This window comes from Cryptomeria japonica, chromosome 7 (assembly GCF_030272615.1).
Source record: "Cryptomeria japonica chromosome 7, Sugi_1.0, whole genome shotgun sequence".
NCBI lineage: Eukaryota > Viridiplantae > Streptophyta > Pinopsida > Cupressales > Cupressaceae > Cryptomeria > Cryptomeria japonica.
The window spans coordinates 15,200,678-15,272,766 of record NC_081411.1 but is presented as its reverse complement, the minus strand read 5'-3'; positions in this window follow the sequence as shown (position 1 = coordinate 15,272,766).

Sequence of the window (72,089 nt, the reverse complement as noted above, 5' to 3'; positions counted from 1 at the left end):
AGAGGAATCGATACCAGGGAGGTTGGTACCTGGGATCAAATTGGTAAGGGTGTCAATTGCAGTGTGATTGAAATCCTACTCCTTTTTTCTCCTTAATGCTTCCAATATTTATTGCACTAGCTTTATGCTTTGCAGTAGCTCCGATTCATCTGCAGATTGGAGGTCAAGAGGACTGGTGATGTTGGCTGGTTTGTCTTGACCACCGGTTGCCTATGGAGTCTCCGGTTGTTTGTTTTTTTCTGTTTCCTTCTTCTCTTCCACTCTTTTCTTTTCCTCTTCTTTCTCCCTTTGTTCTGCTTCATGCTTTTTCTTCTCTTCCTCCTTCTTTCTTTCTTCTTCTTTTCGCTTCTCCTCTTCTTGTTTCTTCTTCTCCTCATCTTTCCACTTCTCCTCTTCTTTCTTTTCCTCCTTTTCTTTCCTCTTCTCCTCTTCTTTCCTCTTCTCCTCTTCTCCTCTTCTTTTCTCTTTTCTTCTTCTTGTTTCCTCTTCTCTTCCTCTTGTTTCTTTTTCTCCTCCGCTTTCCTTTTCTCTTCCTCTTTCTTCACTTTCTCTTTGTTTGCCTTTTCCTTTTCCAGCTTCTGCTTGTCTGCTTTTTCTTTGTCCTGTTTCTCCTTGTCTGCTTTTTCCACTTTACTCTCATGGAGATGAGCGGTAAGGGCATTGATTTCTTGCTTCAACTTGGAGATCTCATGATCTTTGTCTTTTACCAGGTCTTCAGCTTTCCTTTGGTTCTCAAGCTCTTGACACATTCTGATAGTCAGTCCTTCCAGTTCCATGCGTAGGTTGGCATTAGATTCATTAAGGTTTTCAACTTCTTCAACTAGGGCTTCCATGTCTACTTCATCAGAAGAACTATTTTCAGTAAGCTCCATCAGTTTCTCAACATGCTCTCTTCTTTTTGCTAGAGAGGCTTTATATTTGACTTTGAGTTCATCAAAGGCTTTCTCAATTTGAGTGAGATGATGAGTAAGCTCCCTCATAGTGTATTCCCCCATATCTCCTTCCAAGTGGTTAAACTTATAGAAAGGTTGGCTCTGATACCAATTGATGAATACTAAGAGGGGGGGTGAATTAGTATACCAAAAAGTACTAAACTTAAACTCTTAAACAATTTAGTAGTTAACCGGTATAACAGATTTACTAACAAACTAGTTAAGACAAATGCAAACCAAACAGCAAATAAAGCATTCACCCACAAGAGCACAATCACCATAACACAAGAGGTTTTGACGTGGAAACCCAAATGGGAAAAACCACAGTGAGTAGAAACTCACAAGTAACTATCTGCAAAATAGAAACCAGACCGGTTAAGGTCATACAATGTTCTTCACCATAACAGTTCCTATTAGGAATCTAGATCTCTGTTAGGAGATAAGTCCTGTTAAAGACTACCTTGTGAGAGGATTTCAGATTCATAGTTGTGAACCACCTTGTTAGAGGATTTACAAAGGCTTTGCTGGGCCTACCCAGTTAAGGGTTTCAGACTTGTCGAAGATATGAGTAATCAACAAGTAGATGATCTAGATACTAGCACAGTATGCTTGGTTAGATCCTTGATAGCTCATTGTTAATGCACATTTAGCATTACTTCAGTCTTCAATATCTCCACACTCTGTTTCTTCACACAGACCTAATCTTCTCTTCTATTATCTCACAAACAAAACCCTCATCTCCATCTAAAACCCTAGACATGATGTCCTTATAAGGAGTTTGATTTCATGTCGGTCCAATAGGATTACATTACAAGTTCCTAGGTTCAGTGCATCTAGACACATTGGTAACACAACATAAAATCACTATCAAAGTGTCAGTGGATGATAACTCATCACAAAGTAATACCAGTTCATTACCGATTACCGGTTGTCACAATGAAGACTGGAAAATGTTAACTACCGCTTTGTTCCTTCGTACCGCTTTGGGATCCTCGAACGGCTTGAGGTCTTCATACCGCTTTGGGTCTTCTGTCAGTTTGTGACCGGTAAACACCTTCTTCAAAACACCGATATTCTAAAAGACTATAATACATAATACCGGTTGGAACAATTACCAGTTGAGCATAACTCATACATAAGGAAGTGATCATAAAACAAGCGTGTCCATCAATGCCAATCACACCATCATCAAAATGCCAACAATATTTTTATATCAATCCTCTCTTTCATCTAGTTTAGTGTAGTATTTGATTGTATAAATCTAATAAATAAACCCATATTAATTCAAGTTTAAGGAACTTTTACTCCTATAATTGTTTACAAAATCAATTCTTAAATATAAAATTGACCCATACCATTTATTTTCTTGTAAATCACAACATACTTTCAAAACTTAAAATTTGATACATGTCAATCCTTATGCGCGTAGAACTTTAGAAACCCTTCCAACGATTTGAACATGCCATAGTAGGAAGGAAGCTTTTTCTTAATACTTCAATTTTTTTAAAAATGAAAGAAAAGAAGATGAAGTTCTTGTGTATCCAATAACATTGAGTAGCAGTTGCGGATTGACTTTACTTGATAATTGCTTTCTCTAGTTGAAGTTTGTACACCTGTGGAAACCCATTTTTAGCATAGCAGATGATTGACACTTTGAAACTACGTCGAACGCTACACACTCTTCCCTTGGGGTCATAAGATTCCAATGACCCAATTCAATTTGTCACTAGACAATCAATGAATATCATAAGATTTTTATATTCATCCTTGCTACAATCCACTTCAAAATATTCCCTTTTCCACTTCAAAATATTCCCTTTGTCTCTCAGAGAAATCAAGGCGTTTTGTGCAGCCTTTCTTTCTATCTTCATCAAATGTTACTATCACCTTCCATGGATCACAAGGAAACAGCACTTCATTAGGAGTCTCCATAACATTGCTGGACTGGACCAAAGATGCATTTTGTAAACAGGCTTTTGCTCCTCCACCGATAATTGCAGGCTCAACGCCTCTCACTACTCGCCACTCTATATCGTTAGATGGCTTCGTGTTCTCTATCCACTCTAACAAAGAGTATATCCAGATCCTCGTCTTCAAGGGAAGGAAATCTATTAAGGCATGGATTGCACAGCAGAAGATGCGATTCACAATGGAATAAATCCACACTCTCAAAGGTGTGTTAAACTCCAGCACTTCTGATGTAAAACTCAACAATGTTGGAATAAGCGAGTAGACCCGTTTCTTTGCTTGGAGGAACAAACCCACTAAATTTAGACCTTTCAATAATTTCTCTTCGAAGACTGACAAATTTATAGGAAGGAAGAGAGAAAGACCACCATATGATAATGACTTGATAATGCGATTTCTAAGTATTAAACAGTCTAATATTTCAGATTTATCCATCACACCACCTGTAGTCAGACCGGTAAACGATACTTTATGACCTTTTAGAAACACAGTTTGAGGACGAACTATTTTCAGGCTGAGAAGAGTGTACCATATTGGATATGTAATATAATATGCCATTTCTCCCTAAATGGATCGTCTCGCCTAAGTATGTTATTGTAATTTCCTTCTCATTGGATGCCTGGCTTGTCACCATAGGTTGATCTCCTTCCCTGGTCACAAGGCATTGGCCATACTTGCCAAAGTACGTGCCGTGCTTGAGTTATTTCAGTCGGTAATAAGGTGAAGAGAGGAGAACCCCCAGCCCCCAAGGTAGCATGCTTATGCACCAGCTCATAAAAGCTTTTATAATGGCCGCGAACCGTGTGAGCTTCACAATCTGCCAAAAACCTAGGCACAACTGAAATGAAAGTAACACCTTTATAAGTAAGGACTTTCTTTCACAAGACAAAATCGCTCTACTAATTCTCCTTTTCTCTTTCTTGCTTGTGATTCGCAACATTAACGCAGAGTGATAATCCTATCCTTCATCATTAATGCCAATGGATTTCCTTTATTCCAACGCAAAATCTTTTCCTTTTTCTTCTTCTTCTTTTCTTTTGACGGGATTTCAATTTCACGCACTATTTCCTCCATTTTTTATTTTCATCTTACACAACAATCTTTCTTTATGTCTCCGATTCCTATATTCTAATTGGGCTTCTTGGCATTATTGATCTTTTCACTGAAAAATGCAACCAGTCTATTGTCTTGGCTTAAAACTGCTCCAACCTCTATGTTGCTTGCATCATATTCAATGGTGAAGAGCTTGTCAAAGCTTGGAAGAATTAGTATCGATTGAGTAGCCACCTTTGTCTTCAAGAGATCAAATCCTCTTTGTGCTTCTTTTGTCCATTGGAACTTGGTTTTCACACCTCCTTTGATTGTGTCAAGCATGGGTGTACATATCTCACTGAATCCTCTGATGAACTTCCTATAGAATTGTGCTAAGCCATGAAAACTCCCTACTTCACTTCCCGACTTAGGTGTAGGCCAACCAATTATGGCTTCCACTTTAGAGGTATCCATCTTCAAATCACCTCTTGAGATTACAAACCCAAGATATATCAATTCCTATTTCATAAACTCACATTTCTCCAAATTGATAGTTAGTTGCTCATCACATAGTTTCCTCAATACAATCTCTATATGCTTAAGATGTTCATCTTTAAACTTGCTAAAAATCAAGATTTCATCTAAATAAACATCAACAAATTTACCAATATAGTCTTTGAGTACTTCATTCATGAGTCTTATAAATGTGCTAGGAGCATTTGTGAGTCCAAATGGCATAACAAGTCCTACTGTGGTCTTGAAGGCTGTCTTCCATTCATCTGCCCCCTTGATTCTGATTTGGTGGTAACCACTCTTGAGGTCTATCTTGGTGAAGTATTCAGCACCTCCTAAACAATCTATTAAATCTTCAATCCTTGGAACGGGAAATCTATACCTGATTGTAATCTAGTTTATGGCTCTAGATTCAATGCAAAGTCTCCAAGTACCTCCCTCCTTTGGGGCCAAAATGGTGGGTACTGCACATGGGCTAATTCTCTTCCTTATCAGTCCATTGTCTAAGAGTTCTGATCCGGTATCATTTTATAGGCTGCCTTATTGGGCAATGAAACTCCGGGTATGAAGTCAATTTGGTGACTTATGGCACATTGACGAGGCAAGGTTACTGGTGTTCCATCACTGATAATGTCCTTAAACTGATTTAGGACCTGCTGCACTTCATTGGGAATGCATACTTTCTTCTCCTTGCTTTCTTCTTTTGGTTTTACGACAATTGCAAACCTTACTCCTTCTCCTTCCTTGAGTGTGTTAATGAACTCCTTCTCACCAACTAGCAGCACATTAGGACCCTTTGATCTGCCCTCTTCTTGGTCTCCTATGGACTAAATTTTATAGGTGATTCCATCCTTTTGAAAAGTATAGGCATTCTTCTCTCCATGGTGTATTGCTTTTCTATCAAACTGCCATGGCCTACCTAGGAGTAGGTGGCAAGCATCCATTGGCAATATATCACACAAGATTTTGTCCTTGTAGCCTCCTATAGTGAAATCCACCCAAGTTCGTTCATTCACAAGAACATGTTGCCCCTTGTTGAGCCAAGTAACTCTATAAGGATCACTATGTGGTATCCTTTGTAGGTTGAGCTTACTCACTATTTCCTCTGACACTATGTTATTTGTGAACCCTGAATCCACCACCACTCTACATACCTTTCCCATAATCTTGTATTTTATCCTAAACAAGGATCTCCTTTGGCTAGGTTTCTCCTTAACTGGTTCTTTAATGAAGACTCTCCTTATCATAAGATTCTCTCCAAACTCTGAATCTAAAATCACTTCTGATGCCTTCATGTTTAGTGCATCTTCTTGAGCATAATTTACTCTCCTCTCACCTCCTTGGGATGAAGAAGACTTTTCAAGACATCTATAGGCCGGGTGTCCAAGTTGATGACAATTATAGCACTTCATTATGGCAAAATAGGACCCTCTTCCTAATCCACTAGACCTTCCTCTACTAGAGTTGCTAGAGCCCCTTCCTTTATATTTTCTCTTGCTATTGGAATCCCCACTTTGCTCTACCAACTTGGATTCCCCTTAGGATATTTGGTCTACACTTATTCCACCAAAGCTACCTCTCTAACATCTGCCATCTCTTCCCCTACCCCTACCTTGGTTGCTTTGCTCTTGTTTCTTTTTTCTCTTCTCTTCCACCTTGAGTGCCAATTGATAGAACTTATGAACGGTACTAGGACATAACAAACTCAACTCTTCTTGAATATTCCATTTCAAGCTATTCAAGTATCTGGCTACTTTGATGCTTTCAACTTCTGCCACCTTGGATCTCAGACACAACTTCTGAAATTCCTCAATGTAGCTACTCACATCTAGTTCTCTTTGTCTCAAGTTTTGTCTCCTCTTGTGCAATTGGATTTCATAGTCTTCAGGGACATATGCTTCTTTCACCTTGGCTAGCATTCCTTTCCAAGTGGCTATTGGGTTCTTACCCTCCTTTTACCTCTCCTCTTGGATGAACTTCCACCAAGTCAAGGCTTCTCCTCTCAATTTGGATTTGGCTACCATTACCTTTTGTGCCTCACTAATCCCATCACATTCAAAGTGATTTTCCAATCCTTCAATCCATTCCATGACTACTTATGGTTAAATTTTTCTTCAAAAAAGTGACATTCCTTATATAAGGATTTTCCCCCTAAGGATTTAATGGCTCTAAGGAAAGGTTCTTCAGGTAGAATAGGATCTAGTTTAGGTGTCCTATCCTCTTCTACTACTTCCTTACCCTTCCCTTCATTGACTTTGATTGTCACTTTCTTAATCTTGTCTTCAACTGCGTCTAGTTTTCTCTCCAACTGTTGTAATCTTACCTTAAGGAGTCTATTCTCTTCCTTTTGATCTTCTACCTTCTTGGCTAACTCTGCATTGGTCACCATCCTTCAACTATTTTTTCCTACTGACTCAGTCTCTGACATGAACTAGCTTCTTCCTAGATTTTAAATGCTTTGATACCACTTTGATGGGGAGGGGTTCTCAAAGAGAGTCTCACCTTACTCAATAGGAAGTTGAGTGATATTTTAGTGGGCTCCTTTCACTCTACTCTGGTCATTTACCAAACCAAAATACTCTAACTCTCTAGGAGTGATCCCTATCAAATTGTGCTCAATAGTTGCTCGGGCATGGTTGAGATTCACAAGGGTAAATCCAACCTCAAAGATATGCAATCCTCTAGCATATACTTGCAGGGGTTGTAGAAGGTTTTATTAAGGTGTTTCCATTCCAATCAACTAGTTTTTCAATTGGCTTTCCTTCATTTCTTCATCACTCCCTTTTTCTCCTATTTTCTAGGCGTAGTAGCCCTAGAGACCCAATTAGCCCTACCTAACCGGTTTTTGGGGAATTGTTCAAAAACTACTCAAATAACTTGGAAAAATATTTTGTGATCTGGATACCCTTTTGGATGAACTTTTGAATCCATCAGGTGAGATAGTCAGTTCTGTTCGTACAAGTACGGAACCAAAAAATGGCATTTATGAAGGGTTTTGGGACTTTTTTGTCTTCTTCAAAGGGTTAATTGTCTTCTCTTGTCTGTCACACCTCCAACCTTCCACATAGGCTCTACCACCCATTACTTACTCATGCCAAACACTTGGCATCTTCATAACTGATCATCCCGGCAAGCACATGCAACATTTCACTCATTTTCCTAACCAGGCTATGCCTGAGCTCGCCCAGGAAATAATGCCAAATAGCCTTTCACCGACTTCTAGGCTAAAAAAAAACTTATTTACACTGTACAAGGGGTCCATGGATCGATTTGCAAGGGTTATTGAGTAGAACTCAAGGGATTTCAAGCTGGAACCATAATTGGGCTCTTAAGCCCTTGCTCAGGCTGAGAGCAATGTAAAATCAAATACACACTTCAAACCTACACTACAAACAATCCCAAACACCTCTTGAGAACTATATTACTATGTACAAAGCAATCAAGAAAGAACAATAGTAGAATCAATCCATTAAGTACGGACTGCTGCTCAAAAATTGAGAAAATGCAAGGTAAAATCTAGAAAAAGTCTTCACAACTTATTCAAACTTTATCAAGGCCTTTTACAAACCATTTACATTCATTCTCAAAGAATTTTATATTCCATATGAATCCTAACCAAATCTTCATCGGTTTCCTAACCACCGATGAGCTCAAAGATGCAAAAAATTACTCAAAAGTTGCAAAATGTTGTCGAGCAACAATGACAACTTTTGCCAAAATGTGCATTTTTAGATCTCATGCATTTTCACTCATCCTAAACCTCCTATAAATACTTACAAACACTAAAATGACATGTCTAAATTCCAAATGAGGTGTTACAAGGCATTTTACACCAAAATGCAAGTTTGTGTCATTTTAGGCTTACAAGGGCTCATAAGCCAAATTTGAGTAAATACATGATCTAGTTGACATTCATCCTTCAAATGAATATCCAACACACATGTGGACCTATGAGTATTCCATTATTCACAAACCTAATCCAAGATAAATACTATCACACCAAAATCTAGAAAATGCATTAAAAACTAGGTGCTCCTGCACCACTCTCTTTCTACTTAGTTTGTCCATTCTTAGAAAGATGGTAGAGTTTGTATTGGGGTGTGTTTTTCACTATGTTGATAGAGCTTATTTAGGCTACTGGTAGGCTCTCAACAGATGATCTTGTGTTCCCTAAGAATCCTAAAGGTAACTATAAGGAGGAATTTAAGAGATTTTTTGTGGGTGGAGAAAAAATCTCTAGGCTACAAAATGGGTTTAAAAGAGATTTTTTTGGGGTGAATGGAAGGATATTGCTATGATCCTAATGAAGTATGTGAATCTAGATGACAATTATAAAAGGTTCAATTCTCAAATTTTTCCTATTATTAATCATTTTAGGCATGGGGTTGAGATAAAATTTCCCTTTTGGATTTTTCATCTTTGTATTAGCCTATTGAGGTGTCTAAGTCAAAGGATGTGTTACCCCTTTGCCAAGGGTTAACCCTTATATTGTATTACTATAATTTGGGTATGTCTCCTACTCTAGGCTCATATTTGAACCCTTCCTTGTTTGTGGAGTTATCTAATTCCCTTGAGGCTAATTGTAAAGGTGCCTCCAACTTAGCTATGGTCACTCCCCCTTCTAAAATCTTGGCTACTCATGTCAATCCTTAGCATATAACCAAAATAAATTAATTTGAAGCTCTTTCTTAGCCCTAGAAAGAGAATGATTTGATTGGTTTTGTGAACTAGGACATCATATTTGATGAGTCCTCTTCCTCTTGGGCTATTGACTTTGAATGAACCCTTGAATATTCTCCCCTTAATGTAACTAGGTCTTCCTTAATACCACTTTATTCACCATGGGTTCCCATTTTCCTTCCCTTGTTTCTTCTCCTAGATAACTTGGCTTGGTGGAGGTGGTTGATAAGATTAATGAACTATGTATAGCCTATAACAAGATAAATGAGATTATTATATGACATCTGGCTCAATTAGACACTGCCAAAAGGAGAATAAATAGATTTGAAGCTTTGGATGAAGCAGATTCTAGGACTGGGGATTGGTCCTCCAAGGATAAGGATGATAGAGTGTGGGCTGAAGCTAATGAATTGACATGGAGACTCAATAGATGAGATGCTCTAGAAGCCGAGGTTAAGAACTTATGAGCCAATGTGGCCATGAAGGAAGAAAGGAAGAATTAGAAAAGGTCCAACTCTATTATCCCTATAGGGTAATCATGATGTATCAGAAGAGGAATTTTGAAGATATTGTTTCCTTCAATAGGGATATGACGAGTAATACATCGACTTCTATGCTTGTCCACTAAGAGGAGTTTGAAAAAAGACATGCCAAGAGGAAAAGGTTTGTAGAGGTAGTTGTTATTATTGATAATGTGGAGTTGCCTAGTAAAAAAGTGATTGTTAATGTTGATTCCCTCACTGTTACTCTTTCCATAGAGAAAATAAAAATGATATCCTTTCATGAGAAGATGAAAGATCTTAGTCTCAATTGATAGTGGGTTAAATCCTCCAATTTGTAGACCATTTGTTTGTGTCTCTTAGGGTGTGTGTTTTTATGGCTTTTGGTTTTTGGTTCATTCTATTGTGTTTTGTTATGTGTTGTGGGTGCTAGTTATTAACATTGAGTTTTCTCACAACTCATGAGACCCCTCTTTTTTGCCATTTAGCTACTATGTAAGGTTTCAGACCCTCTCCCACTTTATATAATTACAATAATTCTTATCATTCATAGTTGTTCATTTCAACATACTTTATTCTAATTAAGGATTTATTCCTTGTCAAAATTCTCATTATTAACCAATCATTAATTTCAGCCCTTACACTCATCAATCTACCATAGGGTCATAAATTTTGTCAAATAATAATTCAACCATCATCCTACTTTCAGACCAAGGTGTCACTTTCAATTTCTTAGGTGAACATTGATAGGTTTGTACTCAGAAGTTTCCTATAAATTTAGCCTATAAAATTACATATTTTGTTACTAAATTAATCATCAAATCATCATCCAAAAATCTCAACAAATCCAAAAAATAGGTGCATTTTAGTTGCATTGATATCCACAAATCTCAAAAAACAACCAAATATGTTGAATAGTATTCTCATATTTTAGTTGCATTGTCATTAAAAAATATTAAAAACAACCAAAAACATGGAATACTATTCGCATCTTTTAGTTGCATTATCATCCAAAATTCCAAAAAATTCCAAAAACATAGTGTTTACCTAGGAGTCTTTCATGTCATATACATGATCATAGAGTAAGAGAAATCAAATATTTCAATATGCCTCTAACTCATCCACCTATGTCTAGCAATGATTCATTCCAAAGTGATTATATCAATGACATATTTACCTCATGTGAGTCCACACCAAACAAAGAATCCAATAATGACATCATTAAAGATCACCCCCAATAGCTATCCATAGTAAAAATCCAAGTTAATCTATTATTTTATACAATTTCCTTATACAATTCATAAATCCTTGATCCAATGCCACTATATGCTCCATTCCCAGACAAACCAACTCTAAAGAGTCCCATTCAAAATCCATCCCTATCTTTCCAAAGTATGAACTCCTTCCAAGAATATCCCATACATATACCCAATGTCAAGAGGATAATCCAAAGCTAAAAGAAATAAGTCCTAACATAAATTAAGACCAAGATACCATGACTCTCCAATCTCATCCAATTTTTGATCAAGATCCCACTTGTCAAGATTCATCTGAGGATCCCCTTATCTTTTTGTACTATATCCACGATAATCCCCTTCCATCTCAAGAGAAAAAAATCCTTTGAAGTCTCATTCATAATCCACCTCCTAAGAAAGATCATGATATCCCTTCCACTCCATCAAATAATCCCATTAAAAATTAAGAGCAAAATGCAAATACTAATGATCCTATTCCAAGTCAAGATCAAAATTTCCATTCACCTCCATGTTATACTCCTTCATATCCACCTAAATATCCCATCATCCCTACTTATCCCTCTCTTGGTCCTAATCTTCCATAAGATCACGTTGCTTCTACCTAAGTTGTTAATGAACACCCTATGTATCATATAGGTTCCTCCACTTTTGTTCTATTTGGTCTACTTCATCATCTTATTGTTTCTTCTATACCATATCCCCTTAAAAATGGATTCACGTCTCATTTGAAAGAACATCAATATCCCATTCGTATTTAAAAATTTGTCAAATAATGAATTATCAAGGAAAAGGCTTAGGCTTACATGAACAAGGTATATTAGAACTCTTCCATATCACAACAAATAATAATTATCATGGCCTCAATTAAACATAAACCATTTTCAAAGTAATAACATTAAATATTCTTCATTTGTACATGGATTACTAACAAACTTCTCTTTTATAGGTGGCACCCATCATCTAGTTAAGTTGTTAGATAAAATAATTTTTTTTTTTTTTTTTTTTGAGGGGGTGCGTGGGGTGTAGTGGCGTGGTGAGGGCCCGAGTATTAAAAATCTATACTATATTTTATCAATGGGCATGTCTAATTGAAGAGACACATCTCTTTATACATGCAATTATTAAGGATCTATGGATTTATCTATTGTTACATAGAAAATGCATAAAAAAGATTATTTTTTTACCAAATGAATTTCTTAGATGTAAAATCGACCCATACCATATATTTTCTTGTAAATATCAACATACTTTCAAAAGTTTGAAATTTAATCTATAACATAATTGTGATACAACTTAAATATAATACAAGTCAATTCTTGTGTACATAGAACTTTAGAAACCCTTTGATGATGGGAACACACCTGAGTAGAAGCAGCTTTTTCTTAATACTTCAATTATCTTACATATGAAAGAAAACGAAATGAAGTTCTTGTGTATCCAAGAACTTTGAGTATTGACTTTACTTGACAACTACATTCTCCAGTTCAAGTTTGTACACTTGTGGAAACCCATTTTTAGCATAGCAGATGACTGACTCCTTAAAACTACGAACCCTACATACTCTGTACTTGGGATCATAAGATTCCAATGACCCAATTCGATTCGTCACTAGACAATCAATGAATATCATAAGATTTTTATACTCATCCCTGCTACAATCCACTTCGAAATATTCCCTTTGGCGGTCGGAGAGAAAGCGGTTTGTGCAGCCTTTCTTTCTATCTTCATCAAATGTTACACTTACCTTCCATAGATCAAACACCTTTTCATAAGAAGTCTCCAAACCGCTCCTGGGCTGGACCAGGGAAGCATTTTGTACACAGGCTTTTGCTCCTCCACCGATAATTGCAGGCTCAACGCCTCTCACTACTCGCCACTCTATATCGTTAGATGGCTTCGTGTTCTCTATCCACTCTAACAAAGAGTATATCCAGATCCTCGTCTTCAAGGGAAAGAAATCAGTTAAGGCATGGATTGCCCAGCAGAAGATGTGATTCACAATGGAATAAATCCACACTCTCAAAGGTGTGCTGAACTCTAGCACTGCTGATGTAAAGCTCAACAATGTTGGAATAAGCGAATAGACTCGTTTCTTTGCTTGGAGGAACAAGCCCACTAAATTTAGACCTTTCAATAATTTCTCCTCCGAGATTGACAAATTAATAGGGAGGAAGAGAGAAAGGCCACCATATGATAATGACTTGATAATGCGGTTTCTAAGTATTAAACAGTCCAATACTTCAGACTTATCCATCACACCGCCTGCAATTAGACCTGTAAACAATACTTTATGACCTTTGAGAAACACAGTTTTACGACAAACTATTTTGAGGCAGAGAAGAGAGTGCCATATTGGATCTGTAATATAATATGCCATTTCTCTATCAACGAACAACTTGTTTCCTTCCTTTCGCTCTAAAAGGATCTCCTTGCCTAAGTATTCTATTCTAATTTCCTTCTCATGGGATGCCTCGCTTATCACCATAGGTTGATCTCCTTCACTGGTCACAAGGCATTGGCCATACTTGCCAAAGCACGGGCCGTCGTCGAATTTTTTCAGTTGATAATAAGATGAAGAGAGAGTCCCCAGCCCCCAAGGTAGCATGCTCATGCACCAGCTCATAATAGCTTTTATAATGGCCGCGAACCCCGTGAGCTTCACAATCTGCCAAAAACCGAGGCACAACTGAAATGAAAGTAATACCTTAATAAGTATTGACTCTGTGTCTCCCATACTTCCTTTCACGAGACCAAATCGCTCTACTAACTCTCTTTTTTCTCTTTCTGGCCTGTGATTACAACATTCGCGCAGAGTGATAATCCTATCCTTGATCATTAATGCCAATGGATTTCTTTATTCCCACGCAAAATCTTTTCCTTTTTTCTTTTTCTTCTTTTCCTTTCACAGGATTTCCATTATTCACGCACAATTTCTTCCATTTTTTATTGTCTATCCTACACATCAATCTTTCTTTTTGTCTCCCATTCCTATATTCTATTTGGACGCATAATTTTTCTCTGTGCACTTTTATTTAAAGAGCAGTCTTACAGATGAAAACATGCTTTTCTTAAGGGAGAAGAAAGAATAACAACGAAAACCACGACACAAGATTTCTAGAAAAGAAGTTGGATTTTCAAAAAATTTCAAACTTCTTAACTTTATTCACTATGGACACTCTTGCGCCTTTATATAACACTATTTCCTTTCATCTCTGTTTTTATTGATTCCTATTTCTTTCATTTGCCATCAAATAGATGCTACTTAAGATTCATTATGATGAAGACCTGAAGAAGATAGGTAAATGCTGGAGTAGTTTTTATTAAAAAAGTTTACGAATCAGAAGGAAGCTTCTTACAACAAGAGCTGTGCTACAGCTAGAGTCCCTGCCTTATGCAAAAACAAGAAATTTTGAAAAAAAGAAAAGAAAAGAAAGATTTATTTAAAAAAATTTAGTCATGTATGAAAATAGTAGGGGTTAAACAAGGTAAAGGCTCAATTTGAGCCTAGGTTAATGTTGGGCTAAGTAAGTGTTATGGTCTTGCCCATTAAATATTAGAAGAAATAAAAATAATTATCCTATGATTGCAAATTGATTGTTCAATTTTTTTTTTCTTTATTTTCAAATGGAAAATTTAAAAAACTACCAAAAAAAATACAAGCTATCAATACAAAAAAAGAAAAAAGAGAAAAAAGTAAATTTGAAAAATAAAATGATTTGAAAGTATGTCATATCATATTTTTTATTTTAGTGCACATATTGTTAATGCACAAAAAATGTTGTCAATTATTTGTTCTATTGTTTAGCAAACTTGAAATTATTGAAGCATAGAATTTAAAATTGTGCATATAAAATCAAATGTAAAAATAACTATTTCTTATTGTCCTATTTTTTTATGCACTGACAAGTGCATGTGCACCACATGATATACTATAGTCAATTATATGCTCTACATAATTGTATTTTATTTTGACACAATATAAACTAACATGTTTTGGACTTCATCTATACTTATATTAAATTCTTGATTTTATTATTTATAATTTTTACAAATTATAACAATATAAATTTTGATAATAATATTTTTTAAGACAAACTTCTAGGGTCTAACTATTTTAAATTATATAATAAAAAAAAGTATTGCTCAATGTGAAATGAATATTTCATGAGAACATATTTATTAATGTTCAATGTCATTGTATCCTGTGCATACTATTCCTCTTTTTGCAAATATAGGGAAATAATAAATAGCTAGAAAAGTTTTCTTGTCTGACATCCTTTTGAAATTTTAAAAAAATGAAGCTAGATGCCCTCACCAACATCTTTGGTTGCCACCTCAATAACATACTAACTACCACCTACGTTTTGAAAGACTCAATTATCAGGTTTGTTTTCTACAAACTCTTCAACATAATATTCATTCAAATTATGTTAAACTTGCTAGAAGAAAAAGAAATGGATTTTGTAGATAGCTTCCTTAGTCTGCTTTTTTCCTCGCTAATCTTTATCATGTTCATGATTGAGGGTGCTCTCAAAGGTGAGTAATGATCACACCTTAGAATTCTTGTTCCACATCGCATCTTTGTATGGACTCTTTGAGAATGGGTGCAAGCACAGTTTGAAAAACTAGCTGGACCTTTCCTTCATTATTTGTAATTAGATGATTTGATTTTACTAGCTCACCTAAAGGTCATCTGTCTCTTTCCTACAATGCTGTAGAACTCTCAGTTTTCCATTTTTGCTAAATCATGTATTTTCTCTACTTTTTGGCAGTGTCACATTATAGAAATATTAAAACAAATACATTTTCTTGTAAAATGGATAGCAAAATTAGGGTTTGATAAAAAAATAGTCTTGAAATTTTCTGTTTTGAGCGAAAAAAAAATGAATTTACTGCCACAAAGGTTAAGAAAATGAGAATTTGGACTGAAATTTTTAGTAAAATAAAATTTCAGACTCAATTTTTCATGCAAGCAAAATTATTGATATACACATAGTGTATATACTGACCTAAGGTTTCTCACGGTGATATGCTAGTGACTCCATGGCTGCTATCATATTTTGTCAAGAATTTTTAATAGTTTCTTTGTGCCTTAATTTCAGGTTCATTGTTACAAATTTGAAATGCTTCAGGCTTTTCACGTCTTCTTCAATTGGACCGGGTACTCAGAAGTACCAGTAGCTTCCAGAGAGTTGTGGAGAGACAACTATCTTCAACTAGATTGGCTATTCAAAGCTGCCGGTAGCTTCAAGAGAAATGTAGAGACATAGATGGCTTCCATGTACGACATAATGAGGAAAAGATATTTGATTTAATTCACGATGTACAGTAAAAGATTAGAAATTCATCTAAATTTTTGCCCTGTCACATTTGATTGGTCATCTCATTTTATTTAAAAGAAAAAATAAAAAAACCCCAGTAAAAAGTATACTAGCCAATAGAAAAATGTAAAAATGGAGAGAGAAATTGATATTAATAAATAAATCAGAGCAAACTATAGAATAACCTATAAGATAAATATTTAGCACACTTTCCAAATCATAGCTAATTGAAAAAAAGTGAGAGGCGAAAACATTAGTCTCTGCCTATAGGTAGGTGGGACTAACAATATTACTGGAAGCAAAGGCGGTGAGAAAACTTAAAATGAAAGACTCATAAATGCGTATGTCCAATGTTGTCAATTTATGGTGTATGGTTAAAATTTTCTATAAGAGATTAGGAATTCATCTAATTTTTTGCCTTGTCACATTTGATTGGTCATCTCTTTTTAATTAAAAGAAAAACAAAAAAACCCCAGTAAAAAATATACCAGCCAATAGAAAAATGGAAAAATGGAGAGAGAAATTGATATTAATAAATAAATCAGAGCAAACTATAGAATAACCTATAAGATAAATATTTAGCCCAGTTTCCAAAGCAAAACTAATTGAAAGAGGTGAAAACATTAGTCTCTGCCTATAGATAGGCGGGACTAATAATTTAGTATTCATGATTTGACAGCAATTTAATATTCAGTCCTAAATCAAAATTCTGCTCTTTGTCATCGATGGTATAAACTTGGACTACATTTTTATAGACATGCGTCATTCGTATATGCTCCACATTAGTTAGATATTATTGTTAGAGGGGTTTTGAATGTGAGTGATCATGTTATTCAATTGTTCTTTGTAGACAATATAATTTTTGTTGGTTTTTCATCTCTATTTAGTTTTTAAAAAAATTCAATAATAAATAAAAAATATTATTCACTTTGAAGAAACTTCATATGTCATAAAGGATTGGTGTCATAGACTCATAATACAAAGATCATATGCATCATCCATCCAAATTAATAGGGTTGACATGGATTAAGAAATAAATGCATTATTACATGTATTTTAGATATGCAAAGAAACTATTACTTCATTATAGCACATCATATTAAATCATAATATCAAGATTGAAAATTTATTTAGAGCTCTTATTAGTTTTGTTTTTTATAACTGTAGAAATTGGGTATAGCACCCCCTATAAACTGCGTCGAGATCTAGTAGTGAGGGTAGCAGAGCCCAACGAACTACAGTTTATAGGGGGGTGCTATACCCAATTTCTACAGTCCAAAAAAAAAAAAAACTAATAAGAGCTCCGAATAGTTCAAACAACTCAGAGTTATAGAATTTTTTTTGTCACATTTAATGTTATGGTGGAAAGATTGGAAGTGGGGACCAAACACCATCTTCCACAATTACAAGACATGCCTTGGATACTGTTGGCTATCTCTGCATTTACCCATGGCATCTAGTTTAAACTAGAGATGGCATTTGCAATTAGTGGTCTTAGTTTGGCAACACAAATTTCTCAATGTTTGGTCAACTATTTTAGAGCCTAAATAAGTCCACTTTTCTTGGTCTATTTTTGTCCAAGGCTTACTAGTGGGATTATAGTTAATTTCATTGAACATTAAAGACCCTCGTTGCCCAGGTTATCTATAGTTGGAGTCTTTAAAACCTTGCTATAAAAATTTGTTTCTATCTAAGCCTCCCTAGCTAGCCTCTTTTCAATGGAAATGGATTGATCATGTTGATCATGATTGATATTGAAAAGAGGCTTTCTAGCCTCTTTTCAATATTAATTGGGTTATCAAGTGTGTTGGCATTTTTTGTCATTTTTTTCTACTCCAACATGTAAGGGCATAAAACCTTGTTCTATAGATATTCCTTTTTTCCTATTTTTTCCTAGCTAGCCTCTTTTCAAATTCTAGGCATTCCCTTTCCTTTCAAGCCAACATTTTGGATCTTTGGCTTGCAGATTTTTCTAGGGTTGACAAGAAGCTTCAATATTGGATTACCGAGCTTCTTTTACTTCTTAGTAAGCTTTAAATTTGCTCTAATTTTTTTGTGACTGTTGGCAACAAAGCAATAGGAAAATTGAGAGGGGGTGGGGTGAATCAGTTTTTACCAAACTCAACTAAATTAATGTTAACTTCAAATCTAATTATGAACAACAATAACATAAATAATCACCACATCAACAACACACATAACACACATATTTTTGACGTGGAAAACCCGGTTAAGGGGAAAACCATGGTGGGAACCTACCCACAATAAGATGGTACTCTATAGTAGTATATGAAAATATTATAATGGGGAAAGCACATGCATTCAAGCACGTTGTTTATAGATCACTACTCAAAATAGCAAAGGGCTACAACCTTGGGAAGGCTCACTGCCTTACAAAGATCGGACAACAATCCAGATTACATGAACTAAAATAATAGCATCTCCAAATGCCTAATTACAGTTCCGATTAAGCACACTATCTGCACAACAATTATTCTCTTCTCTTCCACCCTTCCGAATGATAGATTTGCTTGTTTGTACATACAATATACTCTTAGATCATAAACACAACCGCAGACACATAACTTACATTATTACAATACCTATTTTTACAATTCATCAACCTTAACCTCAAGGTTGGCTCAACACATAAGACCTATTTATAAAATTACATCATATGATACATAAATCCATAACCGGACTCATACAATATTGGAAAGGACATAACATGTACCCAAATCAAACCCTCAAACATGTAACACCACCAAATAATTCACCAAGATCATCTGCAACACGCTACACCCAATATGTTGCATAACATGAAGAATATCACCGGACCAATAAAATATTCAATAACACACACCACAATCTATGCAAACCACCAAAAAACATAGAACATGATCAGAGAACATCAACAAGCAATGTGAATTCCACCACAATCACCATTAACATCATCACTGGAGCATAAGAACGCCAACTGGAAAACTGAAAGATATGCTTGCGAAGTTCCAACTCATGAAGCATCTAATCTAAGGATACACATGAATATCCCAAACACTCCCCAAAATCTGTAACTCAAGATATAATCATTCTGGAGCAATATCAATCAAATACCACAACTTTGCAACACAGGACACTAAAAAACCAGTCAACATATCAGACCACACAACTCGATCAAATCACCTCATAGTATCATGAAACTCATACTAAATCAACTCAAGATAAGAATCTCAAAACCCAATAAACTGCATGAGCACATCTGCAACAGATCACTCAAACCAACTAAATACAACAACCAATTCTCTGCAACACAGGAATATGTTGACATCAATGACAACAACACATTCTAACAACTCTAATATCCAACAATATTCCCCTTTGGCATTGATGGAAACATATGAATGTGAAAAAAAATCAATGAAAAGAAAGAAAACAACTCCAACAATCTCCCCCTGAGACCATACATGCATATCTCATCTGCAATACACTGACTACTCCCCTGGAGCAACAACACCCACTCATCAATTTGGATAACAGGACAAGACAATGAAGTCCACTGGATCGATGCAACTCAATGCATCTAGTTCACAGTAAGAGGGGCAATCACCCCTAGCTTATCTCTCAAATATACAAGTGTATTAGGGCAAGTGCAAGGTAATGAGTCACAAATTCGCGGAAGTTCGCGCATTGGAAAATGCGCTCTTATAAACGGGGGCCCGTTTGTGCTTCGGGCTCCCGAGCCGAAAGGTAACGGGGGCCCGTTTTGTTTAAAAACGGGCCCCCGTTTTGTTATAAAACGGGGGCCCACTTTCAAACAAAACGGGGGCCCGTTTTTTAGAAACGGGGGCCCGTTTTAAAAAACGGGGGCTCGTTTCTAAAAACGGGCCCCCGTTTTGTTTAAAAGCGGGCCCCCGTTTCTAAATGGCATTTTTCCTTTTTTTCCACAATCCGCCCTTGTTTGAAAACGGGGGCCCGTTTTGTGGAAGTTGATTCCACAACCCGCCACTTGGCTCGGGATTAGGCCCGGGATAGGCCTGGGATGGCCACACCTGAGACATGGACCTGCAAATTCAAATCTCCATGAATGAAAGCACAAATATGAACTTCAGAAATAGTTTACGTGCCTCTAATTAGAGAATTTTTATACAAAATTAAAACCCATTTCAGATTATACTGTCTAGATTCTAAATATGTAAATTTATTTAAAAATTGATTATTTTAACTATTTTTCATTTAATTTATACTAAATCGGGTCCATAAATTTGAAATATTAACTAATTTTGTTAATTTAATAACTTTTTTATTTTAAAGAATTTTGGAAAAAAAATTATATGTCATCAATCTACACAAAATTCTTTTGTATTTAAAAAAAAAAAAAATCAAAAAATGTTAAGTTTACATCAAATTATGTGGGTCGTACATGTCAAACTTTTAAAAAGATAATTACGGCCATTAAAAAATTAATTAAAAAAAAAATATTAGAAAAAAAAATACAAAAAAATATGCTCATCAATCTTCAGTGTGTTACAAACCATTTCCCAAAACGGTTTGAGAAAATAATTTTAATTGTGTCAAAAAGTGTGGGTCGTACACATGCATGGTATGGTCCTAAAACAGGCATTTTTAAAACATAGTTTTCAGAACTCCATTTAAAAAGTTATTTTTTATTATGTGGGTATTAAAATAAATTATATATTTGGAAACTACACTCAGAGGGCTATCTTTTATATTACTGACTTTTTCCAAGATTCAATCTCTAAGTGTTTCAAAATTTAAGCTCAAATGAGACAAAATCTGAAAATCAGGGAAAACACTTCCACTTTTTGGCCAAAAAGTGGACTCATCTTCTTGCACTGACCCATTAGCAGGTAAGGGCTTAGTAAATATATCTGTAATTTGTTCCTTAGTAGCTACATACTCTAGTTTGACCTCTTTCTCATTCAACTTCTCTCTCAAGAAATGAAAATTGATAGATATATTCTTTGTCTTAGAATGCAAAACTGGATTCTTAGAAATATTGATAAAAATAGAATTGTCACAATATATAACAGTAGACTCATTATAAACAACTCTAATATCCTTCAACGTCTACTCCATCCAAAGTACTTGAGTACAATTGCTAGCGACAACAATGTATTAATCTTCTACAGTAGATAAAGAAATAGAATCTTCCTTCTTACTTGTCCAGGAAACCAACTTATTTATCAAAAATAATTCTCCATCAATAGCGCTCTTTCGGTCATCAACATCACTTGCCCAATCAGCATCAGTATAAGCATTTAAACTGAAATAATCTTCCTTCAAATACCATAGACCATAATCAATTGTTCCCTTCAAGTATCTGAATATCCTCTTGATAGCAGTAACATGACTTTCCTTAGGATCAACCTGAAATCTTGCAACAAGGTATACAACATTCATAATGTCAGGTCTAGTCTGATTCAAATAAAGTAGTCCACCAATCATAGATCTATATAAGGTCTAGTTAGCCTTCAGACATTCATCATCTTTTGTCATCTTACATCCTGTCACCATAGGGGTTCCAACAGGTTTGGAATCATCTAACCCAAATTTCTTTAGGAATTGCTTTACATACTTAGATTAAAATATGAAAATATCTCTATCAGTCTATGAAATTTGCAATCCGAGAAATAACTTCATCTCACCTATCATAGACATCTCAAACTCTTTTTTCATATCATTAGCAAACTTTTTACTCAAATAATCATCTCCTCTAAAAATAATGTCATCAACAAAGGCTTCAACAATCAAAATATTATCATTATCAATCTTGAAGTACAAATTACTATCAATAGTAGTATCTTTACAGAATCCCAAATTCAGTAAATACCTGTCCAATCTAGCATACCAAGCTCTAGGGGCTTGTTTAAGTTCATATTGTAATGCTTTCTTCAATTGCATACCATCTCTTCTTCATTTATCAATGGAATTCCATCTAGTTGCTCAATGTAGACATCCTCTTTCAACTCACCATTCAAAAAGGCTGACTTCACATTCATCTGATATACCTTAAATTTATTATGAGCAACATATCTAAGAAATAGTCTAACAACTTCAATTCTAGCTACTAGAGCAAAATTCTCCTCAAAATCAATACCTTCCATTTGTGAATATCCCTTACATACCAGTCTTGCTTTGTTTCTGACAACTTCTCAAGATTCATTCAGCTTATTCTAGAACACCCATTTAGTACCAATTACATTCTTTTCCTTAGGTCTCATATCAAGTTCCTATGTTTTATTGTTTTCAATCTAATCTAACTCTTCTTCCATATCGTTTAACCAATTTTAATCCTTACAGGCTTCAACAACATCTCTAGGGTCAATTTTAGCAATCAAACATGTCTCTTCAGTATCAATTCTTCTCCTAGTCATCACACCTTTATTTTTATCACCAATAATCTAATTCTCTGAATGATTTAGTCTTACATACCTCAGGGTCTTCTGATTATTCTGATTTTTAGGCTCTTAAACTTCTTTCAACAACAACAACATCAGTATTCACTATCTCTACCTCTACCATATCAGTCTGCTTCATGCTCAGACTTCGCACTTTCTTTGAATTAAAATCATGATTATCAGACTCATATCCACTTGCTTTTCTTTGCTTCCCATGATTCTCATCTACCTACACATTTATATTTTCTAGTATCTTTGTCAATCTCTTGTTGTAACATTGGTAGGCCTTACTCTTAGTAGAATATCCGAAAAAGATTCCTTCATCACATTCTACGTCAAATTTTCCTATATCCTCATCTCTTTTGATATAAAATTTGATTCCAAAGATTCAAAAATATCTAACTATAGGAACATGACCAAATCATAGCTCATAATGGGTCATACCAGAATCACCTTTTATATGCACCTGGTTTAATGTGTGTACAACAGTGCTAACAAATTTTATCAACTAGATATGTAGAACATTTCCTTCAATCATCATAGTTCTAGCAGAATCCAAAATATTTTAGTTCTTCTTTTCAACAACTCCATTCTCTTGAGGGGTTCTTGGAGTAGATAACTATCTCTAGATTCCATGCTCTTCACAAAAAGAACCGGAAATGAATTCTCCTCCTTTGTCAGAACCTAGACACTTCATCTTCAATCCTGTCTCTATCTCCACTTTCGCTTTAAATATTTTAAATTTCAACAATGCTTTAGATTTATTCCTTAGAAAAGTGACCCACATCATCCTAGAATAGTCATCAATCAGCAACATAAAGTATATGTCTCCCTCCAAGCTTCTTACTCTAGAAGGTCCATATAAATTAGTAATGCACAATATCTAACAATCCATTATATGTATACAATTTTCTCTTGAAGGTAATTCTTGTTTGGTTTTCCAATTGACATTCTTTACATACCAGATTAGTAGGCTTCACTATCTTAGACAGATCTCTAAAAGCTTGAGTATAACTAGTCTTAATCATGCAGTCAAAGTTAACTTGACAAATTTTCCTATGCCACAACCAACTCTCATCAATCTAAGAAATCAAGCAACTTTTCTCACCAGCATTCAAATGAAAAATATTACCTTTAGTTTTAGTACCTAATGCAATCTCTATATTGGAGCTCTTCAAGATCTTACATTTCCTATTCTTGAATTGCAAATCATATCCCTTATCAACCATCTATCCAACACTCAAAAGATTATGCTTCAAACCTTCAACATATAAAATATCATTAGTGTTATGCTTACCATCAAGAGAAATAAAAGCTCTACCATAGATTACACAAGCTTTATTATCTCTAAATCTCACCAAACTACCATCATACTTCTCCATATTCACAAATTTACTTTTATCTCCTGTCATATGATGTGAACAACCACTATCAATCACCCAATCTTCCTTGATATTAATGAACACAAATTCATCTTCAGGATTCCCTTTCTCAGACTCCTCATCTGTCACACCTTTATCAACAATATAATAAAACTTCATCTGATATCTATACTTGCAGTTAGGCTTGTAAGGCTTATCATACTTTGACACTTTTTCTTCTCTTTTAGGACACCTAGAAGAAAAATGACCAATCTTACTGCAAGAAAACCATTTCAAAGGTAACTTCCCTTTTTAATTACTAGCTCCCTTAGGAAATCTTCTGGAAATAAGTGCTTCAAGCTCTTCTATCTCTCTTTCTTGTTCTTCCATCTCTCTCATTTCTCTTTCATATCTAGACACCCTAGTTGAACTTTCTCCCAGATCATACTTCCACTTCCTTGATATAGTAGCTTTAAATGCAGTCTCAGATTTACCATATGATTCACAAGGTTCGCTTAAATCAAAAGCAACAAGATTTCCAACCAACATATCTCTTGTCACACTCAGGATCTCATCAATAGCAACAACTTTATGTTTATAAGCAGGAGGCAAGGATCCCAATACTTTAGCCATAATCTTATTTTCTTCAAGAACTCCACCCGCACATCTGATTTTCAGCACAAGGTCATTCACTTTAGCCACAAAGGATGAAATATTTTTATCTTCTCCCATTCTCAACAACTCATACTTTCCTTTCAAGATTTGGAATTTAGCAACTTTCACATGTTTAATTTTTTCATACATGGTTTCAAGGTTCAGCCAAATCTCATGTGCAATCTACATTCCCATAATATTACTCATCTCTACATCTAGCAGGGAACTCAACAATACTTCTTTAGCTCTAATATTACTTTCAACATCCTTGATCTTAGATGCAGTAATAGGACCCTTCAGAGGAACAATGTATGCATTCTTTGTGATCTTCCAATAATCTTCTCCAAAACAATTCAAGTGAACTTCCATCCAACGCTTCCATATAGAGTAATTACTTCCATCAAACCTTAGAATATTCTTCTTGAAAAAATAGCTACCATCCTGGATCTCCTAAAGTGGCCAAGCTCCTTCTAGAGGATCTAGCTATGATACCAATTGTTTGCAGCAAAGCAACATGAAAACTGGGAGAATCAGTTTTCACCAAACTCAACCAAATTAACCTTAACTTTAGAATTGATTATGAACAACAATAACATAAATAATCACCACATCAATAACATACATAACACACAATTTTTTGACATGGAAAACTCAGTTAAGGGAAAAACTAGGATGGGAACCTAACCACAATAAGATGGTACTCTGTAGTAGTATGTGAAAATATTACAATGGGGAATGAACATGCATTCAAGAACACTATCTAGAGCTCATTGCTCAAAACAACAAAGGGATACAACCCTGAGAAGGGTCACTACCTTACAAATATTGGACAACAATTCGGATTATATGAACTGAAAGAATAACATCGCCAAATGTCTGATTATAGTTCTAGTTAAGCACACTATCGGCACAACAATTCTTCTCTACTCTTCCACACTTCCAAAGATAGATTCTCTTATTTGCACATACAATATACTCTCAGATGATAAACACAACTACAAACAAACAACTTACATGAATACAACACCTATTTATACAATTCATCAAACTTAACCTCAAGATCAGCTCAACACATAAGACCTAATTACAACATAAATCCATAACCGGACCAATACATTGTCAGAAAGGACATAGAATGGACCCAAATTAAATCCTCGAACACGCAACACCACCAAATAATTTTCCAAGATCATCCACAATATGCTACACCATCGAATATATCGCATTACACGAAGAATATCACCAGACCAATAAAATCTTCAATAATGTGCACTACAATCAACACAGACCACCAAAACACATAGAACATGATCAGAGAACATCAAATTGTAGCAATATGAATTCCACCACAATCACCAGATAATAAGAATCATCATTAAGATCATCACCAGAGCTCAAGAACAACAACTGAAAAATTGAAAGATACGCTTGCAAAGTTCCAACTCATGAACCATTCGATTTGAGGTCACACATGAACGTCCCAAACACTCTCCAAAATCCACAACTCAAGACATAATCATTTCGAAGCAATATGAATCAAATACCACAACTCTGCAACCCAGAACACTAAAAACCAGTCCATATACCAGACCACACAACTCAATCAAATCACCTCATAGCATCATGAAACTCATACTAAATCAACTAGAGATAAGAATCTCAAAACCCAATAAACTGCATTAGCATATCTGCAATAGATCACTCAAACCAACTAACTACAACAACTAGTTCTCTACAACACAAGAATGTGTTGACATCAATGATAACAACACATTCCAACAACTCTAATATCGAACAGGGATCACATATGTTTACTATTCCTCATGCTAGATTCCTTCCAAATTCTCTTATGGTTAAAGTTGAAATGCTCCAACTTAGAGATTTCCCTTGGGCTTCTATTGATGGTATCATTACTTTCATTGAGTGGCTTGGAAATATTTTTGTTTTCCATGAGAATCTAGTAGTTTGGTTTATCTCTCTATTCATAAACAAGACATTTCCTTGTGTGTGAAATGGTTAATTAGGGCCTTCATTGGTCTTAAATCTTACAAAATATTTTTTTTGTCATTATATTTGTTCTAATTTTCTTTATGGTTGTTGACCAACCTAGAAAGGCATAGACATTGACACTCTCCTCACCATGAAGGAATTCATTCACATATGTTGGTCTAAATTATATCTCATAATTACAATTTACTTAAGTCAACTTAGGATAATGCATTCATCGTTGTTTGCATATGAGACACTTAAGGAAGTGTTTATCTAGGGAAGATGGTTGTAGGAGAAATTTCACCTTTTGTGGTGATATCTTGTCACATTGCACCTTTTGTGGTGATATCTTGTCACATTGCACCTTTGGTGGGTGATCCACCTCTTGTGAAATATTTAATTATTTTTCCTACCTACTCCTATCTACCCTTGTTTCTCATTGGGCCACATGCCACATGATTGTGTTCTCTCATGGTCTTGCCTTTATAATTAGGTTCATGTACACTATAATTTCTCTTGTCGCATCATTGATGAGTGTTACCCCCCATTTTATTTTTCAAAATTACCAACCCCTATTAATTAAGCAAATTTTCCCTCTATCACTCATGCCTTATTAGTGAAACCCTAGCATATCATAACTATGCCTCAGAGTTGTTAGGTTCTATTTCCATTCGATGTCGTGATGCCAAAGGAAAAGTTGATATTTATCTAGTGATAGCCAAAGGACCACATAGTTTTTGTTTCCTATTTCATTCTAATACCCAATGCTCTCTATAGGGAAATTTTAGAGTATCAGAGGTTTCCAATTTTCTTTATGTCGATTTCCAAGTTAGCTAATGGCCATATAGTGCAAAATTCCCAAGAAATAAATAAAGTAGGGATTTGCAAGTACCATTATTAATGGCAAATTTAAACGGCTAAAGGAACATAATGATGGCACCATGAATTGTAACATTTGATATCATCACCTTTTTGTAGGTGGAATTAAATGCACCACCCTTAGAAGTTGATCAAGTAATGCATGCCATCATGAGTTCTTTTTGGCATAATGGTTTTACCCCATGATAACCAGTTGTCGGTTGTTATTATTGACTTCAATTGGCCATAAAGTGAACAAGGGAATACAATGCAAAGGTTGCATGTTCCTACATGGAAACAACGAATTTGTTTTTTAGAATATAGAAATGTTTAAAGGCAATCCAAAAATCATGAATAGCATCTAATTGAGAAGACAAAGAAACCTCAGTAACTAATTTTTCATACAATAGAGAAGATGGTTGATGTAGAGAGTCTTGGAGATAATCCTATTCACCTTCTTGGTTTCTTGGCTTACTCAACCCTCTAACTTCTCAAGCCCATCCAATGGCACTTGATTGGGGTTTTTCTATCTAGCCCTCCAAGGTCTGATCCATTTTGGCTTGCCTCCAAGGTATAGCCACTGATCGTAGACAATCAACTCCTCCTATTGAGGTTGCCACCTCAATCTCTACACACCACTCCTAGGGCTCCAACAACTCCTACAAGGATCACAACACACCAACTCCTACAATGGGTTCAATATAAATTTAGATAGCGCCTGTAGATGAGGAAATTGAAAATCATCAAAACAATAGCAATTAGGACAACCACAAAACCTAAAGCTGCTATGAAAGCAATCCTAATCCAATCAATGAAGACATAAAGACAAGATATTCAAATCAAATGAAATCGAAGCAAACTGACATAGATATCTCCTTCATGTGACTCCATTGTTCTTCTTTCACCTTCAAATTTGATGTGGATCTCACCTGCAAGTGCAAAATGCAAGTGGAAAGCAAGTTGTTGAGAGATGAAATTCGTAGCATAAGGTTACTTGAAAATGTGATTGATTCCCCTTTCATTGAAGAAAATCATCCAATTTATAGACAAATTGGAGAGAGGACAAGATTAGCATGAACAGATTTGAAAGGAATTTCAAATCAAGAATGGCAAAATTATGACAAATGTGTGACACTTTCTATGCAAGGTGTATGACAAATTATGCACAAATTATGACAAGTTGCTATGCAGGATGTATGACAAATTATGACAAGATTGAAATGTCATTCCCATGAAAAAAGGGAAGAGAGAAAATAGCCTTCATGATTGCAACAAACGGAAGCATAAACATAGGAGAAAATGAGGGAATGAAATTAGGGGAAATATTAGAAAAATTAAAGAAAATAGGAGAAATAGAAATTAGGAAATTGAGGGAAAAGATGAAATAGAAATTAGGTGAATTAATTAATAGGTTTTCATCCATTAATTAATTCATGAAAGAGACCTAGGACTAAATAAATAGATTTATTTAACCCACAAAGAAGAAGAAAAGGATTAAATGAACAAATCATAAAACCCACAAAGAAGAAGAAAAGGATTAAATGAACAAATCATAAAACCCTAGAAATAAGAAGACAAGGAATTAGGTCAAGATAAAAAGAAATTAATGTAGGTTCGATCATGATTATAATTGACAAAGGACCAATGTTGATAAATGAATGAGATTGGTTGACAAAAATCAATCACAAATTGACCAAGATTGACAAGGAGATCAAATTGATAGGCACCAATTGATGAGGAACAATGACTAATCGATCCAAATTGACATGATTGAAAAGGACAAGGATCGATGATGAATCGATCACAAAATGACAAGATTGACAAGGACAAGGATCGATGACGAATCGATCGCAAAATGAAAAGGCTGACAAGGACAAGGATCGATGACGAATCGATCGCAAAATGACGAGATTGACAAGTTGATAATCACAAATGATTACTAACAAGCTAAAGATGATTGAAAGATTGACAAGAGGAAAAAACCCTAATTCTATCATCGATTAGGATTGACGATGTCCAAAATGATGATAAATGAGCACGCACCATGATGCGATAGGATAAGATCGACCAAAATCATGACTGAAGATTGCTATCGACAAGACCTAATTTGAAAGTGATAAAAATGAGGAATACAGAAGAAGGACTTGATGCTCACAAATGATAAAGACCAAGTGCGCAACATAGAAGAAATGTTAATGTGACACAAGAACCCTAAAATAAGGCAATGTGCAAATATTAAAGTATGACTCCACAAGCGTTGACCATTTTTAGACGTCTACATTTTGCCCCTCTTTGAGACAATGTGATTCTAAGCATTGTTTCAAAGAACAATAATGAAAATGCCCCAAACAATAACAATGACATATGCATGCCCCCTCGAGGAATTGGCTGGAAAAATCCAAAAAAGAGGCCAAGTGATTGATAAGAATGATAGAAGACGATAGGTTCGAACGGATCAAAAATCGAAGGTTGGATGCACAAAGGACAAGCAGTGGAAGGCACAAAAGACCGTGACCATCATAAGATGGAGAGAATGTACGTCCATCTAGGTATTGACAAAGATCTATATGGGAGACAAGGAGAAGGAAAAGAGTTCATTTGCACTAGCCAAAGTGGAGGAGTTGTTGCTCGAGAAAAAGGACCCTTGCAGAGAGATGGCGCACATTCCAATGGAAGATCACCTTGGGGAACATGTACGCATCTATAGATGACCAGACAACACGGGAGCAGCGGTATGTAGCTCAAAAACCCATATGTTCAATTTCATGAATTTTGCTTGATTGCGGGACATTGCGGGGCCCACAGGGGATGGAAAAATGCAGATCTGTGCCTATGTAGAGATGTTCTGCACCTGTGTAAGGTACACAGGTGCATCTTGATGATGCACAAGTGCAAGACTGATGGAAGAAATGTTAGTAAGAAGAAATTAGACAGAGGATAGTTAGAGATGAAGGAAAACTTGCTTTCACAAATGCACATAAGCGGGTGAGAACCTTTATTTATTGTAGCAAAGCAGATGCAGAGCATCATGGCATTGAAGGCCAGAGCTGGAATGCAACCCCTTTTGCAAAAGATAGACACATCACACCCAAGGAATGAGTGAAGCATCCTAGGGTGCATACATCAAGGGTCAAGGTATGTGCGACATTCACAAAGCGAATGTACTTATCACAGACACCCAATGATATAGTTGCCCCAGTTTGTGACAAACATTCAACAAACAGCAAACACAACAAAAAAAGGAAAGGGACCATGAACGATCCCGGTCACTCTAAATCACTTAGTGACATCATCGAGCAACATAGGAACATGATTGAAGCCAAAGATAAATCAATAAAAAGATAAGACGCACAAATTCAACCAAGTCAAACAAACAGTCCGATCATCACTGTCAAAAGTGGAAAACAAGAATGATCATGATGTCTGGTTTCAGGGAATGCAGTACCCCATCAAAGATAGGACACAGTCTGGTTTCAAGTATACCACACCCTGTATAAGACCCATGATAATGTTGACAAGGACCAATGGTAATGTTGATGCTATTTTGATTGATGTGACAACTATGATCAGGTTGAATGCTTGCTTGGTCGAACAATTTATCTGTTAATGCATGATTTCATTAAAGCACAATGTTTGATTGATTATCATTGGATGTATGCTCAGCGATCTTTCTATGCACAAAGGGGACCATTTATTGACAAAATGCAAAATGCCAAAGAAATTGTTTTTGGATTTTGATGTTTTTCACTTTGTAGGAATTTCGAGTTTTTTACAATTTTTTTGTTCATTTTTCGGGACTTTATTTGACTTTTTAGGGATTTTTTTAGGACATTATTTGATTTTTAGGGATTTTTTCAGGACATTATATGATAAGAAACCTCCAGTCTGCACGCAGCAATAACTCCAGTAATTGATCATGACAAGGGGCACGCACCCAATGAAAATTTGAAAGACATATATAGCGACCAGGACCAAAACATATGCACAAGGACTAGAAACCTGAGTATGCAAGACAATGATGTTGACCAATCACAGGCCTAGAACATAACATTGGGTCAAGGCAAGGATAATCATGATAAACCTGCGGGGGGGAAAGTACAGCTAGGAGTCATGATAGATAACGGAGCAATAGTCTTTTACACATGGCACCTGTTTGCCCGATTTTCACCATGGTACTTGCCTAAAGCACCTGTTTGCAGGTTTTCACTAGAGGGCGAATTATTTTTCTTTACTTACTTTTTTTTTTCTTCTTTTCAATTTTTCACTTTTTTTATTTTTTTGTATTTTTGAGCTTTTGATTTTTTTGTATTTTTGAGCTTTTGATTTTTTTGTATTTTTGAGCTTTTGATTTTTTTTTGTTTTTTTTAGGATCATATTGAAGAACTGCTAACAGAAAAACTATGCGCAGTACTTTCGAAGGTGCGTGATATTTACAGGATCTGACAGAGGTTCACCATCTAGGGTTGCAAGCTGATATGCCCCTGAACCATAAGCTGCAGTAACTATGAAAGGCCCAACCCAATTAGGCTCAAATTTTCCTTTGATGATGTCAGTAGATTGTGTATTCTTCAGGTTTGCCTTTAGGACCAAATCTCCCACTTCGAAGTGTCACCCTTTTACCTTCTTATTATAAGAGTGACAGAGACGGTTTTGATATGCTTGCAAATGTGTCAAGGTTGTCAGATGTTTCTCATCTAACATCTCAAGGTGATACAACCTAGAGACTCTGTGCATCTCATCATCAATCAAATGTTGCAGGAAAACACCCAAAGAGGGAATTTCCACTTCCAAGGGTAAAATGGCATCCGCACCATACACCAAGGAATAAGGTGTTGCACCAGTAGGTGTGCAGATGGAAGTGCGATAAGCCCATAGTGCTGGATGCAACTGTACATGCCAATCTTGACCAGCGTCATTAACAACCTTTTTCAAGATCTTAATGATGGTTTTATTTGATGCTTCAGCTTGACCATTACTTTGTGGATAGTAAGGACTGGAGAAACGGTGTTGGATGCGAAACTTTTCACAAAGTTCCTTGACATCTTTATTTTTGAATGGACGGCCATTATCTGTGACTATTACAAGGGGAACCCCATATCTGCATATGATATAATTCAGTAGAAACTTTGAAATTTGAACACCAGTGATATAGGTCATAGGGATAGCCTCGATCCATTTTGTAAAGTATTATGTGGTTGTGATGATGAATTTGTGTCTATTTGCAGATGTCGGGTGAATCTTGCCAATAAGATCCAATCCCCATTAAGAAAAGGGCCACGAAGATATGAAAGAGTGAAGTTCTTGAGCTAGCGCATGAATGTAATTTCCATGTATTTGACATTTGTAGCATTTCTTGACAAAATCATGAGCATCCTTTTCCATGGTGGGCCAATAATATCCAGCACGAACCAAATTTTTAGCTAGACTCAAACCATTGAAATGGCCCCCACATATACCATCATGAACCTCGCGTAAAGTCATTTGTGCCTCATCAGAATCCAAACACCTGAGGAGGGTGTGGTCAAAGGAACGACAGTAAAGGGTGTCTGCGATGATGACATATTTGGTAGTTTGGTGTATGAAGGCTTGGCATTGGTTAGAGGAAAGATTAGGTGGTAAGGTTTGGGATTTCAAATACCGATAGATGTCATTGTACCATAGGGAATTAGGACCAACAAGAACACACATCACATATGTTGTCAAAATTTCAAAAGAAGGCACCAGCAACTGTTCGACCAAAAATTCACATCTGTCCATATTGTGGGGCATATTTAACATGAAAGCAATAGTTGCCATAGCATCTGCTAACTTGTTTTGAATTCTTGGAACTTGACTGAAATGGATATCAGTAAACTTTGTCTTGAAGAAATCCACCATATGCTTGTAGGGAAGAAGCTTTTCATCTCTTGTTTCATAGTCATCATTCACTTGACGGATGACTAACTGGGAATCTCCATAGACTTGCAAATGTGTAATGTTCCATTGGATTGCTATTCTGAGTCCTGTGACCAAAGCTTCGTATTCTGCAATATTATTGGTGCAATGGAAAGTGATCCTATATGACTTTGGGTTAGCATCTCCTTGAGGGGTGACAAACAATATACCTACTCCTGAGCCATACTTTGTGTGAGATCCATCAAAGTATAATTGCCATTCCTTAGAAGAAGTAAGAGCAAATACTGATTCATCAGGGAAATCTATCAACATTGGATGATCATCATGAATAGGTGCCTCTGCAAGTTGATCTGCTATGATTTGTCCTTTTATTGAATGTACTCAATATCAAACTCACTTAGGATCATAACCCACTTTGCCAGGCGACTTGTCAAAGTTGCCCAGCTAAGCAAGTATTTCAAGGGATCAATTTTTGCAACTAGCAATGTCTGATGATTTAACATATAGTGTTGAAGCTTCTGTGTTGCAAATACCATTGCTAAACATGCCCGTTCAATAGTTGAATAATTCAGTTCATAGCCCACTAGTGTCTGACTGATATAATAAATAGCCCGTTCTTTGCGTTTCTCATCTTGTTGGGCTAAGAGAGCTCCCAGTGCCATTTCAGTTACAGAGATATACAATATGAATGGCTTCCCTACTATAGGAGGCATTAGAATAGGTGGTGACACCAAATAATCCTTGAGAGTTTGAAATGCTGATTGACATTACTCAGTCCATTTAAAAGTGACACCTTTATGCAATAAATGTTGGAAGGGATGGCATTTGTTTGCCAAGTGAGCTATAAACCGGCGGATTAACTGTAACTTCCCTTGTAGACTTCTTAGTTGATAGAGATTGGAAGGAGGAGGCATATCCATTGTTGCTTTAACTTTTTCTGGGTCTACTTCTATGCCTCTGTGAGAAACAATGTACCTTAATAATTTGTCGGTTGTGACACCAAAGACACATTTCTTTGGGTTGAGTCTGAGCTTGTAGGTTTCCATTCGACCAAAGATTGGGCCAAGGATGGCTAGATGACTATCTCTTGTGACAGATTTGCATAATAGGTCATCAACATAGTGTTCCATCAAAGTATGCATAAAATCATGGAAAATTGTTGTCATAGCTCTTTGATATGTTGCTCCAGCATTTTTAAGGCCAAAGGGCATCACATTCCAGCAGTAGGTACCCCAAGCACATGTGAATGCAATCTTATGTTGATCTTCAGGAGCAATGCGAATTTGATTATATCCGGAAAAACCATCCATCAATGATAGCATCTCATATCCGGCAGTCATATCAACTATGATGTCTATATTCGGTAATGGAAAGTCATCTTTAGGGCATGCTTTATTAAGATCCCTAAAATCCATATAGATTCTGATGCCCCCAGTTACTTTGCTAACTGGTACCAAATTTGAAATCCAATCTGCATAATCAATTGGTCTGATAAAGCCCACATCTAATAATTTTTTGAGTTCTACTTTGACTAAGAGAGCCACCTGGGGATGCATCTTTCTGAGTTTTTGTTTGACGGGCTTGGCATCTAGTTTTAATGGAAATTGATGAAGGACTAATTCTGGATCAAGGTCGAGCATATTTGCATAAGACCATGCAAAACTGATCTTCTTCTTGAGAAAGAAATTGACAAAATCTATCTTTTCTTGTTTTGATAGAGAAGTAGCGAAAAGAATGACCTTAGGGTTGTCAGGTGTACCCAAATTTATCTCTTCGGTCATTTCCACAAGCAATGTTGATTTATCCTGACTTGACGAGGGTATGTCCAATCTTCCACCTTTGGGCGCCTCAGAGAGGTTTTCACCCATAGGTACATCTTTTATTTTTACTTTTCCATGATCAGAGAGTGCCTTACGGTTTTCACTCAAAGACCCATTCTTTTGATTTTTTACTTTTTCTTTTTCTTTTTCATTTTTATGACTAAAAGATGGAGTTGACTCCCCAAAATATGCTGTGGAATCTAAATCAATAGCAAACCCTGCCTTATGATCACCTTGTGGTATGCCTTCCCGTAGTCCAAGGAATTCTGCAATTGCTTCGTCATTTTGAAAACAATCCAATTTGAGTGGTTCTTATTGGTCATGTTGGATAAGTTGTGGATAGACAAGGAGCATGTCATCATCAGTTTCAAGGAGAGTTAGGGCCGAGATGGTAAGGATAAAAATGTTTGTGGTATCACTGTCTGAACTACTTGTATCTGATTTGGAGCTTGGGTCCCAAAATGACTCTATCCAATCATTAGGACACATTTTGGGAGGGAGAGTTATTTCATGTTTGTCTTCCATGGGCAAATCATCAGAGTCAAGGAAAATATTTTCAAGGGCATAGGAGCTAGAAGAAAAGGAACTCCACTCCCATTCATTGGAATCAGTTTCAGGTTGGATATCCTCAGGTGTTGTTTCATCATCAGAGTCACGCCCCTTTCCACATGTGGTCACTTTGGTAGACGAGGTTCCAATTTACAATGGTACAAAACTTAACCCTAAAGTTGGATGTCGCATCTTAAGTATAATAGGTTCTAATCTTCCTTTCTTGTCAAGGCCCAAACCACTGTAGCCATCATATCCCTTTTTCGGCATTATAGTAAACCCTTTTCCATACCACTCCACTGGCAATTTGATAGGTGGTGTATCAGTTTGATCCTTATAAAGCCAATCTGTTACATCATCATCCAAAGTTTCCTTGTTAAGTTCACCCCATTTTGTAAATGTAGTGGGGGGCTGATATTGAATGACTGTCTTAGGTTCCTTTTGCAACAAATGTGGTTTGCCATGTGATTTTGGAGATATTGGTAAATTCCCAATGAGGAATGTTTTAGCCATTGAATACTCTCTGCATCCTTGGTCCTATATCTTCAATTTTCCTTTGACAGCATCTAACAACTTATTAGGATCCACATAATTATGTGAGTGGGCCTCTCTATTGACTGGGACTTGTTGCTGCGGGGAATTCTTTAGATTAGCACAAAATTGAAATGGATTACAATCTCCTAGAATTGTTATCTCAGTCGCATTGTAAGGATATTTTAAACATTGATGATAAGTAGATGGAACTGCTTTCATTGCGTGGATCCATGGACAGCCAAGAATCATATTGTAAGGGAGATCGAGGTCTAGGACCTACAGGAAAGTGTTTTTTGTCACTGGACCTACTCTGATAGGCAATGAAATTACCCCTTTAGATGGGTGCTCAGCATCATCATATGCTTTGATTGTTATTCTTCTGGAAGAATCAATGTCATTTTCTATATAACCAAGACCAACGACTACTCTCAAGGTACAGATGTTAAGACTTGCTTCGCCATCTATCAAGACTCGTCAGATCTTGCAATTATGGACAAAGACTTCAAGATGTAAAGGATCATTATGAGGGAGCTTATCAGGGGAAATATCATTATCAGAAAAGGCAACGTGTTGGGAAACAGCGAGATGTCCAATTTGGGCTTGAAACTAGTCAACATCAATGTCTGTCAGGATGGTGGACTCAGTTAAAGCTTTATCTAGGACTGCGCGATGCATAGGAAACATTTTCAACAACTCAAGAATTGATATTTGTGCAAGTGTCTTTCCTAGATGATCTAGGAGATTATACTGACTCATAGGAGTTGATTTGGGAGGAATTGCAGAAGCTCCTTTCAGGACTATTTTGGATCGACAAGTGGTGACTGCACAAGAAGGACCTTGACCCTTTATTCTTATGGTGGAAACATACTCATTTGACGCTCGAAAACAATTGATGACATTTTTATAACCAGTATTTGCATAATTAAGATTTGTTGTTTGGGTAGAGTTTGAAGAAGATGCTTTGCCCTTGTCATGATCAAGCAAAGGAGTTTTGAAAATTGTATGATCAGTGTTAGAGGTCGCGTTGGATGGGTCTACCTCAATTACTCCTTGATCTAACAAGTCTTGAATCATATGTTTCAATTGAAAACAAGATGCGGTTTTATGTCCTTTTGACCGATGGTATTCACAATATGCATTTTCATTCCACCAATGCGGTTTTATGTCCTTGACATCTGGTAACTTGATAAAATTTGCTTGTATCAATTGTTTCATTGTTGATTCAATAGGCTCTCTCAATAGCGTAAACTATCGAGGAGGCCCATCCCTTGATCTGAAAGGTTTTTCGTTGTTGGTTTTGTTGCTGACCTTGTTGTTGATTATACTATTGGTATTGTAGCTGTTGAATAACATTGCTTGCTTGTGTTTGATTTTGTTGCATAGCTAACATATTAGGAGCACTCAATTTCTTTATCATGAACTTGGGTTGATTTGCATTCACTGCTCTTGCGACGACAACTCCATCATTAGTGACATTCTTGTTTTTGTACCAAAATCTATTTTTGTCCCCTGAATTGTTTGTGTTGTCACTGTCTTTGTTGAGCTTAATGAGTCCCTTAGCTACAAGAGAATTTTCAATGTTCATCCCTTTCTTAATGAGCTTCTCAATGGTACTAGGACTTTTCAGTTTGAGCTCATACATCATTTCTGGGACCAAATTTTTAATAAATAAGTTCACTTGTTGTTCTTCAGGTATATCTAGGGAAGAACGACTGTACAAGCTTTGCCATCTTTGTAAGAAAGTCACTAATGGTTCACCTTGTTTTTGCTTTGTGTTGCATAAATCTAACATGGTCACTTCATTGTCAATGTTGAATGCGAAGTGGGATATAAACTTTTGAGCCAATTTCGGCCATGTCTTTATTTTCCCTGGCAAATGTGAATACCAATCCATGGCTTGTCCTGTGAGACTTCGTGCGAATAAGTGCATCAAATATGTTTCCTCATAGCTCACTTCAGTACATGCTACGAAAAATGCTCGAATATGGTCTTTTGGATTGCCTTGCCCTTTATATTTCTCAAAATTAGGTGCCTCAAAATGCTTAGGAAAGGGAGGCATGTACAAGCTCTTGTCAAATGGATTAGGACATAAATTTTGATCTGTGTATAATTTCTTTTTCCCTTTGGTTTGCAATGTGTTGATTTGTCATTGCAACTTCTCAAGCTGTTGTGCAATTGTGTCAGATAGCAAAGATTTTGGAAGTTCATCATTCATTCTTGGGTGTACTCTTTGTTGATACATCGTGCTCTCCATTGGCTATTGATGCTCTAAAATTGTTGTCTTTGGTGTCTCTCACATATAAAGTTCTTGAAACAGCTCTTGTTGCTATGGTTGTGCCATGCCTTGACATTGACCCTTTTGTTGTGCTTCTTGTGATGGGATCATCATTTGTAGCCTTGGTTGATATTGCAATTGAGGGTGTTGTTGATATTGCATGGACATCAGTTGTCGTTGTGATGTATGATAACTTGTTTTTCCTGGCACATATTGAGGCACATATTGCTGTTGATGCTGACAAATCAAAATTTGCTGACTTTGTGCCAATTGTTGTTGTCCTGATGTAAATCCCATCATTTGCAAAAAAAATTGTTTGGGAGGTTTCTATTGTTTCTCCTTTAGATGGGGTATGGCACTTGCATTGACTTACTGTGTTGTTTTTCCAATCCATTGTGGTGGTTGCAAGTTTGAACTGACTTGTAATGGTGCAGAAGACACTGCAACTTGTTGTTGAATGTGATATTGTTGTTTTTGTGCATTGCTTGTTTGCGCATTTGATTGTGCCTTTTGTGCATTCCTCAATTGTTGCAACACTTTTTGTTGGTGCACACCACTATTTGTGGCTCTTTGTGTTGCCACTATTGAAGGATCTGTCACAATATTTTGCATAACAGGTACTTGAGTATTTGCCAAACATATTGAACTTGATGGGACATATGAACTTTGTTGCATTGTAGAAATGTTTTGAACATTCGTAGGATTAGGCATTCCAGTCACAAATCTTTCTTGCATCTTAGATTTGGATCCACTTTTAGCTATTCGAGGAATCACTTCTTGTTGAGGGGCACCTGTCAACATTTGTGTGGCCATCATTTGATCTTGTGTTAAAGGTGTTGCATTAAACAATGGATTGTTTATTGTTTCGAATGTTGACTTTTGTGGAATAGTCACTGTCAAAGTTTTTGAATCATGCTTACTCAACAATGTGTGTTGAGGTTCTTGTTGCACATTTTCTTCATTTGGATGTGGAGAGAAACTTAACAGATCACCACCTTGTTGTTTTTGCACATTAGTTTGCTCATTTGAGGAGGTCACATTACTCATCATATCAAGATATTTTTGTGGAAACATCTTAAAGACCTTGTTCAAGAATTTATCCATCCTTTTTGTCACCTTCGGATCTTTAAGGAGCATATCAACATCATCGGAAGCATCAGAATCTGATGAAGAATCTGGTAAAACATTTGGATTTATTTCTTGTTGAATGCCTTGATCTAAACCAAATCCTTGTGAAAGAGTTTGTTTCTCATGTAATGTTTGAGTTTGAATTTTATGTTGCAGGTTTAGTTGATTCCAGTCAAAAGGTGCAATTTCCCTTGGCATTGGTGGAACACTCCCATATCCCGGTTTCATGGGTACAAACACTGGCTCATATAATGGAGGTGGTCCAAGTTGAACCATTCCATATTGTGGTAATGATGTGTTTGACGAACCTTCAATTTGTAATGTTTGACTAGGTTGAAACTATGAGTTTGATACGTTGTCAATGGGTTGATATGTTGGTTCGCCCATCTTCTTAGATTTTGACCTTGTTTCAACAGGCATGTCACTATGCAAATGCAATATTTTTGGGATTTTTTTTATTTTAAAATGATGATGTATGATATGCAACTAAATACAACATAAATAGATGAAAATGCAATCTATGGCAAGAATGCAAGCTATGTTTTTGTTGTTTTTCAAGATTTGGACAAACTTTTTGGAATGCAAACCTAAAGACTCAACCTTGGGAAGTTGAAATGAAGCCAAGACCTTAAAGGACAAAGGACCAAATGACAATAGGAAAAATTGACAATGTCTCACCTATATGCTTGGATACTAAGCTAGGTTTGACAAAAATGATATTAATGAAAGGACAAATTTTAGACAAGGTCAAGACTCCCTAACAACAACTTAGGGTATCATCCAAAGTTTTGATTTTTCAAGTTTGACAAACCAAATTTTTGAGACTAAATGCAAGAAGGCAATGATTATGACAATGACTTAGGATATGACATGAAAATGATCTAAGGATATGATATGACAAGATGAAGCCAAGACAAGATGACAATACAATGATAAGGATATGCGAAGACCAATGACTTGGAATATGCAAAATGCAACCTAGGCAAGACCTAATTTTAGCATGACAAGGATAATGCATGAATGTCACCTAAATGGAAATCTAGCTTGGATATGACAATGAAATGCAAACTTAGGGAAATGATTTTGAACCTAAGTGAAAAATAAGGATGCTTGCAATGAAAAGGACAAAAATGAAGGGAGATGACAATATGCCCTAAGACCTAAGTTGGACTATGCAAAACCTAGCCTAAAGTGACATTAATTTTGAAACAAAGATATTCAATGTTTTGACAAGCCATGTTCAAATGTTGGATGAATACTTGGACAAATTTGGACTTTTGTTTGGATTTTGTTTTGAATTGAAGGTTGTTGATTTTGAAAACCCAAGTTGATTATGAGCACTTTTGAAAGTTTGTTTTTGATTTAACCTTTGACAATCACGGAAGACAAAATGTTTGTTTGACTTTAACTCAAGACAATCAAGCACATTCACAACAAATCCTATGGCTGCCAAGGGCAATATCTGTTGAATCCTCTAACCATAAAATACAACACTCAAATAGATAGCTAGATGCTTGGTAGCACTAGCTCCCCCTTACAATGCACTCACTTCTCGGGCATACCAAGCTTCGAGTTCAAGGGGCATCACTTCCCAAGAACTTTCTATCTCTAACTGAGGAGTACATGAGAGGTGTCTTCGGCATGCACGTATCACAACGCCTGAGCCAACAGATAGAAGGATTTTGGCATCTAAAAACAAGAGATTATAGTAAGGGCATCCGTTCAAGTGGGTATTGATCCGGCGAATAAATCATCACAATACCATTCCAGCACCCATTGTCTACAACTTTCATTGCATCCACAGTTATTTAGAGTGGTTCGGAAGAGCTTGGCTTTAGCTTGTCACCACTTTAGGTCATTCCCTCTCACCAATGATTGTGCAAAGTGCCAGGCAAATTGGGAGGTAGACCTAGTTCTACGGGTTAAAACATGCAATCAAATTAAAAACATACAAAGCATGCATGGTGTTCATTAACCTTTAAGAAATGAAATGTGCAACTACTTCAAAAATTGCAAGCAAGATGTTTTAATGAGAGCCTTTGACCGCGTCCTGCATAAGATTTGTTAGTAGTTACATTTTTAGTCTTCGTCACATGTAACACCAAGATGTTGCACAGAGAAATAGTACCAAAGAAAAACCAGAATGCAAGAAACAGAATGAAAACAAACAAATTTGCAAGTAAAAACAACTGATTTCACCTCTGTTTCTGGCCTTGCACAGGTGTAGAATGCCTCAACACAGGCGCAGAACCAATCAACATAGGTGCATATTTATTAACACATGCGCAAAAAACTTCAACACCAATGTAGAAAACTCAAACACAGGCACAGAAGTGTCCAGAGAGCTCCGAGTCACCCTATTTCTTGTGTTTTTCACCTGCAAACAGCTCAAAAGCACTCAAAACATGATTAAGGGGTTAGTTCACATCAGGTTCACCAGAAAATGTAGATCAGGAAATTGAAAATCATCAAAACAATAGCAATTAGGACAACCACAAAACCTAAAGCTGCTATGAAAGCAATCCTAATCCAATCAATGAAGACATAAAGACAAGATATTCAAATCAAATTAAATCAAAGCAAACCAATGTAGATATCTCCTTCATGTGGCTCCATTGTTCTTCTTTCACCTTCAAATTTGATGTGGATCTCACCTGCAAGTGCAAAATGCAAGTGGAAAGCAAGTTTTTGAAAGATGAAATTCGCAGCATAAGGTTACTCGAAAATGTGATTGATTCCCCTTTCATTGAAGAAAATCATCCAATTTATAGACAAATTGGAGAGAGGACAAGATTAGCATGAAGAGATTTGAAAGGAAATTCAAATCAAGAATGGCAAAATTATGACAAATGTGTGACACTTTCTATGCAAGGTGTATGACAAATTATGCACAAATTATGACAAGTTGCTATGCAGGATGTATGACAAATTATGACAAGATTGAAATGCCATTCCCATGACAAAAGGGAAGAGAGAAAATAGCCTCCATGATTGCAACAAATGGAAGCATAAACATAGGAGAAAATGAGGTAATGAAATTAGGGGAAATATTAGAAAAATTAAAGAAAATAGGAGAAATAGAAATTAGGAAATTGAGGAAAAAGATGAAATAGAAATTAGGTGAATTAATTAATAGGTTTTCATCCATTAATTAATTCATGAAAGAGACCTAGGACTAAATAAATAGATTTATTTAACCCACAAAGAAGAAGAAAAGGATTAAATGAACAAATCATAAAACCCTAGAAATAAGAAGACAAGGAATTAGGTCAAGACAATAAGAAATTAATGTAGGTTCGATCATGATTCCAATTGACAAAGGACCAATGTTGATAAATGATTGAGATTGGTTGACAAAAATCAATCACAAATTGACCAAGATTGACAAGGAGATCAAATCGATAGGCACCAATTGATGAGGAACAATGACTAATCGATCCAAATTGACATGATTGAAAAGGACAAGGACCGATGATGAATCGATCGCAAAATGACAAGATTGACAAGGACAAGGATTGATGACGAATTGATCGCAAAATGACAAGGCTGACAAGGACAAGGATCGATGACGAATCGATTGCAAAATGACAAGATTGACAAGTTAATAATCATAAATGATTACTAACAAGCTAAAGATGATTGAAAGACTGACAATAGGACAAAACCCTAATTCTATCATCGATTAGGATTGACGATGTCCAAAATGATGATAAATGAGCACGCACCATGCTGCGATAGGATAAGATTGACCAAAATCATGACTGAAGATTGCTATCGACAAGACCTAATTTGAAAGTGATAAAAATGAGGAATGCAGAAGAAGGACTCAATGCTTGCAAATGATAAAGACCAAGTGTGCAACATAGAAGAAATGTTAATGCGACGCAAGAACCCTAAAATAAGGCAATGCGCAAATGTTAAAGTATGACTCCACAAGCATCGACCATTTTTAGACATCTACAGCATCTTTTAAGTATTTTAGGGGTTTTAGCACCTTTGGTCCCATCGCCAAGCTTTTCCAACCTATCTTTGACTCTACAGGTTAAAAATAGGCCTAATTCTATTAGCCCTCCTATACCAGTTTTGAGGGATTAGTTTAAAAAATTACCACACAAGGCCACAAATACATTGTATATTAGGGTACCCTTTTTAGAGTTACAAACAATATTGGAAAATTTCATCTGGGTTATCCACACACATGGAGTTTCCAATACTACACTATTTTTAAGGGTTCTAGGCCTACCCGGTGACTTGGAAAGATACTCTTTAAAATCTTCACCAATCTAATCATCTTCTCAAATAAATTGAGGATTATTTAAGGGAATTAATAGGTATTTCCAATCATGCCTCATTTGTGGCTCCACCAATCCATATGTGCTCTTAAAACACACTTCTCCTATTGTCCTAACTCACCAACTCCTAGAGGTGAGCCTAGGGCTTCATTGTAGCTCCTTCACAAAGGCTTGCAAGACAACAAAACCTACTCTAATCATATGTACAAACCCTAACCTAGAATTCCACCTGATTTCAATAGGTTTCACCAATGGATGCTCAGGTTAGAGCCATTTTTCTCTTAAACCCTACCTTGCAAGGGTTTTACACCTAGTTACAAAGAATGAATGAGATCTCTACAGCCAAACACAAAGAAACTTACTAATCTACCTTTATGGAAAGTACATTCAACAAAAACTCATGCTTTTCAATGATATTTCTTTGACAAGTCTATATTGGACCATACAATGCAATGAAAAATAAGGAAAACTGTCAAAAATGATGAAAAGACAAGATTACTTGAAAACACAAAACCTTTTCTTGCAATCCACATTCTCCAACCTGTACAATGAAGTATATTTTGTCTTATATTCTATTGGTTTAGTTGGTTCGACCAAATTTTCAATGCCAATCATAAAAAATGCAACTTTTGCAAAAATTTGCAAAATGTTACTCAAGAACTTTTACATCTTTTTAACACCTGAGATGCAACTTTGTATTCAAGTGCATTTCAAGGCTCCTGAAGACCCTCAATCATCCTATAAATCCTAAACACAAAAAATAGACCCCTATCACATGTTGACAATGATCTAGAGTACTACTCCTATAATCAACCTTAGCATGACAACCTTCTAGGTTGATAGCATCTTGAACACAAATGACACAATCAAAAACTTGGACAAATCAACCATGTCTCTAATGAGTCCCAAATGGTTGGTCCATTATTACATCATAAAATACAAAACACAAAACTTAGAAGAAAATAAAATTGCATGCTTGGAGTGTTAGGTGCCCTGCAGCATAGTCCCCTAGGACAAAGAACTCAAGTCCCTTGAGTTAAGAGGTCTGCAATCTCCACTCCATGCTGAAGTATATCTGATTTTGACATCCACATAGCATCTAAATCAGATAGCCCTTCCCACTTGACAAGATAATGCTTGTAGACTCCCTTCCTTGTCTTCTTTACTACCTTAGTGTCCAAGATACTCTCCAACTTGATTGGTTGGCTAGGTGGCAAATCCCTCACCCAATCTTCATTAACCTATGATGATAAGTCCAACTGATTTGCTTGTGACTCTCCCTTGTATGGATAGAGATCACATACATTCAAGATAGGAGAAATACCCAAGGTGGGAGGGAGCTCAACTTCATATACATTTTGTCCATATTTGTGCACCACCTTGAGAGGTCCAATCTTCTTCATCATTAGCTTGGTATGCTACCCTTTTGGAAGTCCCTCCTTCCGTAGATATGCTAACACTAACTCTCCAAATTTAAATTACACATTCCTTCTTGTTTTATCAGCATTCACCTTATAATGCTCGTATTTTTGTTGTAAGGTCTGCCTTACCTTATCATGCACTTATTTGACACCTTCTACAAATTTCTCACCTTGTGCACTCGTGGGTGCCATAGAACTGAGATCTCTAAGCTCTAATATGCCCCTAGGCTGAAATACATACACTATATCAAAGGGACTTTTACCTATGCTACGATTCACTGAGTCATTGTATGCATATTCTACCTGTCCGAGTACTAAATCCCAAGTTTTCTCATGTTGGTTTATAAGACATCTTAGCAAGTTACTAAATGATCTATTGACTACCTCTGTCTGATCATCTGATTGAGGATGATAGGAAGATGAAAAGGATAACTTGGTGCCCAACTTTCGCCAAAGTGTCCTCCAAAAGTGGCTTAGGAACTTCACATCTCTATCACTAACAATGTTGATTGGAAGACCATGAATTCTGACTATCTCCTTGAAGAAGAGGCATGCAATGTAGGTAGCATCATTGGTGCTCTTGCAAGGTATAAAATGTGTCATTTTACTAAATCTATCTACCACCACATACACACTATCAAATCCCCTTGGAGTTCTTCGCAAGCCTAACACAAAATCCATGCTCAAACATTCCCAAGGCCTCTGAGGTATGACCAAGGGTTGATATAGACCTGCATTACTTGATGATCCTTTTTCTCTTTGGAAAATTGTGCATTTCTCTACATACCTTCTCACTTTTGATTGCAACTTGGGCCAATAGTAAAACCTACCAACCTGCTCCAAAGTTTTATCTATGCCAAAATGACCTCCGAGACCTCCTTGATGTTTTTCTTAGATAATATTTTGTCTCATAGAGCATTGGGGTATGCAAAGAAGATTTCATTTGAATATAAAACCCTCTTGTACCATATATTCTAAATAAGAGACATGAGAGGTGTTAGAAAAATCAGAACAAACACTATATATCTTTTCAAAATCCTTATCATCCTTTTAGAGGTCTTTTAACTCACTCAAACCTACACTTTACAATTGTATCTCCTGCATAGTCATGAATCTCCTTCTTAATGCATCAGCTACCTTATTTGATGTGCCCTTTTTTATGCTTAATAGTGAAGGTATATGATTATAGGTATTCAACCTACTTTAGGTGTCTCTGGTTCAACTTCTCTTGCCCATTGAGGAAACTAAGGGCATGGTTGCCAGTGAAAAATACAAACTCTTGGGGTAGGAAGTAATGACACCACTTCTTCAATGCTTGTACCATTTCATACAACTCCAAGTCATATGTGGAGTACCTTTTCTTAGCTTCATTTAACTTCTCTGAGAAGAAGGTTGTAGGGTGACCCTCTTGGCTTAAAACTGCCTTATTTCCCTTTGGCTAGCATCACATTCTACTATAAACAACTGATTGAAATCAGGCAATCTAAGGGTTGCAATCTCTGCTATCTTAGATTTCAACATTTCAAACCCCTTATTCGCTTCCTCTGTCCACTTAAAGTGACACTTAATCCCTCCTTTAATGGTGTTGAGTATAGGAGCACAAACATGGCTAAATTTTCTCACAAACTTCCTATAAAAAGATGCCATTCCATGAAAAATTATAACATCACTTATGTCCCTAGGTATAGGCCAATTAAGTATTGCTTCTACCTTACTTGGATCCATCTTTAAACATCCTTGAGAAATAACAAAACCAAGATAAACTAGCTCTATTTTCAAGAACTCACATTTTTCAAGGTTGATTTTGAGTTGAGCCTCCTTCAACTTCTTCAAGACCATCCCACATGCTTAAGGTGTTCCTCCTTGGACCTGCTGAAGATCAAAATGTCATCAAGATACACAATAAAAAATCTACCAGTAAACTCAACTAAGACTTCATTCATGAACCTTTGGAAGGTACTAGGTGCATTGGTGAGACCAAATGGCATCACCAAACACTCATATAGGCTTGCATTGGTTCTAAAGGTTGTCTTCCATTCATCACCAGGTCTGATTCTGATCTGATGATAACCAAACTTTAAATCTACCTTTGTGAAGTAGCTTGCTCCACCTAGATTGTGCAATAGGTCCTCGATCCTTGGCATGGGAAACCGGTACTTTATAGTGTTCTCATTAATTGCTCTTGAGTCAGTGCACATCCTCCATTTTCCTCCTTTTTAAGGCACTACTACGATAGGGACAACACATGGACTCAAACTCTTTTTAATGAACCCCTTGTCCAAGAGTTCTTGCACTTGTTTGGCGATCTCTTGGTTTTGACTAGGTGTCATTTTATAAGCAGCTTTGTTAGGCAGATTTGCCCTTGGTATTAAGTCTATTTGATGGTTTACATCTCTCATTGGAGGCAAAGAATCAGGCATGTCATCTCCTATAAATTATGCATATTGCTTTAGTAGACCTTGCACCTCTTGAGGCACTTCACTCTTTAAATCTGCCTTAGCTTCATCTTTAGGCTTCAACACTATAGCATGGCCTTGATGATTGTAAGATTTTGCCAAGATCAAGGGCACAATGAAAAGCATAAAAGAGACAATAGAATGACAAGAACAAACTGTATTCTCATCAATATGCAAAATGATCAACTGGATTAACCAATACAATGAATATAGGCTTGCTTATATAGGCAAGGCCATATGGATGTATGAGAACACAAATATGACATGTGGCTCAATGAGAAAAAAGGGTAGGTAAGAAATACTAGGGGTAGGTAGGAGAAATAATATAATATTCCACAAGAGGTGGATGACCCACCGAATGTGGAGTGTAACAGCAAAATAAGACCACAAAAGGTGGAATTTCTCCTACAAGCTATATCCCTATGTGCACACTTCCCTAAGTGTCTCAAATCCAAACTACGAAGAGATGCATTATCCTAAGTTAACTTAAGTAAAGTGTAATAATATCCAAAATGAATATTTATTACACCAACACCCCCCCTTAAGTGCAACTTAGGGGACTGAAGACTCAAGTCAACAATGCAAGATGGGTCCCGGCTACTAGGCCATGATAGGTACCCATGTACAATATGCAAATGCAAGCAAAACCATGCAATGCAATCTCTCACAAACGGAGAAAGGGAGAAAACCTAGTGGGAAAAAACTCCCCCCCAAAAGAGAGATGAAGGTACAAAAGACTCTCAAAGAAGAAGGACAAAACCTCAAAGAGGAAAAAGTCCCCCCCATAAGAGAGGAAGGAGAAGTCAGCTGACCCCCCTTAATGACACATCCCGCACCCCCAAGAGAGCTCACAACTGCTGGAACTTACTCTCGATGAAAGGTTTGGTGAATATGTCAGCAACCTGCTCTGCTGTAGGACAATACTGCAAATCAATGACCTGCTCCTGGATGAGCTCTCGAATATAGTGCATATGAATCTTGATATGTTTGGTCTATTGGTGCTAGACCGGGTTCTGCAAGATTGCAATAGCACTCTGATTGTCACAATGTAGAACTATCGGCCGTGGAGTGGTGAAACCAAACTCTGTGAGAATCTGCTAGAGCCAAATGGTCTCAGTCACTGCGTTAACAGCACCTCAATACTCAGCCTCAGTCGAAGAGAGAGAAATAGCATGTTGCTTCTTTCTCTACCAACAAATGGGGCCCGAACCAAGGTGAAAACTGTAACCAAAAGTAGACTTACAATCAACTAGATCGCCAGCCCAATCGGAGTCTATGTAACCAACCAAGCGAAGTCCTGTGCCTGCTGCATAGTGAATCCCATAGTGATGTGTACCCTGGATGTAATGAAGGATGCGTTTGGTGGCTTTCCAATGAAGCTCATGTGGTTCCTGCATGAAGCAGGAAACCATGCCAACTGTAAATGAAATATCAAGGTGTGTATGAGTCAAGTAGATGAGACTACCCACAAGCTAACGATACAAAGTGGCATCAACTGGTGGAGAAGAACACTGAGCCTCAAGCTTGACTCTTGAAAGAAAGGGAGTCAGGGCAGGCTTACAATCAGCCATATGAAAGTGTGCAAGTAGATCAAGAGCATACTTGGGCTGCGATAGTGTAATCCCGGAAGGTGACTTTGAAATCTCTATCCTGAGAAAGTAGTGCAAAAGACCCAAGTCAGTCATAGAAAATTTGTCATGCAAAGGAGATTTGACCTTGCTAATGATGGATGAAGTACTCCATGTAATGATCAAGTAATCAACATAGAGCACAAGTATCAAGTGAGAGTCATCCTGTCGCAAAATGTAGACATTCGGATCGGAATGACACCTAGTGAAACCTGCGGAGAGAAGAAAGGAATCCATCTTGGCGTACCAAGCCCTGGGGGCCTACTTAAGGCCATAGAGAGATTTCCTTAGTCTGCAAACCAAGGAAGTATCCTAGATGAAACCCTATGGCTGCTCCATATAAATCTCCTCATCAAGATCACCATGAAGAAAAGCACTCTTCACATCCATCTGATGTACAACCCAACCATGAGCTACAGGAATAGCAAGTGTCAAGCGAATGGAGTTCATCTTGGCTATGGGTGCAAAGGTCTCAGTATAGTCAACACCTGCAACATGAGAGAAACCTTTTGCAACAAGCCAAGCCTTATACTTATCCACACTACCATCCGCTACAAACTTGGTCTGATAGATCCACTTACATCAAACCATGTTTCTCCCCTTAGGGAGATGGACTAAATCCCATGTGTTGCTCCTCATCAAGGAACTATACTCTTCCTCCATAGCTTGGTCCCACTCAGGAACCCCTGATGCTTCCCTAAATGCCTGTGGATCGGCAGCGGTAGCAATGAATGCATGTGGAAGATCCTGATGTTGTGATCAAGTTATCCATGTATCTAAAGGATCCCCAACAAGAGAACCCGCAGACTCAAGAGTCTGTCGAGCCCAACGAGGTCTAGGTCGAGGTGGAGAACGAGGCTCCTCAACTGCAAGTGGACCCTGCGGAGGTGTAACCCTATGAGTCGGAGTTGAAGGAGTCTCATCATCTGAATCACTAGCATCACTATCCACAATGGAGGAAGGTGGAGGAGGTAGAGAGGCTAAGCTAGGAGAGCTTTCCTCAAAATGAACACTCCTCTCAATGAACACCTCATGTGTCTCTGGATCCATTAATCTGTATGCCTTAACACCCTCAGGATATCCAACAAATATGCAAGGTCGACTCTATGGTTCCAATGCCTTGTGTTTCTGCGGAGGTATGCGAGCCCATGCTGGACACCCAAAGACTCTGAAATATCTCACAATCAATTTCCTACCAACCCAAGCTTCAAAAGGAGTAATACCTTGCAAAGCTTTGTAAGGAACCCGATTCTGGATGTGTGTGGCACAACTGATAGCCTCTGCCCAAAAGGCGGGATCAAGAGAATGTGCATGTATCATATAGCTAGCCATTTCTTTGAGAGTTCTATTCTTGCATTCTACAACCCCATTCTGCTATGGAGTGTATGCTACAAAATGCTGAAGATCAATTCCCTCAAATGTACAAAAATCGTCAAGTGTTTTGTTCACATATTCCCTTCCATTATCTATGCAAAGAATCTTGACCACTTTCCCTGATTGCTTCTCCACACGAGTCTTGAAGTCCTGAAATCTATCAAATACTTCACTCGTATGAATGAGAAAGTAGACCCAAGTGAAGCGGGAGTAGTCATCAATGAAGGTGAGAACATAGCGGGCCTTACTAAATGAAGGTGTTGGAAATGGACCTGCTACATCGCTGTGAACAAGTTGAAGAACTTCCAAAGCTCTCCAAGTTTTCCCTTTATCAAACTTCTCTTTGGGATGCTTGCCCATGGAACAACCTGAACATACACCCTCTGAAAAATTGATTCTAGGTAGACCTGTGACCATGTCTTTAGTGCTGAGCTGCTGAAGATAGTGGTAGTTGAGGTGACCAAACCGCTCATGCCATAGCTTACTTTCTGAATTTGAATGAGTAAGCAAGGCCCTAGAAGGTGAACTTGGCACAAAGTGGGAGAATGAATAAAGCCTTGAGTTGTCATTGACTTGTCCCACTGCTACCAAGGCATCATCATCAAGTTCCTTTACCACAACTCAATCTGGTGTAAACTGAACCTTTTTCCCATTCCCATACTGAGTGATTTGGTAGATGGAGAGAAGATTGGTAGACAAGTTAGGAACATAGAGAACATTCTCAAATGTTCCATCATCTATGTCAACTGAACCTTTCCCTTCAACCTCTACTTGTGTGTCATCACCTATGTAAATGTGAGGTACCTTAGATGGCTCCAATGAAGAAAATTGCTCCCTTGTAGAACCCATGTGATATGAGGCACCCAAGTCAAGTATCCATTGTTGTGAAGAACCTGTTGTAGCCACAAATGCTTGCCCTTTTCCCTTAGACTGTGAGGAAGAGGAAGGAGATGAATCCTTCTTTGTGTAGGCGTATGGCAAGTTGATGTTGTTTTTCTTAAGCAGATTGGTTAACTCATCAACTTGCTTTGCGTGGCATCGATGATCATCATGACCATACTTCTTGCAATATGCACAAGTTGGTTTATCCTTCTTAGGTGGTGTCCCCTTTTTGGAAGAGAATGAAAAAAAGCCTTGTGATAAAGAGGATGATTGCCCTTTTTCTTGGTGTGGCTTAGACTTAGATTGCTTCTTCTTCTTGTTGGAATCTTTGCCTTGACTTCCTTGATGCCCTTGATTAGCCACCAAAGCCTTGGACTTTGAAGACTTGAGAAACCCCATGTTCAACAACTTAGATTATTCCAATATCAACATTTATGTGAAAGCATCAAATGAAGGCATAACATAAGAACTCCCCACTGTCAAACGATGAGTTTGGAAGCTACACACAAATGCTGCATATTCTAGTGCAAGCTTATCCAACAAGTTGAATATCAATTGAGCATCCTTTTTGTCAATTCCACAATCCTTAAGCTTTGCTCTTAGCTCATTTGCTTTGGTGACATAATCTTGGATTGTATCAAAACTCTTGGGATCCAAGTTGGTGAGCTCATTGTCAATCTAATAGCTTCTGATTTCATCAACTTGTCCATACAATTTCTGAAACATATCCCAAGCCTCTTTGATTGTTTTACACTTCTCAATGTGAAAAATGAGGTCATCTGATACATACTTGCGTAAGGTTCCAAAAGCCATGCAATTCTTTGTGAGCTATTCTAATTGAGCATTTGGATCAGCCTTAGGATCAAGTGGTGTTGTTATTGTTCCATCTATGTAATGTGTGAGACCCTTTTCCATTAATTTACTCCATACTTTAATTTTCCATGATGCATAATTATGTGGAGTTAAAGGTGGAAATTTATTAGGACTCATTGCAACAAAAATGGAAAGAGCACAAAGAGAGGCACAATCACACAAGACACCCCCCCAAATTCACTCAATCAAAGAACCCCCCCCAAATGTGATGATTTGGCACTTTATAAGTAGTGCGTATACAATGGGCCACTTGCAAAAAATGGCAAAGTGGACTTCTGATTACAATTTTACAACTGCCTCAATAAGGCCAAAAGAGACTCAAACTGATAATGCAAGAGATCTAACTAAGATCCAAACAATTTACAAGTACCTAATAGGCTAAATAAGACCAATATCTGAAAGTACAAATTCCACTCAAAATCTCTGAAATTTGATCATATATTATGAAAGTAGACAAAAAAATAAGCACTTTCAAAAAAAATGGCACCTAAAAAGGAGGTCGTATGAGCTCAAACGAGGCCTTTGAAGTTGCAGAATTGAGGATTGGACAGGTACAGCTGAGAGAATCCAAAAATTCCAAAAAACCTATGCACCAAAATCCAAAAATAACCACACCACTATGAAGATCATGAAATTTTAGCCCATTTCAAAAAAAATTGCACCAAAAAAGGAGCAAAAATGAGCAAGATATGGCCTTTCAAAGTTGGACTGCAAAACTGAAAAGCCCAATGTAGAGGGGTCAAAAAAATTTCAAAAATGCTGATGTGGTGCTGATGTTAGCAATTCATTGTGTTAAATTTGACAGCCGTATGACCGTCATGAAAACTTTGCCTCCCTGCTGACTGGGCATCCGTACTATACGGACTGCTGACTAGGCAGATGACTGTGCAGTATGGCTGACAGGGCGTACGGATCTGACGTGGCACTGCATGGCGGGTGACATGGCGTACGGACCTGACATGGAACTGCATGGTAGGTGACGTGGCGTACGGACCTGATGTGGCACTATGTGGCGGGGTCCTGGTAGCCGATTGGGCTCCACGTGGCGGGGTCGGAGGCTGGGCGGTTGCCGAAAAACTTTGGCCGGCGGTGTGGACAGGACTCGGCGGTGTGCAGGTAAAGTGGCCGGTGGGAGGGAAGCCGATGGCGGGAGCTCTTCAGTGGCACAGGTCTCAGCGGTCTGGGGTGGCGGTGGGTACCTGTATGTGGCAACGTCAGCAGTAGGTCCAGACCTGCAACACCTGTGACACGCAGGTATGGACTGCACGGGGGGGGGGGTCTGCGGACCCCCCAAAAACAGCACAAAAAGCCTTCTTTTTTTTTTTTGATTTTTTTTTGATTTTTCAAAAATTTTCAGAAAATTTTTTTTCCGAAAATTAAATAAAAAAATTTCGAAATTCGTACGATAATAGCCAAAATGGGGAAAAAAAATTTTGTCACCAAAATAGGTTGACTTTATAGTCAAAATTTATGGAAACGGCCTCCCGGATTCAACGGTGATGTCCAAATCACTGTATGACGCCCTGAAAAAATGAAGATCCCCAAATCCAAAAATAGAAGCCTTCCACGATGTCTCCAAAAACCAATCAATGAAGCCCCAATAGCTCTGATACCATGTAGGATTTTGCCAAGATCAAGGGCACAATGAAAAGCATAAAAGAGACAATAGAATGACAAGAACAAATTGTATTCTCATCAATATGAAAAATGATCAACTGGATTAACCAATACAATGAATATAGGCCTGCTTATATAGGCAAGGCCATATGGATGTATGAACACACAAATATGACATGTGGCTCAATGAGAAACAAGGGTAGGTAAGAAATACTAGGGGTAGGTAGGAGAAATAATATAATATTCCACAAGAGGTGGATGACCCACCGAATGTGGAGTGTAACAGCAAAATAAGACCACAAAAGGTGGAATTTCTCCTACAAGCTCTATCCCTATGTGCACACTTCCCTAAGTGTCTCAAATCCAAACTACAAAGAGATGCATTATCCTAAGTTAACTTAAGTAAAGTGTAATAATATCCAAAATGAATATTTATTACACCAACAATGACCTTCTTGCTTTAACACCTTAAGGAACTCTTTACCTCTCATCAATATCACACTTGATCCTACTTTCTTTTCCTCCTTTGGATCAGGTAGTGGAGCCATTTGGTACTTCTTCCCATTCTTGGTGATGAGATAGCTATTCTTTTCTCCATCATGACAGACTCTCACATCATATTGTCATGGACGACCTAAAAGCAGATGACAAGAATCCATAGGCAATATGTCACATAGTAGTTTGTCCTTATACTCACCAATTTCAAAGTCCACCCATGCTTGTTGATCAACTAAGACATGTTGACCCCAGTTGAGCCATGATACCTTGTAGGGAGTGAGGTGAGCCAATCTTTTCAATTTGAGTTTATCCACCATTTCAACTGAGACAATTTTCTCAATGGAACCTGAATCCACAATCACCTTACAAATTTTCCCATGTGACTTACAAGTGGTCCTTAACAAACTTTTCCTCTGTAGTAGCTCTTGAGCTTGGGGTATCTCAAGCATTTTTCTTCTCATCATTAATTTTTCTTCATCTATCATTGACCTTTCCTTGCTGATTGGAGAGGTCTCACTTTGAGTGTCCTCCTCTTGCACCAATTGAGTCCTTCTTTCACCCATGTATGAGCTTGTTGAACTTGAGGCTTTTCCCAGGCACCTACTCATGGTATGTCCAACTTGATTGTAGTGATAAGGCCTACCAGTGAAGATTGTATTTCCTCTTCTCGAGCTTCCAAACCTGCCCCTAAAATTCCTTCTTCCTTTAAAGGATCCTCTAAATGTTTCTCTCTGTGAGTCCCCGGTTCCTTCTTATTTTTTCTGCTCTTCATTCCTTGGAGAATTCTGCCCTTTACCAAAGGTTCCTCTACCTCTGAAATTCTTACCACCTCTATGTCTTTTATTTTGTTCACTTCTCCTCTCGATCTTTTCCTCTGCCCTTAATACCAACTAAAAATACTTATTGATAGTGTCTGGTGTGAGGATGCTTATTTCATCTTTTATATTTTATCTAAGGCCATTCATGTACCTGGCCAATTTCTCCACTTCATTCTCTTGCTTCCTAGCCCTTAAACTAAGTTTGTGGAATTCTCGAGTGTATGCATTGACATCTAGCTCCCTTTGTTTCAAATTTTGCAGTCTTGTGGATTTGAACTTCATAATCCCCTGGTAGGAATTAAGCCTTAAGCCTTATCTTCATACGCTCCCATGAAGTTATCTTCTTCTTACATTCTTGTATCCTTTCTTCTTGCATCATATTCCACCAAACTAATGCTGATCCTCTCAATCTTAACTTGGCCACATTGACTCTTTTCTCATCTGCTACCTCCTTATAATCAAAATGATTATTTAGGGCCTCTATCCAATCTAGCAACTCTTCTCCATTGAGATTTCCTCCATAGGTGGGTAACCCATCCAAGTTATCTTTGGAGATGGATTTGACTGCATCCAAGAATAGCTTTTGGTCTTGAGGAATTGCTACTACTGCTTGTTCCTCTCCATCTTCCACTTCTTCATCTGTCTCATCTCTCCATTCTGTCTTAACCTTCCCCTTCTCCTTCTTAACATCCTTGGTTCCTTTACTTCCTTATGCATCCTTCAATCCTTCTATCATCTCTGCCACCATTTGTCGGATGGCTTTTGGAGTCATAGCCTTTGGAGGCATTGAACTTGCTTCTGATTCTTCACAATCTGACATACACCAAATCTTTCAAAGAATGGCTCTAATACCACTCTGATGCAGAGAGTCTTGGAGCTAATCCTATTCACCTTCGTGGTTTCTTGGCTTACTCAACTCTCTAACTCCTCAAGCCCATCCAATGGCACTTGATTGGGGTTTTTCTATCTAGACCTCCAAAGTTTGATCCATTTTGGCTTGCCTCCAAGGTATAACCACTAATCTTAGACAATCAACTCTTCCTATTGAGGTTGCCACCTCAATCTCTACACACCACTCCTAGGGCTCCAACAACTCCTGCAAGGATCACAACCCACCAACTCCTACAATGGGTTCAATATGCATTTAGATAGTGTCTTTGAATTATTTTAGGGGTTTTAGCACCTTTGGTCCCATCGCCAAGCTTTTCCAACTTGACTTTGTGATAGGGAGATTGAATGAGAAGTTACTCAATGAGCCTAAATTGGTCTAATTATCAAATGGACCCAAGGTTATGGTTTTTTTTATTGTATTCAATTTTCTCTTGGCAACGTCAAACTCCAACACCCACACTTCTCCTCAAGAAATCACCCTATTGTGTGTTATGCGACATTGTTCTAATTTGCTTCCTTAAGTTACTCAAGGTTACTCAAACCCTCCAACATAGGTCCACACCCCAAAATGGTGTCTTGACTATCATGATTGGTTTAATTAGGTCCTTTGTGTGTATGTCAACTGCTTTAAACAAATTAGGAAGGTTCATACATCATTTGGACAATTGGGTTCAACATTTGTGAAAACAGGCCTAAAAAATGGGCTACTAGCTCGTGGAGGACTAATTGAGTGAAATTTGCTTGCAGAGGGTAATGATGACCACAACCTTCACAAAAACTAACATGGATCATGTCAATAAGGTGTAAACTCAAGGATTTTCATGGTTTTAGTCCCTGGGAAGTTGGAAGAATGACTGTCCATGTTTTTAGCCTATTAAGTAGGGTTTGAGAGGGTTTCAACCAAGTTACAAAGGAAGTCACTCCTGTGCCACACACCAAGCTTCAAAACTCATTTATAATCTCTGTCCCATCACTTTTAACTATTTTCTAACTCTACCCTGCACTGTCATTACACCAAACACTTGCCATACAACATTAAAATGATTAAGAAAAGCACTGTCACTGTCAAACAACTATTTTTCCTACACTATACAAGGTTATATCACCATATAAAACTTCATCAATACATATATCAACCTCCAATAATCTTTGTTAACCCTATCAAAAGATGCCAAAGTATGAATGTGTTCATAAAGCAAACTTGGATTCACAGAGACATTAATTTCCCAAAACTAGGCACTTGCTGCTAGCCCCTACTTCAACACACTTGCAAGATGAATTTCATAATCTAAGGTAGAAGATTTTATATGAAAAGTAAAATAAATAAATTTCCTTTTATTATTTTAAGGAATTGGTATTTCGACCGTATTTCCTCCTTATAGTCTGAGCTATACTTGTAACTTTAATTTTTTTCCTTTGTTGCGCATCCATTCATGCCACGTATCTGCTTTTCATTGGCTTTGGGTCTTTATCCTCCCACCTCAATATGGCCTGGGCTCACCCCTAAAATGAGGCTTTTTGAATTGCTTCCTTAGCGGGCCCCACCACTCAGTCACCATGCCACGACGAATATACATCGAGCACCTCCTGATTGTGGTATAGCGACCATCATTGGATTGATTCATCCGACCGTCCGATCTTCCTTATCTGCTCAATCTTTAACCTTGCCAAAGTGACTTTCTCTTCTCTTTGATTGTCTGTGTCATGTATCACTCTTTGGTTCGCTCGTGGATCCACCTTGACTGCCACTCGACACCATCTGTCTTGCCATTTCATCTGCCAATGGACTTGGGTTCTTCTTCTGCACTCCACCACATGGCACATCCTGATTCACTTACAGATCCACCGGTATGACACCTCATCTACCACCTTGGAATTCACTATGTCATAGGGAATATGGGTCATGCAAGTTTCTATCACGGTATAGCAACAATCGTTAGATCTTCCTTGATCTCCATTGATCCATTCGAACATGCATGCTCATTAATAATCATTTTCAGCACATGCTTAGTCGCGAGGCCGTGGGGATAAATCAACGTGCATCTCTATCTGGTAACATAGCGGTGGCTGTTAGATCCTCCGTGATCACTGTCTGATTAGTCAAACTCGATCGAGCTTTAGCCTCCATTTTCACCACTTTGTTGTAAAACTTTGGTTTCCTCGGGATACGCATGCACGTGGGGACCATCGACTTCAGCCTTCTTCACGCAAAAAGACTTTTGTATTTCAATAGTTATCATATGAGCCAATTTGGACTTAAAAGTTAAATGAGCTTATCCCATAAACAATGTGGGATAAAGGCTTTCCCTCTTCTGACGCAACTCCATGTTCTTCAATTATGTTCCTCGAGCTGGCCTCCTTGCAATTCACCATCCACCGTAGCAAATCGGATTTCGATATAGCATAAAACTCCTCTTCCCGTTGTCCTGATGAATCTCAACCTATGCTACTTTGTCGGTATAACTCATAACGATATCCCTGTAGATGCTTTTATCTTCATCAGGGGTCGGAATAGCCTTTTTCTATTCCTCTCAAAGTCCCGATGTTACTCCGATGCACTTTTATGTTTTATACCTCCAAATCTGCTTTATCTGTATAGGTAATACCGATGGTTCCGCCTTTCGATTCTCCATATCATTGGGGATCGACCTAATTGTTTCTGCACTATCTTGATATGATCTTTTTCTTTGATGGACCCGCCTTCAGATTTATTAGTAAATGTCATGCCAATAGTCCTTCTTTTATTTGCCAATGTTGTTTCATCAGGACTACTTATGTCGATAATTGAAATTTTGCAGTTTTGGAAAATGACCCATCCACCTGAATAATAGTGACCCCAGCTATCCCACTGGGTCTTGACTTTCCTGAAACAACCAATCCTTAGAGAAATTTGCCCATTCTAATAAGGTTCTTGCACATGCAAACCAATAGTAAATGCTCCATAATAGCACCTAAAATTTTGCAAAAATATGTGCTAACAGTGGCTCTTTCTGGGGATGTATGTTCTTTCAAAGGAAATAGTGAGAGCCTAGGTATCTCTGGAAAGAAGACCAAAATGAAATTAAAAATATATAATAGAAAACAAGATAGAAAACTATATTACTATATTGCAATAAATACTCCTTGATCATCAAGAGAAGAAATGCTTAAGGTATTGAGCATGGACTGGAAATTCCTGCATTTCACCATTAATATTCTTCAAGAATTATGCATTTTCTCCTCCTTTCTATAGATTCCTATCTAAGTTTAATTTGGTGGCCCCAAGCCCCTGAAAATGAACATCATTTCTTTCCTCTGTCAAAAACCTGATTCCCATCCTGCAACAATATGCACCTTCTGATTGTATTATCATCCTCTTTACCAACCATATGAATTGGTGAACTCATTTTTTCCACTTTGCTACATTTTTCATAGTCGCATGTCATCATCATCATTAAATCACTATACGCATATCCTTTATCACATTTGGTTTCTGGATATGTAATCCTAAAAACATTTACCCAATGTTCACTTGAAAACCCTACTATTTTACCATGTCTCATTTCCTTGAAAAAATATTTCCAGTCACTTTTACTATCATATGTGGATTGCACCCTAACATAAATTTCATAAAAACTCTCAATGTCAGAAATCTGAATACTCCTTTCATTTTATAATACATTTTTTGAGTATGTAACATTCTTTGGAGGAAAAATTAAATTTAGTCTACTTGTTCTTTCTTGAAAAATATCTGGGCCTCCCAATGAAATAACCACATTGGACTTAACACAACCCCCGTTGTCATAATTAAAACTATTTATCTCTTTGAGATTCTATCCCATATTGCTCATTTTTACCACCTCCTTACTTTGAATAGATATTTCATTTTTCTTAATTGGTAAATTAGGGCACACATAGGAATCTTTATCACATATGATTTTATCAAAATGAGAACCTGAAAAAATATCACTTTCAAACATATTTTCTATTTCCCTATGCTTTGGAAATATTTTACCCTTCTCACAAAGAGACTCTAGGTACATATCTTTTTTAACAGTTTTGTGCTGAGGTATCACATCTACCTTCTCATATATTATTTCCTTTTCTCTCACAGTCTATGAAACATTACTTTGGGATATATCTTCTCCCATATCCTTTTCAAATAATAGACCCGAAAACACAAATAAAATTGGTATACCTTCATGGGAATTTTCCTGAGAGTCATCATCCCCTTGAATAATGTCTTCATTCGCTGAAGTGCCTTCTTGTCTGTAGACTGAATGTAAATCCATTTTGCCTTCACTTCCTGGATAGTCAATAATTTCATAGGACGGACTAAAAAATGATTCACAAAAAATCATTTCCTCACATTCATGTGGAGTTTCACGATACTGAGGATTTTTAAAAAAATTAAAAGGATTTTCAAGGACACGTTTCCTATTACACTCCTCACTGTGTATGTATTCCCCTGATGTATTATTTTCTTGGGAATCATCATTTTCTTCGTCAAATGGACCCTGAACGTGCCCTAATCCATTAGTCTATTTATTCTGAAAAAAATTGGATCATTCTTCTGAACTTATCTTTCATATTCTTTATCTAACAAATACAAAATTTCTTCTGGATCGAGAACTATTTCCTCTTTATTATTTATGTCTATACCTACACATATGGATTCTTCCCCACTTAAATCCATAATTTCTTCTTTATCATCAGATTCTTCCTCTAACATGTTTTCATATAAAATCTCAAGTGGAAGCCTTAGCTGAGGACCATGATAAATCCCCAACTCATGCATTTTTCTTGAAAATGGGGGCTTGATGTTCAAAGGTATTTTTGTGTATATATTGAACATCCTCATAAATAATTGTGTTGTAGATTCATCTTCCTCTTTTTCTATGTCAAGAAATTTATCCAAAGGAGACATACAAACTTCTGCTTCTATTATGTATTGTTGGTCCTCCTCTGGCTCTTAGCTCATACTTCCCTCTTCACCTACATCATAAAACACATCAAGGAACCATTGCTCCAAATCCCTCCATGATGAGATTCTATGTGTAGGGAGTGATTCATAAGCTTCTCTTGCATTGTCCTTCAAAGTCCTGACAAATAATTTCATCACATAATCTTTTGCATAAACCTCATAATTTTTTACAAATGTATAAAATACATCCAAATGATCAATTGCCGATTCATCATATTCCCCATGGAATTTTGGTACAAGTTGTGAAAGCTTAGGGAACAATTTTTTTCGAATACATTGAACGCTTTTGAGATCCAATGGCCTAATGCCATCTGGAATAAATGGTTTTCTTTGAAATATTCTCAAAATGGAATTTTTTCATCTCCCTCTTGGTCTCTTCCCCTAGTAGAGTCACCAATTAAAAATTAAACTTCTTATTAGGTAGTCACCACCTCCTATGGAGGAAACATTACTTATTAAGCTCCTGCGTTCTTCTGTCAGTAGAGTCGCCACCTCCTAAGAAGAAAATATTACCAACTTAACTGATCTTCTGGGATCCTCCTGATAGTTCTGATACTTAATATAAGTATAGATCCAATAGCCAACAAGATGAGAGGGGGGGGGGTGAATCATACAAACTTAATCATCCATAAAAACATCAGATTCAACCTCGGTAACATATATCAGTCATATAATCAAAAATTGTCAAACATGCAAACTCAAAAGCATATGAACAATATAAACCTCATAACACCATATTTAACGTGAAAACCCAAATAGGGAAAAACCACTATGAGATTTCGGACCCACTAAGAAATATACTCTTCTAGAGTATGCTTGGTTAAAAGCAAATCCTGTTAAAAATTACAAAACACATTGCTAGATGTGACCCAGTTAAGGGATTTCCCTCAGATCTGTTAGGATCTTCACTTTGTTAAAAGTGACCTTGTCAAAGGATTTCAAACACTCAATCAGAATGTCACCTTGTTAGAGGATTTACATATAAGATTGTTAAGTCCACTCGGTTAAGAGATTTCCTGTCACTTTCACAAAATAACAGTAATAGAATCTATCTGCAACTTCACATCTAAAATGCTAAAGCAGATTCCTATTTGTTCAATACAATCTAGACATAGAACTAATCTTGTTTATCTGTTGGGCATCAATACTCTATTATTCTAACAGGTCTTCAAGCTTCTATGCTTGGTAATCACTATGTAGCATCCCTATGCATACACTTGCCCACATACATTGTTTATCAACAGTTCCTTATTTATAAACAATCTTCTAACCACTTAATCTCCTTGATCACATTTCCCATGATCAATCATAGCCATCAGATCTTCAATCTTGTCCAGGTTCATTGTATCTTTCGATCTGAAAATGTTTTACCCCACCTCGGAACTTGCACATTCACCTTGGAACTTGTGTTAGGTCAATGCGTTTTAATCTAAGCTATAGATCTTCTTTCCGACTTTCCATTGGGTTAGATTTGTTAACAAACTTCTTCCATGGCTTGCCAATCATTGATCCGCTCCAGCTCATCAGCATCTTTCATTAAATATCACATGTAAACATTTAATGCATTCTATTATAGCTCGATTACAACTCAGTGAATACTAAACTTTACTCAATAGACATTCTGTCTTCATTAGCCGACTGCGACAACCTTAGGGTTTACCGACTAGGTTCCTTAGGGTTTACCAACTAGGTTCTTTGCTTGATAACATAGTATAGTATTAACCTTTACATTTTACAACATATGTATGATGTTAAAACAATCTAAAACATCAAGATCTCATCATTGTCTGACTCGATAGAGTTGCCCATTGAATAACTTATCCCCTTATTCATCATATTCTTTCCTGTGTCTTTACCGACTTCTTTATAATCTTCATATCATATTTCTTAAGATATGGCAACATCATACTGAATTAGAAAATCAATTTCTTGACATCAATGACAATATAATAATATCAAGACTGTAAAACATCTTTAATCAGTTATGTCCATAATCATCAACAACCTTCTCAATATCCTTGTAATATTGCCAACAATCTCCCCCTTTGGCATTGATGGCAAAACCAATTAATTTGACCTTTTAAAAATTCGGATTGCTATGATTCTGAAATGTTGAAATGCTCTCCCCCATACATCAGACTTCTCTTTTGTTTTAAGTCTTTGCTTCAATATGTAGTCTTCTCTCAGTCTTCTCAGGTCTTCTCCCGTTTTGGTAGATCTTCTCCTTCTTGGTCTTCTCCCCCTGGGTAGGTCTTCTTCTTCTTGGTCTTCTCCCCCTTTGACAACAATGCCAAAAAGAATAGAACTAAAACATAATTTCTTTCTGTAAGAAGTTATTTCCTGTTGTTGTGTATCAACTGAGTCTCGGTTAGAGCATTTGTTTACAATTCCTGTTCCCGATATCATTTTCTGTATTATCCCAATATTATTCCAGTACACTTTCAGAAAAACATTCTAAAGTGTATCACTCCAGCATCAGCTCCCCAAAAGATATTCAATAGATTCATTGAAGTGATGCTTTCACCAAACTCGGTCAGTGAGTAAAAGATAGGGGTAGGACCCCTAACTTGCTTCTGAGATATTCAAAAGTGTCCTTTGGTAGTGGCTTGGTGAAGATATCAACTATTTTCTCCTTTGTGTTAACATATTCCAACACCACTTTCTTCTCTTGAGCTTCTTCTCTAAGATAATGATATTTGATAGATATGTGCTTTGTCTTAGAGTGCATAAAAAGGTTTTTTGAAATATTAATGGCACTAGTATTGTCACAGAATATAGTTACTGGCTCGGTAACTTTCTCATTTATACCTTCCAACAATTGTTTGATCCATGCAATGTTGGTACAATTCAGTGCTACAGCAACATATTCAGCTTCAGCTGTTGACTGAGAAACACATCCTTGTTTCTTGCTAAGCCAACTCACTAGTCTTTCTCCTAAGAAGAAAGCTCCTCCACTTGTGCTTTTTCTGTCATCAATGTTACTTGCCCAATCAGCATCAGTGTTGGTGTAAATAAATATTCATTTTGGATATTATTACACTTTAATTAAGTTAACTTAGGATAATGCATCTCTTCATAGTTTGGATTTGAGACACTTAGGGAAGTGTGCACATAGGGATAGAGCTTGTAGGAGAAATTCCACCTTTTGTGGTCTTATTTTGCTGTTACACTCCACATTCGGTGGGTCATCCACCTCTTGTGGAATATTATATTATTTCTCCTACCTACCCTTGTTTCTCATTGAGCCACATGTCATAATTGTGTGCTCGTACATTCATATGGCCTTGCCTATATAAGCAAGCCTATATTCATTGTATTGGTTAATCCAGTTGTTCATTTGCATATTGATGAGAATATAGTTTGTTCTTGTCATTCTATTGTCTCTTTTTATGTTTTTCATTGTGCCCTTGATCTTGGCAAAATCCTACATGGTATCAGAGCCATTGGGGCTTCATTGGTTGGTTTTTGGAGACATCGTGGAAGGCTTCTATTTTCGGATTTGGGGATCTTCATTTTTTGGGGGCGTCATACAACGATTTGGACATCACCGTTGAATCCGGGAGGCCGTTTCCATAAATTTCAACTATAAAGTTGACCTATTTTGGTGAGAAAATTTTTTTCCCTATTTTGGCTATTATCTTACGGATTTTGAAATTTTTTAATTTTCTAAAGAAAAAAAAAAATCGGAAAAATAATTAGAAAAACAGTGATTAAAAAATTTTTTTGAAAAAAAAAAAAGAAGTGAAAAACATTTCGGAAAAAGCATTCAAAAAAAAAAATATTTTCGCCATTTTTTGGGGGTCCGTAGACCCCCCCGTATTCTGCAGTACCCTGTAGGTTGCAGGGTCGTACCTATTGTCGGAGCCGCCGCCGCCACTGTACCGCGCTGCAGGACCTGTCCGTCGATGCCACCCATGTAGTCCCCATCGTCCGGCAGCTCCACCAGCTCCCGCCTCCGGCGACCTCGCTGCCGGTAGCCGGTATTCTCCGGTGATGCCTTACTCCCACTGGCGTCCACTAAACTGATAGACCCTCATCCACCACGTGGCAGGCAGCCACTGGCCCACAGTCGACCTCCGTACACACTGTCACCGCACCACGTCATCTGTTCGTACAACCAGTCAGCTTCCACAGTCAGCATGTCCGTACAGTACGGATGCCATGCAGGAGGGATGACATTTTTGTGACAGCCAAACGAGCATCAAATTTAAGATAGTGAATTTCTGACATCAACGCCACATCAGCAAACTTTTGAAATTTTTCAACCCCTATCCATTGAGCTTTTCAGTTTTGCAATCCAACTTTGAAAGGCCATATCTTGCTCATTTTTGCTCCTTTTTTGGTGCATTTTTTTTTGAAATGGGCTAAAATTCATGATCTTCACAGTGGTGTGGTTATTTTCTAATTTTGGTGCACAATTTTTTCAAAATTTTTGGATTCTCTCAGTTGTACCTGTCTAATCTTCAATTCTGCAACTTCAAAGGCCTCGTTTGAGTTCATACGACCTCCTTTTCAGGTGCCATTTTTTTTGAAAGTGCATATTTTTTCGTCTAATTTGATAATATATGATCAGATTTTAGAGATTTTGAGTAGAAATTGTACTTTAAGATATTGGTCTTATTTGGCCTATTAGGTACTTGTAAATTGCTTGGATCTTAGTTAGATATCTTGCATTATCAGTTTGAGTCTCTTTTGGCCTTATTGAGGTAGTTGTAAAATTGTAATCAGAAGTCCACTTTGCCATTTTTTGCAAGTGGCCCATTGTATACGCACTAATTATAAAGTGTCAAATCATCACTTTTGGGGGGGGTTCTTTGATTGAGTGAATTTGGGGGGGTGTCTTGTGTGATTGTGCCTCTCTTTGTGCTCTTTCCATTTTTGTTGCAATGAGTCCTAATAAATTTCCACCTTTAACTCCACATAATTATGCATCATGGAAAATTAAAGTATGGAGTAAATTAATGGAAAAGGGTCTCACACATTACATAGAAGGAACAATAACAGCACCACCTAATCCTAAGGCTGATCCAAATTCTCAATTAGAATGGCTCACAAATAATTGCATGGCTCTTGTAACTTTGCGCAAGTATGTATCAGATGACCTCATTTTTCATATTGAGAAGTGTAAAACAATCAAAGAGGCTTGGGATATGTTTCAAAAATTGTATGGTCAAGTTGATGAAATCAGAGGCTATCAGATTGACAATGAGCTCACCAACTTTGATCCCAAGAGTTTTTATACAATCCAAGATTATGTCACCAAAGCAAATGAGCTAAGAGAAAAGCTTAAGGATTGTGGAATTGACAAAAAGGATGCTCAGTTGATATTCAACTTGTTGGACAAGCTTGCACTAGAATATGCAACATTTGTGTGTAGCTTCCAAACTCATCGTTTGACAATGGGGAGTTCTTATGTTATGCCTTCATTTGATGCTTTCACAGAAATGTTGATATTGGAACAATCTAAGTTGTTGAACATGGGGCTTATCAAGTCTTCAAAGTCCAAGGCTTTGGTGGCTAATCAAGGGAATCAAGGAAGTCAAGGCAAAGATACCAACAAAAAGAAGAAGCACTCCAAGTCTAAGCCACACCAGGAAAAAGGACAATCATCCTCTCCATCACAAGGTGATTTTTCATCCTCTTCCAAGAAGGGGACACCACCTAAGAAGGATAAACCAACTTGTGCATATTGCAAGAAGTATGGTCATGATGAGCATCGATGCCACACAAAGCAAGTTGATGAGTTGACTAATCTTCTTAAGAAAAACAACATCAACTTGCCATACGCCTACACAAAGAAGGATTCATCTCCTTCCTCTTCCTCACAGTCTAAGGGAAAAGGGCAAGAATTTGTGGCTACAACAGGTTCTTCACAGCAATGGATACTTGACTCAGGTGCCTCATATCACATGGGTTCTACAAAGGAGCAGTTTTCCTCATTGGAGCCATCTAAGGTACCTCACATTTACATAGGTGATGACACACAAGTAGAGGTTGAAGGGAAAGGTTTAGTTGACATGGATGATGGAACATTTGAGAATGTTCTCTATGTTCCTAACTTGTCTACCAACCTTCTCTCCATCTACCAAATCACTCACTATGGGAATGAGAAGAAGGTTGAGTTTACACCAGATTGAGTTGTGGTAAAGGAACTTGATGATGATGCCTTGGTAGCAGTGGGACAAGTCAATGACAACTCAAGGCTTTATTCATTCTCCCACTTTGTGCCAAGTTCACCTTCTAGGGCCTTTCTTACTCATTCAAATTTAGAAAGTAAGCTATGGCATGAGCGGTTTGGTCACCTCAACTACCGTTATCTTCAGTAGCTAAGCACTAAAGACATGGTCATAGGTCTACCTCGAATCAGCTTTTCAGAGGGTGTATGTTCAGGTTGTTCCATGGGCAAGCATCCCAAAGAGAAGTTTGATAAGGGGAAAGCTTGGAGAGCTTTGGAAGTTCTTCAACTTGTTCACAGTGATGTAGCAGGTCCATTTCCTGCACCTTCATTTAGTAAGGCCCGCTATGTTCTCACCTTTATTGATGACTATTCCCGCTTCACTTGGGTCTACTTTCTTATTCATAAGAGTGAAGTATTTGATAGATTTCAGGACTTCAAGACTCGTGTGGAGAAGCAATCAAGGAAAGTGGTGAAGATTCTTCATATAGATAATGGAAGGGAATATGTGAGCAAAAGACTTGAGGATTTTTGTACATTTGAGGGGATTGATCTTCAGCATTCTGTTGCTTACACTCAATAGTAGAACAGGGTTGCAGAATGCAAGAATAGAACTCTCAAAGAAATGGCTAGTTGTATGATACATGCACGTTCTCTTGATCCCGCCTTTTGGGCAGAGGCTATCAGTTGTGCCACACACATCTAGAATTGGGTTCCTCACAAAGCCTTGCAAGGTATTACTCCTTTTGAGGCTTGGGTTGGTAGGGAATCGATTGTGAGACATTTTAGAGTCTTTGGATGTCCAGCAAGGGCTCGCATACCTCCACAGAAACGCAAGGCATTGGAACTGCAGAGTCGGCCTTGCATATTTGTTGGATATCCTGAGGGTGTTAAGGCATACAGATTGGTGGATCCAGAGACACATGAGGTATTCATTGAGAGGAGTGTTCAGTTTGAGGAAATCTCTCCTAGCTTAGCCTCTCTACCTCCTCCACCTTCCTCCATTATGGATAGTGATGATAGTGATTCAGATGATGAGACTCCTTCAACACCTCTGTAGGGTCCACTTGCAGTTGAGGAGCCTCATTCTCCACCTCCACCTAGACCTCGTTGGGCTTGACAGACACTTGAGTCTGCAGGTTCTCTAGTTGGGGATCCTTCAGATACATGGAAACTCGATCACAACATCAAGATCTTCCACATGCATTCATTGCTACAGCTTCTGATCCACAGACATTTAGGGAAGCCTCAGGGGTTCCTGAGTGGGACCACGCTATGGAGGAAGAGTATAGTTCCTTGATGAGGAACAACACATGGGATCTAGTCCATCTCCCTAAGGGGAGAAAGATGGTTCGATGTAAGTGGATCTATCAAACCAAGTTTGCAGCGGATGGTAGTGTGGATAAGTATAAGGCTCGGCTTGTTGCGAAAGGTTTCTCTCAGGTTGCAGGTGTTGACTATACTAAGACCTTTGCACCCATAGCCAAGATGAACTCCATTCGTTTGACACTTGCTATTGCTGCAGCTCATGGTTGGGTTGTACATCAGATGGATGTGAAGAGTGCTTTTCTTCATGGTGATCTTGATGAGGAGATTTATATGGAGCAGCCATAGGGTTTCATCCAGGATACTTCCTTGGTTTGTAGACTAAGGAAATCTCTCTATGGCCTTAAGCAGGCCCCCAGGGCTTGGTACGCCAAGATGGATTCCTTTCTTCTCTCTGTAGGGTTCACTAGGTGTCATTCCGATCCCAATGTCTACATTTTGCGACAGGATGACTCTCACTTGATACTTGTGCTCTATGTTGATGACTTGATCATTATAGGGAGTACTTCATCCATCATTAGCAGGGTCAAATCTACTTTGCATGACATTATCACAACCCAAGTATGCTCTTCATCTACTTGCACACTTTCATATGGTTGATTGTAAGTCTGCCCTAACTCCCTTTCTTTTAGGAGTCAAGAATGAGGCTCTGTGTTCTTCTCCACCAGTTGATGCCACTTTGTATCATCATCTTATGGGTAGTCTCATCTACTTGACCCATACATGCCCTGATATTTCATTTGCAGTTGGCATGGTTTCCTGCTTCATGCAAGAACCACATGAGCTTCATTGGAAAGCCGCCAAATACATCCTTCATTACATCCAGGGTACGCATCACTATGGGATTCACTATGCAGCAGGCATAGGACTTCACTTGGTTGGTTACACAGACTCCGATTGGGTTGGCGATCTTGATGATCGTAAGTCTACTTCTGGTTATAGTTTTCACCTTGGTTTGGGCCCCATTTGTTGGCAAAGCAAGAAGCAACATGCTATTGCTCTCTTTTTGACTGAGGCTGAGTATCGAGGCACTGTTCATGCAGCGACTGAGACCATTTCGCTCTAGCAGATTCTCATAGAGTTTGGATTCACCACTCCACGGCCGACAGTTCTACATTGAGACAATCAGAGTGCTATTGCAATCTTGAAGAACCCAATCCAGCACCAGCGAACCAAACACATCGAGATTCATATGCACTATATCCAAGAGCTCATCCAGGAGTAGGTCATTGATTTGTAGTATTGTCTTACAGCAGAGCAGGTTGCTGACATATTCACCAAACCTTTCACCGAGAGTAAGTTCCAGCAGTTGCGAGCTCTCTTGGGGGTGTGGGATATGTCATTAGGGGGGGTCAGCTGACTTCTCCTTCCTCTCTTATGGGGGGGGACTTTTTCCTCTTTGAGGTTTTGTCCTTCTTCTTTGAGAGTCTTTTGTACATTCATCTCTCTTTTGGGGGGGAGTTTTTTTTCCCACTGGATTTTCTCCCTTTCTCCATTTGTGAGAGATTGCATTGCATGGTTTTGCTTGCTTTTGCATTTTGTACATGGGTACTGTATATGGTGAAAATGGATAACAATAAACAATAATATTGAAAGACTAAAATGGATTCAACCACTAAACCCTAGCCTAACAACAACAAAGATCCACCATAACATATGAAGATTACCTAAGACAATGCAAATAACTCAAAATCACAAAGATTATACCATCACATGTCCACTAGGGTTTTGATCTCCATTCTTCCTATCTCCATTGATCTTGCTTGATATACTTGCTCTCAGATTTTTGTATGCACAAGAGCTCAACAAAGAACGGAATGTGGTTGCAAGTAGAATTGTAGTCTAGTCAATTGATCAAGTAGTTAGGCATGTCTCATTAGGGATTAGGGTTTGACAATGAAGAAAGCATCTCCTTAAATAGAAGACACAATATGAAATGGAGGGTTAAGATTGAGAGGTGTAAAAAGAGAGGTCGGCTAGGATTAGAGGGTAGGTATAAGAAATACCAAAATAATGAAAGAGGTAGGTAGTGTAGGAAATAAGAGATGAATGACATGTGTCATGTGTAGAAAAAGATAATGAATTAATTAAATAAATAAAGATTTATTTAATTAATAGAAGAAGTAGGAAAATTAAATAAATAAGATATTTATTTAATTTAGGAAAGGGATAATTTAAATAAATAAATGTATTTATTTAAATGAGAAATAAAGCTAGAAGAGGATAAATGAATTAATTAAATAAATAAAAATTTATTTAATTAATAGAAGAATTAGGCTTAGATAATTAAATAAATAAAATATTTATTTAATTAGACATGACAATTTTGAGTGTCTACATTTTGCCCCTCTTTGAGACAATGCGGCTTGTCGCGTTATTTCAAAGAAGATAAGATGAACTGATACAAAGTTGCCCCAGGATGGGAATGATATGCCCCCTCGAGAGATTGGATGAAAATGTTTGAAAAGATTGCAGACAATCTCTCGATAAGAAAGACGGGATAGAATGGACTGATCAGATAAAGTGACAAAGTCATGGGATAAGGAAGACTGACTCAGGAAATAAGAGCTAGGGCAGTCTATAAGATAGACCACGGGGGAAAATACATCCTCATTGTCATCTACACCGTCACAAGAGCATAGTGCAAAGCAAAAATAAAGCAGCAACAGTCAGCAGCGATGGCTTTTATTCACAGATTTGATCGTGTTCGCCGATTCTAGAGGCCAACGAAGGCAGGAGAGCCAGTGAGTACCACAAAACCTCCTCGTACTTTGATGCATTTATTGTTGTCATTAATGCATACTAGGTAATGTAATAAATGCGCATTTATGTCTTCCAGGTCAAATCGGCAGTTCTGTGATGAACATATACTGTCGATTGGATAAGCTGCTGAGAGGATACACTCAAGAAGGTCCTCTAGGGAAGACTAAGATAGATCAAGGCACTTTGTGATGAACAGTGAGTACCAAGATAGAGTACTTTGTGATGAACAGGGAGTACTAAAATATGAGCAGCACTTTGTGATGAACAGGGAGTGCAAATGTGAGTAACACTTTGTGATGAACAGTGAGTGTCACACACGTAGTACTTTGTGATGAACAGGGAGCACTACTTAGGGTAGATAGCAACACTTTGTGATGAACAGTGAGTGTCACTAGGATAGATAACCAGATGCATTTAGGTAGCAAGTA